General features: G+C 48.7%; 2 protein-coding genes and 2 pseudogenes across 4 annotated transcripts; 2 read left to right on the forward strand and 2 right to left on the reverse strand.

Annotated features, from left to right (window-relative positions):
- The first annotated feature begins 6,840 nt into the window (after positions 1 to 6,840).
- Positions 6,841 to 48,008, forward strand: LOC309891604 (scavenger receptor cysteine-rich type 1 protein M130-like; annotated as a pseudogene). Its single transcript has 10 exons — positions 6,841 to 7,186; positions 7,295 to 7,473; positions 7,648 to 8,017; positions 8,353 to 8,667; positions 8,786 to 8,858; positions 9,236 to 9,591; positions 10,260 to 10,400; positions 11,046 to 11,141; positions 47,283 to 47,482; positions 47,901 to 48,008. The product of its transcript is annotated as a scavenger receptor cysteine-rich type 1 protein M130-like (transcript).
- Positions 48,009 to 49,559: 1,551 nt separating this feature from the next.
- Positions 49,560 to 50,288, reverse strand: LOC309891605 (olfactory receptor 14C36-like; the record flags this gene model as incomplete). Its single annotated transcript, XM_082785954.1, has 1 exon — positions 49,560 to 50,288. The coding sequence occupies one exon, from the start codon at positions 50,286 to 50,288 to the stop codon at positions 49,560 to 49,562; it is 729 nt and encodes a 242-aa protein (XP_082642080.1).
- A 7,710-nt stretch (positions 50,289 to 57,998) lies between these two features.
- LOC309891606 (olfactory receptor 6E1-like) lies at positions 57,999 to 59,393 on the reverse strand (the record flags this gene model as incomplete). The annotated part of the gene is made up of 2 exons (XM_082785955.1): positions 57,999 to 58,178; positions 58,878 to 59,393. The coding sequence occupies 2 exons, from the start codon at positions 59,391 to 59,393 to the stop codon at positions 57,999 to 58,001; spliced, it is 696 nt and encodes a 231-aa protein (XP_082642081.1).
- A 3,869-nt stretch (positions 59,394 to 63,262) lies between these two features.
- LOC309891607 (olfactory receptor 14A16-like) lies at positions 63,263 to 64,222 on the forward strand (annotated as a pseudogene). The gene has a single exon. The product of its transcript is annotated as an olfactory receptor 14A16-like (transcript).
- Positions 64,223 to 71,119: the final 6,897 nt, after the last annotated feature.

Here is a 71,119-nt window from a genome sequence, read left to right on the forward strand (position 1 = left end):
GTAAATTAAGGCTAAAATTCATTATGGTCCCACCAGATCAATGGAAACGGATCTGTCACACAATCTCATCTGACCTTATTCTGCACTGAAATGCAGTTGTTTCCAAACAGTTGGTCTTTTCTCTTGCTATCAAATGTCCTCACCTAAATGCCTTACGTTTCTGAGAGGTGGAAAAATCTTGTCATTTTCAAAAGTTTAAGGACGGTCCTTAAAGTCCTTAACCAAAACAAAGCATTCTACCAGCTACTAGGAAGAAAATTAACTCCGTCCTAACTGAAACCAGGGCAGTCTGGAACAGGTTTCCAAGAGAAGCTGTGAATGTTTCATCATCAGAAATGTTGAAAATCAGGTTAACAGGGACATTCAGTAACCTGATGTAGTGAGAGATTTCCCTGATCATTGCAGGGGGACTGGAGTACATGATTTAGAGTCTTGTTCCAACCCAAATCAATCCAAGACTTTATCGGTCTTTGATTCAATGATTCAATGACTCTATAATGTTATGATCTATATATAATGTTATGTATTCTCACTCTGACTCTAGGCAACTCCTGATCTATGTTTTTATATAACCTTTCATGTCTACTGCCGAAATACAATGCTGATAAGTATATCCTTTGTGGGAGGTGAGTCTCATTAGAAAAAAAATAGAGCTAGCATACAACTGAGCAGTGTGTTTCATTGATTATTAAGCTTTCTCATATTTATTTTAGTTTGTTCACGGTTAAGAATCATTCTTCTCTACCTGTGTGCAGGTTTTCTAAGGAAAGCAGGAGGGGTTGGGACAAAGGAACTACAAGCTGCAACTGCAGACTTCAGTGGAGAAGTCTGATGTCACGAGAAGTGATGCAAGTCCTAGGGGATCAATGAGAGAAATGGTGCAAGGTGGGAAGGTGAGGAGCAAGGTTGTCCTACAGGATCAGACTTTCACCTATCCAGACTTCCTTCAGAGAAACTCAGGTCTTTCTGTGTTCTAGTAAGTCCCAAGGGGTAGTTGCTGCCAGGTCCGTGAACTTCATCTCCTGAGAGGATACTGATGAAATCTCAGAAAACCAAAGTCAGAAGCCAAACCCCAAAGATCTTCAAAGCACTGACTGGTCCTGCTGAGGGCCAATACTGACAAAGTCCCAAGGACTCCTTAGAGCAGGTAGTTGAAGGCCATGATTACAGATAGGCCAAGGCCCTGTGCAGGTGGCTCTGAGGCTGAGAAACTACTGTTTGTTTGTGTTTTTTTTCATCAAGCAGAAAGGCCAAGATTTTCCGCCAGCACTGAACATAGGGAGCTCCTGTCCTCACATGGGGCTCCAGGCTGTTCCTCAGGCAGTGGGATGTGGGACATGCAGTGCCAAGTGAAAGACACTGGTGTGACACCTCCTGACCTCCATCAAGAGGTGCAAAGTGGAGGTAAGGTCCCATTGCTAAAAGGACAAAATGTCTCCTCCTAGGTATTGGTGGCAGGGAGACCTGAAAGAGCCAAGGGAACAAAGGCCTTGGTTTTCATGGATAAATCTAGCTTTGCCAGTGCCTTTGGCCATCTCCACCACTGGCTGTCCTATGATGTCCCACACCTGTTCCCATTTCCCTTCAGGATGCAAGCACCTATCTTGCTTTCCTACCTTACACTAAGCTTGGCATTTCCATAGATTCATTGATATCTCTACCCTCCCTAGTTTTTCTCTCACATGTTGTTTCCAACTATCAAGAAAAGCTCCACCATCTTTTAAACGACCCTTCATAAAGGCATGCTAAATTGTCCTTCTTGTTTCCTGTCATTTGACTAAAGGGAAGGAACTTCACCTTGATCTTCCAGGCCACGTGTCTGCTGCTGGCCTTTCAACTCTTCAGACAGACACAACCAAGACACATGCTTGCTGCTCTCTTTTGCAGCCATGTACTCAGGCAGAAGAGACTTAACAATCCACAGCCAAGCCCAATTCTGCATGGGCCTTTCAGGTACTTGGGCAGAGGGCATAACGCAAACACCATGCCAGCCAGGTGCCTTCTGCTGGCCTGTGACAGACACTGGGAGGAGATGTGAGCCTAAAAGCCCATCTGCCAGCCAGGAGGCAAGGGTTGACCTGGCAGCTACTCCAGAAAGATGGGACCTCCCAGTGCCTTGCCCAGCCATCCTCCTGCTGCTGGCCTCTCAGCTCCAGAGGCAGAAGTGAGCTCACAGTCTCCACCAAAGCCAATTGCTTCTTCCTGGATTCAGAGTTTCTTAAGCACAATAAACACCTTATAAGAACATACAAACATGGTACCTTCCTTGGCTCCCAACCTGCACCAGATAAAAGTAAAGTTGTTTTCATGCTACAAGACTATGCATCTCTTAATGGCCTTTCGGCTTCTCTGTCAGAGTTTAAGAAGCATTTGGACTGTGCGCCTAGTCACATGGTCTGAATTTTTGGGTTGACCTATGTGGTGCCAGGAATTGGACTCGATGATCCTTGTGGGTCCCTTCCAACTCGGGATATTCTATGATTCTATGATTCTAAAAGAGTGTTCTGCAACTTCCATTTGGTACTAGAGCAGGAATAACCTCAAAATAAATAATCATGCTATCTTCAAGTCAGTGCATTATGAGTTCCTTCTGCCCAGCTAAAATGACAAATGCATACAGCAGCCATGTGCCTGAAGATGGCCTGTCAGGTCCTCATGCACAAGTGCCCTGACACCCACCTTCACAGCCATGGGCCTCCTGTTGCCTCCTGAGATCCTGAGGCACAGCTGACCTCAGCAGAGCATCCCCACCCATCTCCTCCTTGAGCCGTATGTCCTCATAACTTGAACCTCTCTCACTTCAGAATCTTTCCCTTTTGTTAGCCAAGCCCCTCTGTTCTCCCCCAAATCTCCAACCTTTATTCACCCAGCCTTCCCCTGACCTCCCCATATCTGTCACCCTGTTGGAGGCAGCTTCTGAAGGCCTTTAGGACCTCAGAGGCTTAGCCTCCCTGCTGTTGGCCAGCCAGCTGGTGGGACAGAAGTGACCTCACAGCCAGCATCCACAGAGCCACAAGGAGGTGTTGTGCTCAGGAGGCCTCTTCCCAGCCCACCCAGGAGCACTGGGTGCAGGGTGTGTAGGTCACGTCAACGATGGCCCCCCGTGGTCATGCGGCTCAGTACAAAGCAGACGTGCAGTCAGAGGGGCGTCAGGGGGATAGGAGCCTAGCCTTTGACTGTGAGGCTGAAGGAGCAGCCCCTGCCTGGCACAATCAGGGTGCAGGAGTCTGGGAGGCACCGCAGGGCCATGCCTGGGCATGGGGCCAGGAGGAAACCACCGTCTTCCTGCCCGGGCGCCATGTCACGTGGGCTGCGGTTTGTGCACCTGCAGTGACAGGCAGGCTCCAGCTCACCAGAGGCCGTGGGGAATAACGGCCCCTGGGTGACACGCTGAGAGCCAGGGAGACGCCTGAGGCTCTGGGCTGCAGCTCTGCTGCCAGGGCAGGCCCTGGACCAGCTCTGGCTGCTGCCGGGACCCCACAGGAGGTTCCCTGGGGAGGGACGGGACAGCCAACGCTCCCGGCATGGGGCTCTGGCCCTGCCCAAGGGCCTTTCCCAGCTGCTGCTGCCAGCACAGCGGGGGCTGTAGCAGGGGCAGGGGCTGGTCCCTTCCCAGACTGATACAATCCTGCTGCAGGACCAGACCCATGTATACCATTGTGCAAAGATGGCCAGGATATTGCACCTTGGGCACTTGGATGCACCCAGCATAGGAGATGCTCCGTGCTTGTGATCCTCACAGTGTGCTGCAAGGGGTGTCAGAGCCATCTGCCCCCACACCCAGCCCTACCCCACGATGACCTCCCACCGCAGTGACGTGAGACCCGCAGCAGAGCCGTCCCTCATATATGGTCATGAAGAGCGCTGGAGAAGTTCATTGGAGAGCTGGGTTGCGTCGGAGAGGAGATAGGTGTTGATAACGTCTAAAAAGGTGCCTGCTGCTTCGATTGGCTCCTCTTGCAGCTGGGACTGCATCTGCACAGATATAGTGCCCTCCCATCATCTCCATTGCCTCGTGGGTCCCCAGGAACTCCAGCAGCAGGGCCGTGCTGTCAGGGCAGGAGCCTCAGGATGGGGACAGAGGGATTCCTGTCCCCTCGGGTGCTGTGTCTGCTCCTCTGGGTGCAGCTGTGCAGAGGTAAGTGCCAGCTCCCTTGTCCCACAGCCTGGGACCAATGGGCAGCAGTGGAGTCATTGAGATCCCTTTGGGAGTGGTGTTGCTTTCCAGGTGCTACTGAAATGAGAAGCAGAAGGTTCTTGGTATCTCAGCCATGTGCTTTAACCTGTACCTGTCTGAGTGGGAGAGGATAATCCATTTGCACAACTCCCATGATTATTGCAGCCCATGTCTGGCTACAATTTTAGACACCTTGTCCTTGGGTACTCTTTTGGGGCCCCTTGTTCCCCAGTGTTGTGTCACTGGATCTGGAGGAGGCCCAGACAGTGACAGTGGAAGCTCAGTGATCTCCATTGCACAGACAATGCCTGGGGTGTCCTGGACGGGTTGTGTGCTGCTCCTTCCCCTGGGATCTGTGGATTCACAAGAGAGCAGGTTGTTCCCCATAGAGAGAAGGGGACTGAGGCATCTGCACACAGAGGTGACAGACAGGCTTCCTTCCTGGGGGCTCTGGACTAGCACATGGGCTAAGCTGACAGCAAGGATGAGGAAGGGCCATGGGGGAGATCTTTGTGGTAAGCTCAGTGTCCCCTGTGCACACAGGAGGTCCTGAGGCTGGTGGTGGGTTTCATAGAATTGTAGGGGTTGAAAGGGACCTCAAGACTCCCTGGTTTGGGAGGTGTCTGGGGCAGGTGATAGACAGAGGGAGGTGAGGGCCTAGGGAGATGGGACTGTTCAGGAGGTTCTGGGCTGGGGAGGAGCAGGAGCCCTGTGAAGGGCAGGGGGTGGTGTACGGGTGGGCAGGGGCAGGGGCCCACTGGGGTAGGAGTAGGTGCCGAGGGCTGTGGGGCAGAAAATGTCCCAGGAGTCCTGGAGCTGTGTATCCTCATCCCAGCATAGCCCATGGGGAGAGGAGGGACACTCCACTACCCCTGGGACAACCCATGGGGACAAGACTCCCACCCTTGTTACTCTGTCTGGGCAGGGGGTACTCACAGACCCACAGTGTGGGGCTCGAAGCTCTCCTGACCCTTCCCTGTGTGTGTTTGAAGGGGCTGCAGAGGTGAGGCTGGCAGATGGCGGCAGGCGCTGTGCTGGGAGAGTGGAGGTGAAACTGCAGGACCAGTGGGGGACTGTGTGTAGTTACTCCTGGGACATGGCTGATGCTGCAGTGGTTTGTAGACAGCTGGGCTGTGGCGTTGCTCTTGAAGCTCCTCAGTATGGATACTTTGGGCCAGGGTCTGGCCCCATTTGGATGGATGTTGTTGACTGTAATGGCAGCGAGTTTGCCCTGTCAGACTGCACACATGAAGGGCCAGAAGAAGTTTACTGCTTACCCAGTGAGAACGCTGGAGTGATGTGTTCAGGTAAGGGTTGACCCCCCTTCCCTTACCTCTGGGTCCAGGACAGTTGTAAGGGACCAGTCTGTGCCCTCACAAAGCAACAGGTGGACACCAGAGCACGAGTCAACATTGCTAGTTCTGCTGTCAAGCAGGGACTGTGATTGCTGCTGTCCCCTATTAGTGGGAAAGCCCAGTGGAAGCCCACGTTGGGTGCCTGCAGACTGAATGGCCCCCAAGGTGGGTAAGCACAGCTTGGGCCTGTGCCTGGAGCTGGGAGATGAATCCCCTCACCCTGTACTGGAGTGGCTGCTAGTTCACATCTTTCTTCTGCTCACCCAGGACCTGTCTGGCAGGGACCAAGACCAGGTCCCCACAGCAGAGCCACATGAGTGTGACTCACATGGCCATGGCCACCCACAGCTTCAAGGATGGCTGTGAGAGTGCTGGGGACCTTTGGGACATGACCTAGCAAACATGAGTCCATCAGTTGAAGCCAGGACCCCCTCGGAACAAGTTTTTTTCTGTCAGATCCAAGGGGTTCCTCAGCCTGGCCTGAGCCCAGAGCAGGCTGCAGCAGCCCCCAGGCCTGGACCTTTTTTCCTGGGCCCATGTCCTCGAGGTGCTGCAGTACTGGGGCCAGGGTCAGGCAGCCCAGGGGCTCCAGGCAGCAGAAGTTTGTCTGAGTGGTGCCTATGGCTAGGGGCTGGGAGAGAGGGCAGCCCATGGGGGCTGGAGTGATTTCTGAGGAGCAGCAGAGGGGCCCTGACCTCTTTGTGCCATCAGCACAACCTGAGAGCTGCTGTGCTGGCCATGGGGCTCTGCATGTGGCCACCTTAGGGATGAGGTGGGAGGTGGACACGGAAGTGCCAGAGGGATCTGGGAACTCACAGATCTCCTTGGTTGCTCCAGGATTTGTCCGGCTGGTCGGAGGAAACAGCCCCTGCTCAGGAAGTGTGGAGGTCTACGACAGGAACCAGTGGAAAGCTGTCTGTCACTCCCACTTTGGTGCCAAAGCTGCCGAGGTGGTCTGCAGGGATCTGCAGTGTGGCACAGCCCTTTCTGTCCATGGGGCAGCTCACGTGGGAGAAGGGGCTGGTCCTGTCTGGGACAGGGAGCTGCAGTGTGTGGGGAATGAATCCGTCCTCTCCTTCTGCCCCACGCAGGCCTCCAGACACCAGCCCTGCACCCATGGCATTGGCACTCATGTCACCTGCACATGTAAGGACTTGGGGTGAAACGGTGCCCACGAGGGCTGTGCTGGGGGCAGAAGAGGTGGGATGAGGTGGTGGTCTGCAGCCCTAAAACTAGAGTGCTGCAGGAGGAGAAAGGCACGCTGTCCCTTCAGCCTCTCCTGCAGCTCCTGTGGGAACAAGAGCACAAATGTGGCCTCTCTCATCCTCCTTTGTCCTTGAGTACACAGGGTTCAGGCTGGTGAACGGCAGCACAGCGTGTGAGGGCAGGGTGGAGGTCGACGTGCTGGGGACGTGGGGGACCCTGTGTGCCTCCCGCTGGGACCTCTCAGACGCCCACGTTCTGTGTCGGTACCTCGGCTGTGGCTTTGCTGAGTCCATTCCTGGAGGAGGGCATTTTGGGAGAGGAACCGGCCCCGTCTGGAGAGACTCGTTCCACTGTGACGGGACTGAAGCCCACCTGGGGCAGTGCCCGGTGACTGCCCTGGGGGCCTCGCCGTGCTCCCAGGAGAACGCTGCTGCTGTCATTTGCTCAGGTGAGTGCTGGGCAGTGCTGCAAAGTCCATTTGCCCCTGGTGTGTGACACGGCCACCCACAGCTGGGGACCCCACGGCAGCACCAGGCTGAATTTCTCCTCTCACCAGGCCCAGCTCACCACATGTCTGTACGGTTGGTGGGTGGAGGGAGCCGGTGCGATGGGCGCGTGGAGGTCTTCCAGCACGGGACGTGGGGCAGAGTCCTGGATGAGCAGTGGGACATGCAGGAGGCCAGCGTGGTGTGCCGGCAGCTGCAGTGCGGAGAGGCAGAGGCAGCCTACACCCCCGTGAGGGCCGAACGAGGACCAGGACCTGTGGGGCTGCGTGGGGTGCGGTGTGCAGGGCACGAGGCTGACCTGAGCCTCTGCAACACCTCCCTGCCTGAAAGCCACCCGGCAGCAGGGATTATGGAGGATGTGGGGTCCGTGTGCCGGGGGTGAGTGGTGCTGCACGTCCCCCAGGTGTGGGGCTGGGAGGGCAGCCAGCCCCTGACGGCCGGGGTTCTCCCCACTGCAGGGAGCCGACAGGTCCGGTTGGTAGATGGGGCCGGGCGCTGTGCCGGGAGAGTGGAGATCTACTACCAGGGGCGCTGGGGCACCGTCTGCGACGATGCCTGGGACCTGGCCGACGCCACCGTCGTTTGCCGCCAGCTGGGCTGCTGAGGGGCCCTGGAGGCAGCCGGCTCTGCTCGGTTTGGGGAGGGCTCCAGGCAGATCTGGCTGGATGGCATCAACTGCTCCGGGGCCGAAGCTGCTCTCTGGGACTGCCCTGCCGAGGCCTGGGGGCAGCACGACTGCAGGCACAAAGAGGACGCAGGAGTCATCTGCTCAGGTCTGTGCTGGATGCGGGGCTGGGAGCAGGGATGGGGAGGCCAGGGTGAGGGTAGAGCTGGGCATGGCCGAAGCTGTCCCTGGCTGCATTGGAGGCCCTGCCACCTGAGCTCATTCTGGGGACACCTGCACCCAGACCCTGGGGTTCCAGGGAGCACATCCACCCTGACGGTGAGCAGGGAGGGCAGGGTGCACCTCAGAGACCTCTCTGTTCCCAGGTGCAACAGGGATTTGCTGGCTGTGCCTCCACCTACCTGAGGGCCCAGGGTGCAGACAAGCCTCTGTTCCTCCAGCCCCGGACCAGCCTGTTCCTCCTGGGGCCATTTCTCCTTCCAGAGTTCATGGCCCTGAGGCTGCAGAACAGCGACGGCTGCTCCGGGCGCCTGCAGGTTTTCTACAACGGGACGTGGGGCAGCGTTTGCTCCAACTCGATGACTGCTGAGACAGCGTCACTGGTGTGCAAGCAACTCAGCTGCGGGGACAGAGGGTACCTGAAAACAACCTCAAGGTATGCCAAGCTGTCTAGAACCTCGTGGCTGGATCATGTGGAGTGTGGGAAGAGCAACAGCTCCTTCTGGCAGTGTCCCTCTGCTCCCTGGCATCCGCAGTCGTGTGATGACCGCCGAGAAGAGGCCCACATAACCTGCAATGGTAAATCTAATCCATCAAGGCAGATGAGCTCCCCACTGGGTGTGCTCAAATGCAGAGAAGGAACCAGGAGGGGCTTTGACTTCCTGCATTAGACCCTGTTGCTGCTGGTGGCACAAAGGTGACTTCAGCTCTCAGAGCCACCCATGTCCACCAGCAGCAGTCAACAGCCGGGCTGCCAGCAGCTCCCTGGGGTATGTAGAGGCAACTCCAGGCAAGGGCTCAGAGGAGACCATGCAGGGCTTTCAGGAGTCCCCCCTCCTGGGACAGCCTCCTGCTGCTCTGTGAATCAGAGACCTTGTGGGGCCAAGCACTTGGGTCCCCCCTGCAGTGCCGTGTGTGTCCCCTGAATGAACAGGGTTCTGCTGCTGCCCTGACCCAGGCAGCATGGGGACGTGTGAGCAGAGGTCAGCTCTGCTCTCTTCTGCACAACCCCTAGAGCAGCCCTTTTCAGCCCAACTTCTCTTTCCTTTGGGACATGGACAGAAAGGCCGCAGGTGGCTGCATGCCCCAACTCCACCAGCTGCACAGGTAGGGAGCTGCCCCTGCACGTGCCCCCCTCACCTGGCAGGGCTGTCCCAGCTGTCCTGGTGCCATGGGACATTGCTGCCTCCTCAGACAGGGAGAAGATCCGTGCTGTGGGAGGCAAGGACGGCTGCTCGGGCAGAGTGGAGATCTGGCACCGTGGCACCTGGGGGACGCTGTGTGACAATGCCTGGGACATGCGGGATGCCGAGGTGGCGTGCAGGCAGCTGGGCTGTGGCCCCGCAGTCTATGCCCTGGGCCAGGCTGCTGCTGGAGAGGGGACGGGCCCCATGTGGCTGATGGAGTGCAGGGGGACGGAGCTGTCTCTGCAGGACTGCTGGGCCCAGCCAGGGGACAGTGGTGCCTGCCAGCATAAGGCAGATGCGGCTGTGCATTGCTCAGGTGAGCAGTGGGGCTGGGAGACATGGCTGGGGGCTTGGCAAGGAGCTGGCTTGGGTGTCTGCCCTGCTGGATCCTGGCATGGCCCCGCTGCTGGCCTGAGCAAGGGTGTTTCTGCAGAGTGGGGGGCTGGTGGTGGGTGGGGAGCAGCCTCTGTGGGGCTGGATGTGCTAGCACATCCCCTGGGCTGCCTGCACTGTCCTGTGAGCAGCCCAGAGCAGTGGTGCTGGGCCCTGTCCCTGCCACCCTGCCCAGCCCTAAAGGATGGAACATTCACATGGCTAATTTTGGGGTCATTTGCCAGAGAGGCTGCCTGGTGCCACAGCCCCAGCCTCTCAGCCCAGCTCTCCTTCTGCTCCCCTGCAGCTGCACCCAGGACAGCAACATCCCCCCCACAAGCAGGTAAGCTGTTCTTCCCCAGGGGCTGGGTCTGTCCATATCCACGCTGTGACCCACAGACAGAGGAAGGGACTCCTTGCGGGGCTGTGAGACTCCCAGGAAATCGAGGGAGCTGGTGGAAGTCTGTGATGTACCCAGCAGTGTGGGAGCTGCTGCATCACCCAGCCCTGTCCCCCCAAGACCCTGCTGCCTTGTGTGGTCAGGAGTGCTGTGTCCCACCCCCAACCTCTCCCATGCCTGATGCTGCCCCTGCCATGTTTCTGCCCATGCAGATCCCCCACGGGGCCGTCCGTCCACCAGCAGTGAGAGACTCTCAATGCCTGTTGTCATCTGCATCATCCTGGGGGCCCTCCTCTGCCTGCTCCTGGCCCTCCTGGCTGGGCAGGTGCAAAGCGCCAGGGCTCAGCATAAAGGTGGGTCCTTCCCCAGTGGTGCTGGGGGGAGATGCCTCCTGGCAGGGCTGGGGGTGTTGGTGAGGGTCACATGCAGAGCTGTGTGCTGCCTCCTGCCCCATGTGCTGCCCCACTGCCTGACAGACCATGGGGCACCAGCATCAAGAGGCGGAGAGAGCCCAGATCCCAAGGACGTGAGTCCTGGGTGAAGGAGAGAAATGTGAGATCTGGGCTGGGGGATATGGGGAAGATGCACTGCTGGCATGGGGCAGATGCACAGCAGCATGGGGCAGCAGGATCCATCACTGTGGTGTCAGCCACCCACACAGGACACGGGCTGTGCTATTGATGTGTGGGGCAGAGATGGAGCAGCTCCATGTGAATGGGAAATGTGGGAATTGGTTCAGGGTCTGCACTGGGACGTGACCCAGAGAGCAAAAGGGGCACAAGGGCTGTTTCCAAAGGGATGGTGCAAGGCTGACACTGCCCCAGACCACCCATGGGGATTCTGCCCTCCCTGGGGATGTGGCCGCAGTGCCAACACAACACAGTGGGGCTGTGCTGTGGGGACAGCCCTGTGCTGGCCCAGGGAATGAGGCAGGGGAAGCCCCGTGGGGTCCTGTCCCTCTCTGCCCATTCCCAGACCAGCCCTGCCTCTGTCCCCAGGCTCTGGGAGAGCTGGGGAGCCCTTCCCTGAGGCCGTCTACGAGGAGATCGCTTACAGCCTGGCATGGGAGAAGCAGCTGAGGTTCAGTCCCTCAGGTGGGTGCGGGTCCCTGTGAGGGCACATCTGCAGGGCCCCTTCTCACTGCCTCAGACCACGACTGTCCCCTGCAGCTCCTGCCCATGGTCCCTGAAATGTTTGGGCCACGGGGTCTGTGGGAGAGCATCCAGGTGCTGGCCCCCACAGAGGAGCTTCCTCCCCACCAGCTCTGCCCATCCCAGAGGGGACAGCCCCTCTCTGACTAGCCCTGCACCACTGGGACAGCCAAGGTCTGAGCAAAGGGTCTGTCCCAGGGAGCTCTGGGAGCCCCTCTGAGAAGGGGCTGGTCCCAGGGAAAAATAGGTTCTCCTCCCCACGCAGCCCTAGCTCTGTGGGTGCCAATCCCCAGCAGTGCTGACCATTATCCGGGGAAGCAGGGTTCACCGCATACCACTCACTGCAGCTCTCTGCAGGCTCATTTTCAGAAGGGTCCCTGACCCAGCTGCAGCTCCACCCCGGTCAACATGAGAAAGATGAGGGTCTGGGGTCAGCCCCAGGAACTGGAGGGGGAGGAGGAGGAAGCACTCCATCTCTCCTCCCTGCAGACAGACAGACAGCAGTGTCACCAAGTGATACATTCATCAGAGTTGCAAGGATGAAGGCCCTGCTGTGACCCTGACACCAGCAGCATGTCAGCCCTGTGTCCCCACACACCCTCCCATCCTCTGCTTTGCAGGACATCTCTTCTCACTGCCACCACCTCTCCTCTCCTTTCTGATGTCCCTGTCCTGACCGAAAGCGACCCAGCAGATGGCTATGACAATGCCAGGGAGTTTTCCGAACCTGGGGAGGATCCTGTCTGTGGGCAGGGGGACTGGGAAGTTCCTGGGGCACCAGTGGAAGGAGATGGGCCCGGGGATGCAGCCGCAGGTGAGAGGGCAATGCAGAGCAAGTGCTTCCTAGGTGCCAATTCCAGGGCCAGATGAGTCCATGGCATAATGAGAGCCTGACCTCTCAACATGGAGAACCTGCCCTGGGAGGTTTCCTGGGAGCTGGGAGAATGGGCCGAATGTCTCAGGGCTGGCGAAGAGGAGGAAGGTGATGTATAGCCCTGAGGGGCACCCCACATGCTCAACCACAACAGTCTGCCTTGATGCTTACAGGGGGAAGCCTGCACTCCTGGAGAAGTGCTGGGGACCCTGGAGCTGAGGGATATATCTCATCCCCTTACCTGGGGACCATGGGCTATGACGATGCTGAAGAGGTGTCTCTGGCATGTTTTCATGAGGACATCCAGGATGTGTCACCGGAGCCCAGTGCACAAGTGTCCCAGAGCCCCAGACCAGCAAAGCCCAGCCCTGCCGAGCAGCTGGGTGCAGCTGGGAGGGAGGAGAGCTCAGTGCCACTGGGAGACCCATGAGTGCCAGGGAACGGTCTTCCTTTTCCAGCAGTCAGCAGACACACATGGGTATTCCCTCTCTTGGTATTCCCCTCTTTTTATGCTGTGAGTCAGTATTTCTTCATATTAAAACCCTCTGGGGGCTTTCCCTAGAACCCTTGCTTCCCTGCCCAGGTGTTGGGGTGTCTCCCTGAGGCTGATGGAGATGCACTGGTGGGGAAGGGGCACATCTTGGGGCCAGCAGGATCAGGGTCTGGCTATGGGGTTGCCAGAACCCCTTGTCCTTGGACACTATTCCTTCTGACAGACATTTCCATCCTGCCAGCCACAGGCAGTTTCCAACCAAAGTGGCTCTGTGTGAAACCCCATAATGGGGGGCACCTTCTGCTGCCTTGGGCCCCCATTGAGCCCCATTGAGCCCAAGGATGCCCGCTCAGCACCCATGGGCACAGAAACCTCTCCTGCAGGAGCTGAGTGGGGAGAAGGCTTGGACCTTTGGGCAGGACATGGTGTTCAAACTGCTCTTCCTGCTTCTGCTATTGGGTTCCCACCACCCTCCAGCTTTTCCCCAGCAGCCTCCTCTGCTGCAGCCTGGGAGTTGCTTTTGATAGTGGAGTGGTAGGCTGCAGGGAGTGCTGGATGGTCTGGAACATCTATTTGATCTGTTTCGGTGAGCTGTCCTGGCTATGTCAGGGACACCTTCCTCTAAATCAGGCTGCTCAAAGCCCCGTCCCACCTGGCTTTGAACACTTCCAGCGATGGGGCACTACCCCATAACTTCTCTGGACAACCTGTTCCAGTGACTCACCACCCTCAGAGTAATGAATTTCTTTTGAATACCTAACCTAAATCTATCCTTTTTCAGTTTAAAGCCATTACTCTTTGTTCTGTCACAATATTCCATGATAAATTTCTCTCCAGCTTTCCTGTAGGCCCCTTTTAGCTACTGGAAGGTTGCTGTAAGATCTGCCAGAGCCTTCTCTTCTCAATTTTCCAATTCTCTCCAGCCTCTTTTCATATGATGGGTGCCCCTCTGACCATTTTTGTGGCCCTCCTCTGGATTTGCTCCAACAGGTCCATGTTCTTCTTCTGAAGCCCCAGAGCTGAACACAGTACATTAAGTGGGGTCTCAAAGGAGCAGAAGAAAGAGTGAGAATCACTTCCTCTGACCCATTGTTTGTAGTTCTCTTGATGCAGCCTGGAATTTTGCATTCAGGGCTGCAAGTGCATATTGCCATCTCATGTTGACTTTTTTCAACTACCAACACCCCCAGAACCCTCTCCACACAGCTGCTCTCAGTGCATTCTCCATCCAGGTTGTATTTATGCGCAGCATTGTTACAGCCCATGTGTGGGACTATGCACTCGGTCTTGTTGAACTTCATGAGGTTCTCACAGGCCCAGCTCTCCAGCCTGTCAGTGCCCCTCTGGAGACATCCCTTCCCTCCAGTGTGTCAACCTCACCACACATCTTGGTGTCATTGGCAAACTTGCTGAGGCTACATTTGATCCCACTGTCAATGTCACCAACAAAGATGTTAAACAGTTTGGGTCCCAATACTAGTCCCTGAAGAACACCGCTCTCTACTGATCTCCACTTGGACACTGAGCCATTGACCACAACTCTTTGAGTGCAACCTTCCAGACAATTCCTCATATCCACAGAGTGGTCCATCTGTCAGATCCTTGTCTCTCCAATTTAGAGACAAGGATGTCACGTGGGATGTGTCAAATGCTTTGCATAATTCCAAGATATGAAGTACATTGCTCTTCCTTTATACACAAACACTGTAATCCCACTCCAGAAGGCCACCAGATATGTCAGGAACTATCTGTCCTTAATGAAGCCATGTTGGCTGTTGCTATTCACCTCTTTGTTTTTCATACACCTTAGCAGAGTTTCCAGGAGGATCTGTTCCATGATCTTGCTAGGCACTGAGGTGGGACTGGCTGGCCTGTGGTTCCCTGGGCATGCATTTTTTTCCCTTTTTAAAAGTGGGGATTATGTTTTACCTTTTCCAGTCAGTAGCAACTTCACCAGCCATTTATGACTTATCAACTATGATGAATAATGGCTTTGCAAATTAATCTGCCAGTTTCCACAGGACTCTGGGATTCATCTCACCTGATTCTATGGATTTGTGCCCCTTCAGATTCCTTAGATGCTCTTGAACCTGATCTACAGTTGGTGGTTCATCATTCTAATGAGGCATGCGGATGCATGCTTCAATGTCTCTGTATTCCTCCCAGGTTACTTGCCCTTGCTTCCACTCTCTGTAGGCTCCTTTTGGCTTCCTTTTTGTGTTTGAGTTTGAGCAGCATCTCCTTGTTCAGCCATGCAGGCTTTCTGGCCTTTTCACCTGACTTCCTCTTTGCTTGGATGCATCGCTCCTGAGCTTGGAGGAGGTGATCAGACTTGGTGGAGGGGACTTCACTAGATGATTTTTCAAGGTCCCTTCCAATCCCTAACATTGTGTGAGTCTCTGATTCTATGAACTTTGAAGAATAGCCAGCTTTCCTGGCACTGGATAGTTCAGAGTAAATGAACTCCATCCAAATGAACTCCAAACGAACTGAGATCAACCAGGCCCAGTATACTGGACAAAACCTTTGTAGTTGGAAAGGATGGTTGAAATAGACAGCCTGATCCTTCAGGGATGATGGGTCTGGAGCAAGGCAGTGGGTGTCCCTGTCTCAGTCCAAGAACACGTAAGGCAAGGAGAGAAGACTTGAGATGCACCCAGAGGAGCACAGCTGGAGATGGGGAGTAAAAAGCCTCAGCTCTTCTGAGACAGCGGGGTCTTGTTGGAGTCTGAAGGGAGCAGAGAAATTCACACGTCCTTCCAAACAGGATTCCTCTTTCCAGCATGGGAGGTGCACAGGGGGTCTCTTCTGTTAGCCAAGGGCAGCAAGTGTCCATGACTCCTCCCAGCACTGTTCGACTTCTATTGCAGGAGAAGCATTTCTCTGCCTCTGCCCTAGCTGGAAAGGCAGGACAGAGAGGCACAGTGGACTTTTTTTTTTTTTCTTGCTGCTGCTGCTAAGGACAAGAGATATGCATCCCGATCTATCTTGGGAGCCTCACACTGAAATGCAGATGAACAGGGTCCATGTCACACTGAAATGTAGGTCCATATCCAAACTTGATAGGTGAACTTCTCAATTTGGTGTTGACATTCAAGGCAGAGGCTGCTTTTTAGTCAGTAGCTAGTAAGGAAGTGAACATCAGCTGTCACAGTCCATGTCTTTTCTACCTCCTGCTGCCATTTCCTGAAGGCGGCAGTCACCCTGAAGGCCTATGCCATGCTTTTCTGATCCATGAAAAGGCTTCAGATAACCAAAGACATCATAAATGGACACAGAAAATAATGTCCAGGCTATACCATCTATTTTTATTCACAGACTCTCATCTGCATGGTATCTCTCCTCCAGAGCTGGACCCCCACCATGGGTTGCATCAGCTCAGTACTTTGCAAACTTGTTTGTACATGTTACACCTGGACCATTTACCAAGGTGGGGTTGGAGAGAAGTTCCTTTTTTCTTCATGCCTCCGACCTGAATGTATCCTCTGGAGAAAATCTCAGCTGGTGAGCTACAGGCCTAAGCAAATTTTTATCTCTCCAGAAACCTTCAGAGAAATATCCCCATTGGTGTTCATCCAGCAAAGATCTGCATGGGTTGTGTTTGTTGAAACTTGAGAAGCAGACAGTCCTAAACTTGTGATCTCTGGTGGGCTAAAGCAGCCCTGTGTTTGAATTGTCCTCTATGTTGAGAAGGAATGCTGCCAGCTGCCACTGAGCAACCCAGGTTCTTTGCAAGGAAGCATATATGTATTTATACATAAAAAGGATCTACTAGATTATGTTCTATTCGTTGATATTCCTCATCAGACAAGGGAAGAGCTACCAATGTCATCTACGTGGACTTCTGTAAGGCTTTGGTATGGTCTGCAACATTTCACTCACTAAACTAGAGGAATATGGGTTTGCTGGAATGACTGGTAGGTGGAGAAAATAATTGCCTAGATGGTCATGTCCAAAGAGTTATATCCAAACAGGAATAAACAAACAGGAAATGTGTAAGGAGTGATATTCCTCAGAAGTCTGTGCTGGGACCTATACTGTTAATATCTTCATTAACAAAATGGAGAGTGATATTGAGTACACCCTAAGGTAGTTTGCTGGTAAACTTGGTATGCTAGTGGGAGGAGATGTCATCCAAAAAGGCCTGGGCAGACTTGAGAGGTATAACAAAGTCAAACTTCTTGAGGTTCAACAAGGAGAAGTGTAAGGTGCTGCACCCAGATCAGTGAAAATCTAAATATCAATATAGATTTGGGGATGAATGGATTGAAAGCAGCCTTACAGAGAACAGCTTGGGATTATTGGTGTTTGAAGAATTGGATTTGAGCTGGCAGGGTGCACTTGCAGCTGAGAAAGCCAATAATATCCTGGGCTTCATGGAAAAAAGAGAGAACAGCAGGTCAAGGGAGGTGATTGCCCCCTCTACTCTACTCTTCTGGGATCCCACCTACAGTACTGCATCCAGTTTTGGGGCACCCAGTGCAAGAGAGATATAGACCTATTCGAGTGGCTACAGTGGAGGGCAGTGATCAGAGCTCTGCTACAAAGAAAGGCTGAAAGTGGTGGGGTTGATCAACCTGGAGAAGAGAAGGTCCAGAGAGACCTTATTGCTACCTTTCAATACTTCAAGGGGGCTTAAAAGAATGAGATTTTATTTTATTTTATTTTATTTTATTTTATTTTATTTTATTTTATTTTATTTTATTTTATTTTATTTTATTTTTAATCAGGGCCTGTAGTGACAGGAAAAGGGGTCATGCTTTTGAACTGATAAGGTGTAGATTTAGACTGGACATGAAAAAGAAAGATTTTAGGATGAGAGTACTGTGACACTGGAAGAGGTTCCCAGAGAAGTTGTGAATGCCCAATTGTTGGAAGTGTTAGAAGTCAGGTTGGAAAGACCTTTCATCAACCTGATGTAGTGAGAGATGTCCCTGCACATGGCAGAGGGATTGGACGAGATGATCCTAGAGCCCTGTTCCAGACCAAATAATTTATAGATTGTATCAATATTTGATTGCAAGATTATCTGACTATCATGCTATGATCAAGTTGCTGTTTTAAGCTTCAGGGAGTTCAAAGATTCATGTTGCTTTATGTATTCCAATACTGTCTTTATGGAGCTTTTTAACTGAGTTTTTAGATAAACTTTCATGTCTACTGACTGAAAAAAGTGATGTAAGACTCTCCCTTGTGGACTGTGAGTTTTGGATAAAGCCTGGACCTAACATACACTTAAGGAACAAGCTTTATTGATTATTGAGCTTTATCATACTTTAGTTTCGTTTGTTTGCAAGTAAGAATTATCCTTCTCTACCTGTGTGCAGCCTGTTCTCTAAGGAAAGCAGGAGGGAGTTGGGACAAAGGAACTACAGGGTGCAACTGCAGACTTCAGTGGAGAAGTCTGATGTCAGGAGAAGTGACGCAAGTCCTAAGGGGCCAATGATAGAAATGGTGTGAACCTGGGAGGTGAGGAGCAAAGATGTCCATAGAGGGTCAGGCTTCTCCTACCTGTCCAGACCTCCTTAAGAGAATCTCATGGCTTTCTGTATTCTAATAAGCCCCAAGGTGCCAAGTTCATCAACTTAATCTCCTGAGAGAAGACTGATGAAATCTCTCAGAAAGACAAAGTTAGAAGCCAAACCCTAAAGACTTCAGTGCTTCAAAGCACTGATTGGTCCCACTGACGTCCATTACTGTCCAAGCCCCAAGGACTCCTTAGAACAGGTAATTGGAGGCTATGATTGCAGGTAAGCCAAGGTAAAGGTGGCTCTGAGGTTGAGAAAATCCTGTGTTTGTTTCATCAAGCAGAAAATACAAGCCCTGCTGCCAGCTCTGGACAGATAGTTCCTGTCCCTCATGTGGGGCTCCAGGCTCTTCTACAGGCAGTGGGATGTGGGGTATTCAGTGCCAAGTGAAAGACAGTGGTGTGACATCTCCTGGTCTCCCTTGGGAGGTGTACCCCTCTCCTCTTCAGAACCTTCCCTTTCTGATAGCCAGACCCCTCTAATCTCCACCAAATCTCCCACCTCTATTCACCTAGCTTTCCACTGTCCTCCCGAAATGTGTCAGCCTGTCTGGGATAGCTTTCTGATGGCCTTTATGACCTCAGAGGCTCTGCTTCCATGCTGTTGGCCAGCCAGGGGCTGAGATAGAAGTGACCTAACAGCCAGCATCCACAGGGCTACAAGGAGCTGTTGTGCTCATGAGGCCTCTTCCCAGCCCAGTGAGGGGGCTGTGCTGTGCAGAGCCATGGGGGCACTCAGCAGGTCCGTGCTAGTCAGGCTTGGAAGGCAGAACCAGCTGGTGGGGGGCACTGCCACTGACTGCCTCCCACACAAGTGGTTCTTTGGCCATGGAGGGTACACAGAGATAGCCAGCCTCCTTCAGAGTCAGAGGCTCATGGAATAGCCTGAGATGGAAGGGGCCCACAAGGATCATTGAGTCATACCAATTTCCAATGTTGAGAGATGGGGTGGTTCACTGTATTCAGTGTATAAAATTTCACCAGAGGTATAACAACTAATTCAACAGACAGATTTTCCTATACCTGCTATGTTACTTGGAGTTGCAGAGCTCTCCTTTCCCTGTTTCCACTTTATTTCTGGGTCACTTTATAACCTTGGACACACTCAGGCTCTACGGGCTCCTAACTCTATTGACTTCCTGGCACACATTACCCGGAGACCATCCCCTGGTCTCTCCTGACAACTCCTGCTACCCTCCAGAAAGACAGTTGCCTGCTATCAGCCCTGATATATGCTGTGGATACAGGCCAGTGAAGTCACCATCTTTATGGGTGCTGGGCACCAACAGGCAACACTAGAATCAACTCTCTCCACCTAAAAGTTTATCCTGGGACTCTGATCTCATTTGCTTGAGTCCACAAAGAAACAAGCAAAGCAAGGAGCCTCATTAGAGTCTATTCCTTTGCAATATCCATGACAGCAGCTCTGGGAGAAGAGCTGAGCCTTCAGACACTGCCCTCAGCAGATCCCCTTTTAAGCTGGAGATGCTGGTGTGGAGCCAGCTCTGTTACAGAAGTGCCCCTGGCCTGTCCCTGCCTGTGGACACAGGACTGCCCCACAGCAGCACGGTGAGCAAGGGACAAGAACAATCAGATGTCACAGCAACACAAGAGCTCTGAAGGAGAGCATGGGAGGTGAAAGAGAGAAGATAAGGAAGACCAAGCCCTGGGGCTCACTGGCAGTGCTGCTGTGCCAGGATTCTTTCCCCCAACACCTCTGCACACAGCCAAGTGCCCCTGCAGCTCCACCATAGGTCTTAGAGAAAGTATCTCAGACAAGCACATCACGGCAGGATCCTTTTTTATTTAAATACACAGAAAGCCTTTCCCTTACAAAGACTGGAGTCACACGAGACAGGTACATACAAAGAAGGAAGGAGAAGTACAATGACTTATTTTTTTTTCTGTGGAAAAAGCTATGAGAAGTAAAGCAAAGAAATAATAACAATACTTTAAAAAAAAAAAAAAAAAAAAAAGTGTCTGTTCTGAAATACATTAGGAAGATAAGCAGTTTATTCTTTCTGGAAAAGCTCCAGTCATTACTTTCCACACTGCATCCTTCAGCTCCTGGTTCCTCATGCTGTAGATGAGGGGGTTCACTGCTGGAGGCAACACAGAGTACAGAACTGCCAGAAAAAGATTCAGGGATGAAGAGGACATGGAGGGGGGCTTCATATAAGAAAATGTGCCAGTACTTATGAACAGCGAAACAACAGCCAGGTGAGGGAGGCACATGGAAAAGGCTTTGTGCCGGCCCTGCTCAGAAGGCATCCTCAGCACAACTCTGAAGATCTGCACATAGGACAGCACAAGGAAAACAAAACACCCAAATGCTAAACAGATACTAAATACAAGAAGCCCAACTTCTCTGAGGTATACATCTGAGCAGGAGAGCTGGAGGATCCGGGGAATTTCACAGAAGAACTGGTCTAGGGCATTGCCTTGGCAGAGGGGGAGGGAAAAGGTATTGGCAGTGTGCAGTACTGCATAGAGAAAAGTGCTGCCCCATGTAACCACTGCCATGTTTACACAAGTTCTGTTGGCCATTATTGTCCTGTAATGCAGGGGTTTGCAGATGGCAATGTAGCGGTCATAGGCCATGATGGTGAGAAGATAAAACTCTGCTGAGATGAAAAAGAAAAAGAAAAAGACCTGAGCAGTACATTCCAAGTAAGAAATGGCCCTGGTGTCCCACAGGGAATTGGCCATGGCTTTGGGAACAGTGGTAGTAATAGTGCCCAGGTCAAGGAGGGCAAGGTTGAGGAGGAAGAAGTACATGGGGGTGTGGAGGCGGTGGTCGCAGGCTATGGCTGTGAGGATGAGGCCGTTGCCCAGGAGGGCAGCCAGGTAGATGCCCAGGAAGAGCCCGAAGTGCAGGAGCTGCAGCTCGCGTGTGTCTGCGAATGGCAGGAGGAGGAACTCAGTGGGGAAGCTCCTGTTGGACATTTGCTGCCTCAGGGCATGCTTGGCTCTCCATGGAGGAAAAGACAATGACAAGTTAGGCAGATTTCCCTGAGAAAAATGTACTCTTTCTCTCACAGAACTCACCATTCCCTGAGATGAAGGAGTAATGAGCTCATTCTCCAACCGTCCCAACCAAATGACAGTGTCTTGACTTTTTCAAATGGAGCTTGGGCACCTTGTTCCCAAGAAGACACCCTCAGGGCAGGGCACCAGCAATCTGTGTGAGAACAGAAGCTTACACACACCTGCACCCCAGACAAAGAAAGTAGGAAAACCACACACAGGTGGAGAAATAAGAAAGAATACCACAATGCTCTAACTAGCTGACAGAGGGAAAGGCATATGGGTATGCAGGGAAGCCTTTACCTTATCGAGCTTACATGCCACCTATGGAAGTGTCATTGCAGGGCAGGTACTTTTAGCCTCACCTTTCTGTCAACTTGTAGGACACAGGCTCCTCTCCAATTTTGGAGATCCAGCTGAGGAAGAGGTGGCTCATGCCCTAAAGCCCCTGAGGACAGAGTCTGTGGTGGGTGGCAGAGGAGAGCAGGGGGTTGCTGCAGAGAAGGTGCCTGCACTGCAGGCCTGACAGGGAGTGCCTGAATCCCCCTCCTTTGGCGTTTCAGGCAAAGGAGTCTCTGCCTCCCTGCCCAGGTCTCTGCTGCCTGGAGCCATCCCTGCTGGCAGCTGCTTCCCTGTCACCACAACTCCTTCCTGCCATTGCTCACAGACCACATCCCACTTGCTGTGTGCTCATCTTTGCCCTGCATATACCTCCTGTCCCAGGGCAGTTTTCAGGAATATTTGCATAAGAAAACTCAAAAAAATGAACAATTCTCTTCAAGGATCTTTTACTCTCACCTTACTCATGAAGATTTCCTGCTGACTTTTCTTTGGTGTGCTGTGAAGCTCTGAGCACCCTGTCCCAGGCAGCAGCCTCTGGGCAGCAGGACCCTGCCCTGCCCTGCTCTGCCCTGCTCTGCTGGGTGGGTTCTCTCCACCTGCAGCTTCTCCCCACAGCACCCTGGGCAGCTCCCTGCGCAGGTTGAGTGCTGAGCCTGGCAGGTAGCAGAGGCCCTGCCCTGGCACACAGCCCCTGGGGCACAGCAGGGACCTTGCTCCGCACCACAGTCCTGGGCACCCCTGCCTGCACCCCAGCTGCACAGCCTGTAGCCGACCCCATGAGGAGGAACCCTCATGTCCTGTCCCTCTGACAGCTTTGGCAGGTAATCCCTGCTCTGGAGTTTGTCATTCTCCTCTTATACAAAGAAACACTGGGAGTCCTCCTGAAAAATGCCATAGGCTGTGGGATGTGCCAGCAAATCTGGAGATGACACCAGGAACAACAGCTGCGTTGCCCTGCAGCCACAGACTTACCCTGTTCAGGGCTCTGAAGATTTCTCCCACAGTGAGCTCTCAGCATCCCCCCTCCACACTGCCTTTAACATCTCCCTCCCTCCTCTCAGCCACCCTTGTCCCCAGGGTGCCCCCAGCCCTGCTGTGCTGTGCAGAGGAGCTGCTCCTGGACAGAGCTGTCTCTCTGCAGTGCTGCCCGCTTGCCAGGAGCTCCCATTGGGCCCAGGAGCCCAGCTCAGCTCAGCAGCACAGGGAGCTCTTCCCCTGGGCGTCCAGAGGAATCAACTTTGAAACAGGCTGAATCAGTCACTCGTGCTCCCTCCCTCTACTCAGTAAGAAAACTCATTTCTAGCACTGTTGTTCCTCATATCTGAAAAAGTATGAGGTCCAAGAATCACCTTCTGTGTCCTCATTTCAGGGAGGACACCCATGCAATGCCATCAGAGATCTCCCTGCAGCCTTTCTATGGGAAGCCAAGCCCACCTCTCTATGGGCCTATCAGGTACTTGAGAAGAGGGCATCACACAAGAACCATGCCAGCCAGGTGGAGGCCTCTGGAGGCCTCTTCTCAGTATCCTCAGGAGCACTGGGTGCAGGGGATGCCCTGCACCCTCCCTCAGGTACTCTCCCTAACCAGCTCAAGCTTTAGAAGGCCTCCCACATGTCTGGACTCACATTTCCCTGTGGAATCTTGACCTCCTCCAGAGAATCCTGTAGGAAATGGCCACCTCCATGTGGTCTTTAACAAGACCTTAATGTATATTTTAGAAAAATTTTGAGAACTCTGAATAGAAGATCTCTCTGTGGTGTCATGACGTGGCATTGTTTTATGCAGTTCGTTTCCTAGGGGATATTACCCTCAAAGGGAAGGGAGATGAAGATCAATTTCAGCCTTGGCAGTCACGATCCTGAAAGGCTGGATTTGTAGGTATCAAAAGGAGTAAGAAAAGAGACAGAAGACAGCAGATGGCAGACCTCAGAGGGGCATATTTGTGCCTTTTCAGGGGGCTGTTAGAGGGGATCTCATAGCAGCCCTGGAAGGCAGAAAAGCTCATTGCCAGAGGGGCTGCTTCCAAGCATTCGGAGAGGGCAATAAGCTTCACTATCTTTGAAAGGTCATGAAGGTGGAGCGGACTCCCTGAGGACACCAGTGCTTTCAAGTCCACATCCTTTTTCTGTTGTGGAGCCCAGAACTGTGTACAGTAAACAAGGGGAGGCCAGACCAATGCTAAATATAGAAGAAGATTCACCTCTTTTGACCATTTGACTGTGCTGTGTTTAATGCATCCCAAGATGTGGTTTGCCTTCTCTGCTACCAAGGCGCCCTGCTGGCTGATAATGAGCCTGCTATCATCCAGTGCCCCCAGATCCCTTTCTGCTGAGCTGTTCTCTAATCACCTGTCTCCCAGACTGTGCTGGACCTGTGTCCATCATTACTTCATCCTAGGTGCAGAATCTGACATTGTCTCTCTGGTTGTCTTTGTCATTGTCTTTGGTTGAACTTCATGCCATTGCCAATCACCCAATGCTCCGCTCTATCTTGATCAATCTGCAAGGCCTCTCATCCCTTCAGGAAGTCGGCAGAACCTCCCAGTTCAGTGCCATCTTCAAACTTGCTGAGGATGCATTCCACTCCTGCATCCAGATGATGACTAAAACTGTTTCAGCAGGATTGTAACTGCAGAAAAATCCCAAGTGGTCTTTAGCTTACATTGGACAAAACAGAAGCCATCAGCAAAGCAGACCAATGACACCCTGGGCAGTATGAGTTGTACAAGTGATGATCTCTCTGTGCAAAAGACACTTTTTGCCCAAGACAGTTGCAGCTCACAGCTGTGGTATCTCAAGGCAACAATGACATCCACAGAAATATGAATCATCTAGGTTTGGAGTATGTAGCGTAACCTTAAAAATAATGCAGGAGGAATGTCATCCTTGGCAAAGATCACACCTTAGCAGAATGTCCTCCTCTCCAGCTGCCCAGCCTCCAACCACAGCCTCCTCACTGGAAAGAACAGCAGAAAAAGCAGAAAAGTCCTTCACTCAGTGGAAGTACCAATCAGCAACAACTAAGACATCAGTGTTTTATCAGCATTATTCTAATCCTAAATCCAAAACACAGCACCATACCAGCTTCTATGAAGAAAATTTGCACTATCCAGCCCCAACAAGGACACCAGAGTGAGCTGCCAGTTAAGAAACTGCCTTCGTGTTCTCTATGTAAAGCAAGTGTGAACTGAGGCAAACGGGGCTGAACTGTCCAGCTACAGAATTCAGTGGAGAAAACTCTGAGTTCTACCTGGTGGCTGAAAGTGTAGGTAGGTGAAGAGAGAAATGGGAGAGATGGAGGACAGTGATGAAGACTGCCCACAGAGTGTTTGACTTCAGGGGTCTGTATATCCATATGTATTCAGACTCCACTCAGAGATGCCCATGTCAACATGGATTGGAGATTGTTGATACCACTTAAATCTGTGAGCAGAAAATAAAATAAAATTGGGAACACAAGAAATCCATTCTTATTTTTCATTCTTATTGAAATCTTCTCCCTTTGACTACATACCTGAAATCTCTCTAATCAAATAATCAAAGATAAAGGGAATTATGCATGGAGACTTGGCACATTTTAGGGAGTTTTGCACGTTGAAAAAGCCCTCTGGTGTCAAGTTCCTGAAATGTAGCTACTGAAAGACCAAACAAGCCTTCGAAGAAGTAAAAGACAGGAGAAAACCTTCAAGTTTCTGAGGCTGTTGGTGGACCACACTGAGAACCATGACTGAAGAATAAGAAAAATGACCAGACAAGGTGCCTCTCCTTGGGGTCACTGCACATCTCAGCACTGAAATGCACATCCTCCTTCTGCTGCTGCCTCAGCATCACACCTCCACCTATTTCACTTCAACATGAACCCCTGCTCTCCCCAGTATCTCAGCTCTACTTGTTTTTAAAACACTCACTGCTACACAATCACTCTGCTCTCCCTGCACTCCCCTGAGGCTCACAAACCCTGCCCTCTTCCCCTGTAGTAACAGGCCAGGATTTCAGGAAGTTCATGCATCCTCCAGGCTCATGGACATTTCCTAGGGTCCATCCAAGTGTGGAGTGTTAATGGAGGGGAAGAGAGCCAGGCCAGCTCATGGGGCATGGCTGAGCACAGCTAGCCACAGCAATGGGCATTCCTCATCTCCTAAGCTGAAGCACACACACAAGATAGAAACATCTCTGTCATCATTAACTTGTGTTGCAGGGGCCTTCCTTTCTCCCACATTCACAGGAAAAACATTACCTTCCATCCACAGACACCAACTGCTTTCCATGCCAGAGCCCACACATGCTTGTAAGGACTTCCCAGACTGTCACTCATCTTCATGTTTCTCACTGCTATCCCCTGACCCTGTCTCCCAGCTCTACACACTGCAAATCATACCCTCTCAGGGCCCTCTGCACAAGAGACTTTTAGCTTCCCATCTCTTCCTGGTGCTCATTACAATCTTCCTGGTTCCCACTAGAGGTCCTGGTGAGACTGCTTTTCTACACCATGGCCTTTCCGACAAGTTTTTGTGACATTTTGGTGGGTTTATCTGATCACAGAGAAGGTGGTAACAGAAAAGCACACAAGAGATCACAACAGATGCTGAGACAAGTGCCGGTAAGACCTTTATGACCTTATCATAGGCCTGTGGCTTTAGAGCAAGGAGTCTCTCCTGAGAAGTGGATCCATCCCCTGCCATTCACTGCAGAGGGAAATCAACAGAGTCTATGCCACCTGAAGAGATGAAGGGCGACCTCTGCAAAAGCACCCTTCATCAGGTAGATACGTACTTAGAGATAGGGCTTCATGTCTCACATTGCAACCACTCATTTAATTGGCATTGCTCTGAGTGGATACCACAGAGGTAGTCTGCTTCATTGCAGGTGTTTAAATGTAGGAGATTCATGCTTTTATTCTGTAGGTATTGAGACTTTTAGGGAAATCAGAAAGACACATGAAGGATGATTGAAGGATTCTTGACAGAAGCCTCACCAGGTTTACATCTCAAGAAATGAGATGCCTGAGGGCAAGAGAAGGAAGCTTTGGGCACTGTCGTGGGATTTGGGAAGCTGAAGCATGTTCCCCTCTCCCCAGTACCCTTCCCTCCTCAGTGAGCTGTGTGAGAAACTCTGCCAACAAGTTCTGGACTCACAGGTGTGTCAGGGAGCTTGTGTCACACAGTGCTGTCCTGCCAGCTCAGGGTTGGAGCCTCCACTCAAGTCCAAACCATTTCAATTCACTCTACCCCCAGCTTCCCTCAGACACTGGCTAGTGTGTGACTCGACTGTCCTGGCTCTCCAGACAGCATGGGCAACAGTTTGATGCTTGAACTGGAACTTTTCCCCTTGCAGGGAATGTGAATTCAACATGCTCAAACCAGGAGGTCCAGAAAAACCAGCTTCCCATGTGGCCACTTAACAAATACGTCCCAGAGGCTGTGGGACTTACTTTTACTAACAGAGCAGTTGTGAATCAAGACAATACAGCCTCACCTGTTGTTCACCCTCTCTTTATACCTAGGCTCTCAGCATTTATGTAGTTCATCTGCTTTGACATTTTTAAATGGTATTTGGAAAATTATCTCAGAGTGTTTATGATTTCCTTCTTAACCTCAAAAAATATTCAGAATTGAAGTGTGATTCTACATATGGAGCAGTTTTGTACAATGTCTTCTCTAAGAGGGAAATATCTAAAACCACATTTGGAAGCAGCTGAAACCATGGGAGATGACAGTGTTGCTTCAGACAATATTTGTCATGGGTACATACCAAAAGGTTTTGAAGGTGAATAGGCAGGAAAAGAAAACAAAACCAGGAAAACTGCCCATGAAAATTGATCTCTCCAGAAGGAGGATGGAGCTGTACATAACATGAGGTGATACAAGTGGAATCAGCACATAGAGAAGACTTCTGTAGGTAAGGCTTTTCAAGTGATTAGGCTGACTTTTTATAGGTGAAGTACACAAGATTGGGCAGCATAGTGAAATGATATTAAAAGCTATCGTGGGCTAAAAGAGCACGAATGAGAGAAGTTTGGAGAGATTTGACTTGCAGAGGTTTGTGGTCGTCCTTTCAAGATTTGAGCTTGTTAAGCCTTGGAGTCAAGGCAAAATAAGGAAGTTCTCCAGAATGTTTTTGGAATTAGAGGCAGAGTCACTAATAACAGGAAATATACTAGGTTATAAAGGAATTACTCCTTCTTCTTGATGATGATGAAGTAAAGCTCTTTAATTTCCTTCCCAACAGTGATTCTTAACTGATAAACTACCTATAGGTTCTCCTTATTTAGCCACTGGCTGTATTTAGACTCTGTTCTTTTTCTCTTACTGCCAACTCTTTGTTGACCTGTAAAGGTTACACTTCTAGAAAGTGTTGCTCCTAAATTCTTCCCGATCCACATATTTTTTCCATTTTGTGGGGAAGAGATGCAGGTGTAACATGAAGGTTGTTTATTATTTAGCCAAAGGACCCGGACAGGTTCCAGATTTGCACAAAACCACAAAGGAAGGCAACACTTTTATGTGGTGTACAGGGACACAACACCAATGTCCACGTTCCCAATACTTGAACACCTAACTGCATCAGAGAGCCTTGAAGCTCAGAGCTCCTTCATCTGCCTTACATTTCAAAATGTAACATGAAACTAACCAAGCCCCAAAGGGTGTTTAGATTCTCTTCACAGCCCAAAGATCTACATGGATCAGGAGACAAGTAAGGACACCTACAGAAGAATCACACTCCTCTGAACATAAAGTTTAGGTCCTCCCTGCAATCTCAGGCGGTATGGCATCCTGACTGCTGTGTTCATGGAAGTCATCAAATGCCTTGTCTCCACTTGTGTAATGGTGGCTTTGATGTCTGTCTCATCTCCAGACCGTCCATGAGTCAGCTGTCCTTGTCCTGCTCACTCCCAAAATCTTGTGTATCCCCAACCTCCTTGCTGTCAGGGCAACCAGAGAAGCAGAAAAGTCTTTGACTCTGTGTAAGCACTGCTCATCATCAACCAAAGCACTTGTGCATTATCACCACTATTTTCATCAAAAATCCAAGACAAGGAATTACTTGACCTCCTACCAAAAAATTATTATTATTATTATTATTATTATTATTATTATTATTATTATTATTATTAATAATAATAATAATAATAATAATAATAATAATAATAATAATAATAATAAACTCTATCCCAGCCAAAGCCAGGACACCAGAGTGAAGTTCCCAGGAGACGGTTTGCAGATGTTGCCTCTGCCAGACCGTTTGCCCATGAAGAAGATTTGGGTCTCACCAGCTTTCCACTTGGGGGCAGCCTGCCTTTGTCCTGCCCAGTGGCTTCCCTGCAGCACACTAAAGAGGCCCAGTTTCCTCAGCCTCTCCACACAGCTCACTACGTTTGGGTCCCTGGCCCCATCAGTAAGGACATTCCCATCATGACCTTTCTGCTCTGTGTCTGTTGATGATCTGGTATCCACCCATCACTGAATCCCAGCCACATGAGCTGTCCAACATGCCTCAGCTGTGCTGTTCCCTTCAGTTGCATGAAGTGATGGCACATGAGGTTCCATCTGCTTTCTGCACCAGACTGAGGACATCAGTGCATGTTGGGGTTGCAGCAGCTCAGCTGTGGCACCAGGCTGAGAGCAGACTTGCAGGAGGAAAACCTGTAAGCAAGTGACCAAGAGGTCTGGTGTACAAAGACTGCTTCAGAGCAGAGACATGCTGGAGTGGATGGCAGTTGGCAATGTAAAGAGGTGCCCATGAAAAGAGCAAGTCCTGCTCTCCCTAAGGCCAGAGAAACAGGACTGGGTTGTGCAGTCTGAGCAGGAGGGGGCTTTGCCGTGTTTGGTGTCTCTGCAGCTACTCACAGCCCATGGTGGTGAAGCCAATCTGAGGAGGGAAGAGGTAGTGTTGAAAAAATCCTTGCTTGTAGGCTGCTTGTGATACTTGCAAGCTGTGAACATCATTGGCTAGATCCATGATTATATGGATGGTCATGTAACGGGGAGAAAAGAAGTAGTAGGGCTGGAGAAAGAAGGTACATGAGTGGAGACCCCTGTGTGATGCACTTGATATTTGTTCATCTACTGGCTAGAGAAAGGCTAGACCTTTGGTCACCGCACTGGTGGGATTCAGTCACTGGCACAAAGGCATCAAATCTGTCTGAGATGCCCTGGGTAGCATCATCTATGTTTTTTATGTGTCCTCTTTAATATCTTCATCGATGATCTGGACGAGGGCATTGAGTGCACCCTCAGTAAGTTTGCAGATGACACCAAACTATGCGCGTGTGTCGATCTGCTTGAGGGTAGGAAGGCTCTGCAGGAGGATCTGGATAGGCTGCACCGATGGGCTGAGGTCAACTGCATGAAGTTTAACAAGGCCAAATGCGGGGTCCTGCACCTGGGGCGCAACAACCCCAAGCAGAGCTACAGGCTGGGAGATGAGTGGTTGGAGAGCTGCCAGGCAGAGAAGGACCTGGGAGTGATGGTGGATAGTCGGCTGAATATGAGCCAGCAGTGTGCTCAGGTGGCAAAGAAGGCCAACAGCATCCTTGCTTGCATAAGAAACAGTGTGGCCAGCAGGGCTAGGGAGGTGATCATCCCCCTGTACTCAGCTCTGGTGAGGCCGCAACTCGAGTACTGTGTTCAGTTTTGGGCCCCTCGCTACAAGAAGGACATTGAGGTGCTTGAGCGGGTGCAGAGAAGGGCAACGAAGCTGGTGAGGGGTCTGGAGAACAAGTCCTACGAGGAGCGGCTGAGGGAGCTGGGCTTGTTCAGCCCGGAGAAAAGGAGGCTCAGGGGCAACCTTATTGCTCTTTACAGATACCTTAAAGAAGGCTGTAGAGAGGTAGGGGTTGGTCTATTCTCCCACGTGCCTGGTGACAGGACGAGGGGGAATGGGCTTAAGTTGCGCCAGGGGAGTTTTAGGCTGGATGTTAGGAAGAATTTCTTTACTGAAAGGGTTGTGAGGCATTGGAACAGGCTGCCCAGGGAAGTGGTGGAGTCACCATCCCTGGAAGTCTTTAAAAGACGTTTAGATGTAGAGCTTAGGGATATGGTTTAGTGGGGACTGTTAGTGTTAGGTCAGAGGTTGGACTCGATGATCTTGAGGTCTCTTCCAACCTAGAAATTCTGTGATTCTGTGATTCTGTGATCTCCACCGAGGCAAGAGGACTGCCAACTCCCATGGGTTTGTGTCAGGCATGGAAGGAGATTGGCCCCCTATCAGCCCAGCCCTGCAAGCTCAGAAACAGATGCCTCAATTGACTCAGAAGAATCACTTCCCTCAGCCCACATAGGTTTAATCCCTGCCTGCTCCTTTCTGGGTGTCCTGCTTCAAAAGGGCCATGGATATTGCCAGGCAACATAGAAATCAACCAGCATGGCCACCTGCCTCTGGGCACCAAAACCAAGAGTGTGGGGGAGCAGGTGGTGTCTTCCTAGGTCCTGTTGGGGAAGGGGAAGGAGAGAAAAGGGGAGGACAGATCCTGCAGGCCACCAACTGGTTGTGCCACTGGTGTCGGCAGAGGGTTTCATTTCCTGTGAAAACATTTCCTTCCCGTGCATATAAACAAGTGCTTGGAAAAGAGGGGTTGCACCCTGCCTGTCACTTTGTGGGTGTCCAGTCTCATAATGGGGCAAGAATAGATGATTGCCATGCCAAACTCTTCTTTTGAATGAAGGAAAAAGACACCACTGGCAGAGCGGTGTCTCCCTAGTTGAGAAAAGAAAAATCAGTGACTGCTTCAGTCTGTTTCAAAGACAAATCCCCTGGAGGTCCAGGGACTTGTCAAGAGGTCCCTGTGCTGATGAGCTGGGCTGGGCTCCTGGGCCCAAGGGGAACTCCTGGCAAGCACGCAGCACTGCAGAGAGACAGCTCTGCCCAGGAGCAGCTCCTCTGCACAGCGCAGCAGGGCTGGGGGCACTGCCTGCAGGGGACAAGGGCAGCTGAGAGAAGGGAGGGAGATGTTAAAGGCAGTGTGAAGGGGGGGATGCTGAGAGCTCACTGTGGGAGAAATCTTCACAGCCTGGAACAGGGTAAGTCTTTGGCTGCAGGGCAGTGCAGCTGTTGTGCAGCCTCTGCCCTCAGGGGCTTTAGGGCATAAGCCACCTACTCCTCAGCTGGAACCTCCAGAATAGGAGAGGAGCCTGTGTCCTGAAATAGGATACACAACAAAGAGGCTAAGAGCACCCTGCTGTGTCACTTCTGTAGGTGGCATGCAAGCTTCATAAAGTAAAGGCTTCCCTGCATGCTCATCTGCCTTTCCCTCTGGAAGCATTGGTTGGAACATTGTGGTGTTCTTTCTTATTTCTCCACCCATGTGTGGTTCTCCTCTCTTTGTCTAGGGTACAGATCAGTGTAAGTTTCTGTTTTGAACTGGACTGCTGGTGAAAAAATGCCCAAATGCCATTTTAAACTGTCGGGCACACTGTCATTCAGTTGGGAGGGTGGTTGAATTAGATGACTCATTCTTCATTCAGCACAGGGATTTAAAATTTCTGTGAGGGAGGAGTTGGTTTTGCTCAGAGAAGTCTGCCTAACTTGTCATTTTTTCTTCTCCTAGAGCAGATCTACATGCCCAGAAGCAGCAAATGTCCAACAGGAGCTTCCCCACTGAGTTCCTCCTCCTGCCATTCGCAGACACACGCGAGCTGCAGCTCCTGCACTTCGGGCTCTTCCTGGGCATCTACCTGGCTGCCCTCCTGGGTAACGGCCTCATCCTCACAGCCATAGCCTGCGACCACCGTCTCCACACCCCCATGTACTTCTTCCTCCTCAACCTTGCCCTCCTCGACCTGGGCACTATTACCACCACTGTTCCCAAAGCCATGGCCAACTCCCTTTGCGACACCAGGGCCATTTCCTATGCAGGTTGTGCTACTCAGGTCTTTATGTTTGTTGCCTTTGTAACAGCAGAGTTTTATCTTCTCACCTTCATGGCCTATGACCGCTATGTTGCCATCTGCAAACCCCTGCACTATGGGACAATAATGGCCAACAGAAGTTGCATTACCATGGCAGCAGTTGCCTGGGGTGCTGGTGTTCTCAGTGCTGTGCTGCACACTGCCAATACCTTTTCCCTCCCCCTCTGCCAATGCAATGCTCTGGACCAGTTCTTCTGTGAACTTCCCCAGATCCTCAAGCTCTCCTGCTCAGATGCCTACCTCAGGGAACTTGGGTTCATCATATTTTGCTTTTGTTCAGGTATTGGGTATTTTATTTTCATTGTTCTGTCCTATGTGCAGATCTTCAGGGCTGTGCTGAGGATCCCCTCAAAGCAGGGCCGGCACAAAACTTTTTCCACATGCCTTCCTCACTTGGCTGTTGTTTCCCTGTTTCTTAGTACTGTCATGTTTACTTACCTGAAGCCCTCCTCTGTCTCTTCTCCATCCATTGACCTTTTGCTGGCAGTTCTATACTCAGTAGTGCCTCCAGCAGTGAACCCCCTCATCTACAGTATGAAGAACAAGGAGCTCAAGGATGTTGTTAGGAAACTGGTTTTAGAGATGATTTTCACTGCTTGTAAGTTACCCTTCACTCTCCACAAATGAATGCCAGTGCATCCCATTCTGGGTTTTTGATTGTTTCTTACCATTGTTTTTATTGATTTTTTAATTGTCCTGGTTTCAGTTAGCACAGAATTAATTTTCTTCCTAGTAGCTGGTGGAATGCTGTGTTTTGGCTTAGAATGAGAAGAGTGCTGATAACACCCCGATGCTTTAATTGTTGCAGAGCAGTGCTTATACTAAGCCAAGGACATCTCAGCCTTTGCTCTGTCCTGCCAACGGGCAGGCTGGGGGGTGCAGTAAGAGCTGGGAGGGGACAGACCCAGGACAGGTGACCCAAACTAGCCAAAGGGGTATTCCATACCATCTGACGTCATGCTAAACAATATATAGGGGTGGCTAGCCGGGGGGAGGGGGCCGGACTGCTCGGGGTTAGGCTGGGCATCGGTCAGCGGGTGGTGAGCAATTGCATTGTGCATCACTTGTTTGTACATACTATTATTACTTTCGTATTATCACCATTGTATCATCATTATTATTATTGTTATTATTATTTTTTGTTATTTTTTTTTTCCTGTCTTATTAAACTGTCTTTATCTCAACTCACGGGCTTCACTTTCCATTTCTCTCCCCCGTCCCAGAGAGGGAGGGGGGAGGGTGAGCGAACGGCTGCGTGGTGTTTAGCTGCCGGTCGGGTTAAACCACGACATTAATTCTTGGTTTTATTTTGACTGCTTTTTTTTCTTGCATTCTTACATAAAAATTTGTATTCCTTCCACTGGTATGAATGAATGAAACTGCTCTGTCTCATATGGAGGCTGTACAGTGAGTCAGTGCAGATTTCTGTGATAAAATGGGATCATCATCAAAGCCTGGGATTTCCTTCCCAAACCAGTGCCAAGAATAGGCCCAAAGAATTGGTCCCCAGAAGGGTCTGTTTCTCCTTGGGTTCAGAAAGGAATGGCTCATTGTTGCATTGTGACCTGTCAGAGACCTAGGGCTAGATTTAAGACTCACCCATAGATGTCTGCTGACAGTGGAGGTAGAGAATGGTCACTGCATTACATAGGTAGGGCTGTTCCCACATCTGACCCGTACATGATGTCCTTCAGGAGGGGAGTCTGGAGCTGCCTGCAGAGACCAGGGTACCTCCAAGGACAGCAGAACCTGGCATTGGCATTGACTGGAGCCCCTCCAAAAGTGAGAGATCTCTCACTGTGGGCTCAGCCACAGGGAAAGAACTAAAGCCAGGTGTTCACAGGGAAGCTGTGACTCTGTAGTCTCGGAGAAGAGAGTGGACACCCAGCATGCAGAAAGGAAGCTGGGGAGTGATTCATTTCCCCCTTCATGAAGTACTTCTGCCTGGTCCAGCCCAGTGATCCGGACCTGGCTGAGTCTGCTTCAAATTCTTTAGCTTATAACATTCCTAGTTGATTCAAAGTTTTCATGAAATACTTACACATTTCTACTTGGTGCTTGATTCAGTTACACTTCCAGGTTTTATAATAATCTAGTCCTTTCTTACAGCACCAAAAGGCACAGTGTGCTAAAACACTAGTTAAGAATACTAGTAAAAGCAAGATCAGTATTCCTACAAACAATTTCTTAAGCCAAAAGAAGTTGAGTAACCAAGAGGTCAGTTTGCTTGATAATTCTTGGAAATCCCATGAGGTATCATCTTTAGTGACTTTATGCAATATCTTGGCTTGTTCCCAAATCTCCTGTAAAACTGTGGCAGCTCTTCCACTTTGATATGCATACATACAGCAGCTAGTATTTATTACTGTACATACACCTCCTTGGGAGACTAATAAAAGGTCTAGTGCCATTCTGTTTTGCAATACTACTTCTGAGAAACTGGACACTTCTGTTTGCATTGCCTGGATGGCATCTAAAGTTTTGTTTTCAATGCCTTGTATTACAGCCAAAATGTTTACTATTACTTTTTCTAATTTGCTCACCCCTAACCAAGGAAGAAACCACCTGACAAAGCTATGAAAAGCATGTTGTCTCTCTATTAAAGGGTTCATCCTTTGAATCTGTATGAGGGGCAATCTAAGCCATCCTCCTTGAGAGTGGAGGGAGGTATGTATTGACATATTGTGGACTACTGCGCCTAAGGTGTAGGTTCCTCTCCAGTTTTCAGGTACCATTTCATAGGTTATGTCATTACTCAACCAGTACTACCCACGCCCTTCTGGTACCAGCCAGGCAGGAGTAACATTAGGGTTTAAAGAGGTTCCGATACCTAAAGTCTGATTACAAGTAGTGTGGCTCCCTACATATGTATTCCTATCACAGTCTACCTTTCCGGTACCCTTTGGGGGATTACATCTTTGAACACATGTACAATAGAGAGTGCCAATTTCAGGACTAGTAATTTCCAGTTTTTGATTCCTATCTGTATCTCCTAGCCAGGCCCATCCAAAACTGGTGTAAATTCCTCTTTAGGTATTGGCATTCCAATCAAATAAATTGCCTTCCCCCTATGTTCAGGTATTTTTGTACATATCCAACAATTGGTCTTGTTTAAAATCAGGGAGATATTCCATGTTAACATATACTGTGTATTAAGATTCCATGTAGCTGCAATATTTATAACACTAATAGTTATTACTTGAAACATTTCAGCATCTGTGTAATTGTAGTTTCAGAAGTCAAGTCTCTTCTGAGGTCTACTGTCCATCAGGAGCCCTTTTCACCCATCTGTAATAAATCCAGGCAGGTCGCTTTCCAATCTTGATTGCAATGAAGGTGGTGAGGAGTATCTGGAATAGTCCATCCCACTTTTCTTCAAGTGGCTCACCTGAAAAATTCTTTACATAAATCGAGTCTCCAGGCTTAGAAGGGTGAATGGGGTGATTTAATCCCCTTGCTCTAGTGCCTAAAACGTTATTAATTTATTCCAGTTGCTTGCTTGAAACTATAATATGCTGTCGTAAATATTGGTTTCCTACTTGTGTTAGACCTTCTCCTTTGTATGGCATTTGGTAAGGTAAGGCCTACCATACAATATTTCAAAGGGGCTTATTTTTTCCTTGGTCCTTGGCCTAATTCTAGTTCTAAGAAGTTCCAAGGGTAGTTCCTGATACCAATACATAATTGGTTTCTTGACAGATTTTACCAATCTGTTATTTTATCAAATGGTTCATTTTTTCCACTTGGCCACTCACCTGTGGCCTATGCAGAGTGTGTAGTTGCCAATCAATCCCCAGCACTTTGTCAACTCGTTGGGTTAGTTCTGCAGTGAAGTGTGGTCCCCTGTCAGATGACATTACTGATGGTACACAAAATTTTGGTATAATTTTATTCAGCAATACTTTGGACATTTCTCTAGCTTTGTTAGTTCTAAATGGAAATGCGCCTGGCCATCTGGAAAAAGTGTTAGGACCAATAGGTATCTAAACCCATCTTTTATTGGGGGTTCAGAAAATAAATTTGCCACTGTTCCCCAAGAACATTTATCTTCCCTATTGTTCCCGCTTGGGGTTTGATTCCCATCTGTGGGTTATTTTTAAGGCATGTGACACACTGTTTTGATACCTGTCAGACAATGGTATACAAATTACCTCCTACCCATTTTCTACTTAGAAACTGATATAATGCTTCAGTTCCCCAATGTGTTTTGTTATGTTCTTCAATTACCATCTAATATAATAGGTTGGAGGATATCACGGTTCTCCCAGCCTTCATTTGTGCTAAACCTGTAAGTAATATTGTTCCATTTACATCTTCAATTAATTACTTGTTGGCCTTATAATGTTCTATTTCATTCTCTAATGCTTTTGTTAATGCCAGGTTTTGTTCCCGGTACTAGTGCCAAAATTTGACTCTCAGATCTGCTGCTGCTTTGGCCTCTGCATCAGCCAATCTACTTCCTCTTTGTAGATACTACATTGGTTAGTATCCTGTGTTTGATGTCCTTTACAGCACATCTTGTAGGGGTGTATCCTTTAAGTCTGGTCAGCCGGAGTATACCATTTCCATGGTCTTGATGCAATCATGAATGGGTGATTTGGAGACTCTGTTACTGAGGAAAGAGGCTGGATTCACAATATTAGTGAATACAGTCTTTACATCATCAGGATGTTAGGATGGACTGGTATTTCATAAGTCTCAAAGGGGAAAGCCAATGGTTTCCCTTTTGTTCTAGTACTGTTGACACAGTGTGTGATACTTAAACAGTCATCTTCTGGCCCAAAGTGAACTTTTTGGCTTCTTGGATATTTAGGATAGCTGCGGCCACTGCCTGCAAACATCCTGGCAACCCTTTGCTTACCTCGTTCAGCTGTTTGGAGAAATACATTACTGTTATTTTGTAGGGACATAAACATTGGGTAAGCACCCCCAGTGCCATTCCCTGGTTTTCATGTGAGAGCAACCAAAAAGGTTTAGACACATCCAGCATCCCCAGTGCTGGTGCACAAATCAGTTCCTTTTTTTGGTCCTCAAAGGCCTTACAGGTTTCAGGGACTCAAACTAGCTGGACAGAACTTTCTTTTATCTACTTGTATAATGGCTTACTTATGGTTTAGCTATCATAGTTATAAATCCAAAATTGACAGCAACCTGTCATTCCCCCAAGTTCTTTTACCATTGTGGGTAATGGAGTTCAGCAAATTGCCTCCTTCTGCTCAGGTCCAAGCTCTCACTGTCCACCAGATAATTCGTAGCCTAGATAGGTGACTCATTGCTGTATCAGCTGGGCTTTCTGTTGAGAAACTTGATATCCAATTAATCCAAGAAAATTTGATAAACTAGTTGTCCATTCTACACATTTTTTTCTTCTTCAATAGCTATCAAGTTGTCTATGCATTGCAACAGTGTACCTTTTCCTGAAGGTGTTTTCCAAGCTTCAAAATCATGGGCTAGCTGATTCCTGAATATGGTTGGATTGTTCTTGAACCCCTGTGGTAACACAGTCCAAGTAAGCTGAGTTTTTTGTCCTGTGTTGGGATTTTCCCATTCAAAGGCAAAGAGTTTCTGGCTTTCAGTTGCCACGGGCAAGCAGAAAAAGGCATCCATTAAATCTAGTACTGTGAACCAAATTTGTCTGTTTTCTAATTTTGTCAAAAGGTTATAGGGGTTGGCTACTACAGGGTATAAATCTTTTTTGATCCTATTGATGGCCATTAAGTCCTGAACTATACGATAGGTTTCATCTACCTTTCTAAGTGGGAGGATAGGAGTATTATATTCTGACTCACATTCTACTAACAGTCCATATTTAAGAAAGTTATTGGTTATTCATTCCATTCCCCTTCTGTCTTCCACCTTCAGCAGGTATTGCTTTTGGCATACCCTGGGAGCATTTTCCTTTAAATCAACTTTTACAGTTACTGAATTCCTTTGCTCTCACAGGTATTCCTGTAGCCCAAACTCCCAGATACACTTGGTTCATAATTACATTCATTTAGGGAGTCCTGTCTGGAGTTTTCTCTGGACTCACCAGGACTTGAGTTTAATATGTTCATCATTCTTGATCTTAATTTCCATTTTCCCTTGTTCTAAAGAAATTTTTGCGTCCAATTTTTCCAGCAAGTCTCTTCCTAGCAAGGGCCTTGGTGAATAGATGAGTATAAAAATCAATGTATTCCAATCATTTTTCCCAATTTAAATTTTAAGAGTTGCAAAACAAATGCCTTTTCCTGACAGCCAGTTGCTTCTATTACATTTACAGACTCAGTGCTTTCCAGAATCAATTTTGGTTTAACACGGAGAAAGCAGCCCCCGTAACCAATAAAAAAATCATGCCTCTCTCTTCATTCCCTAACTTTATTTCAACCAGTGGATCTACTAGGGTAGATGCCCCATGTCCCTGTCATCCCTGTTCTTGAGGGTGACTGTTGCAAGCTTATCCTGTAACCTAGGGCTGTCTTTTTCCAATGTCCTTCCTTTTTGCAGTATGCACACTGGTTTTGTCCTAATTTTCCTCTAAACCCTCCCAAAGTCCTTTCTTTACCTTTTTCAACTCCCCCTTGTTCCCCCCCCCAGCTTCTCTCTTTCTGTTCTAGTGCAGCCACTCTTGCCATGGCTATCACCTTAGATAATTTCTTCTCCTTCATGTCTTCCCTATTCCTAAATACTTTCCACACTACATTCAATAATCTTTGTGAGTCTCTCAAGTCTGACCCCTCCTTTTTTTGTAATTTCTTTCTGATATCAGGGGCTGATTGCCCTAGAACAAGGCCAGCGAATTGCCTCTGTCCGTCTGTCCATCTAGCCAGGCCTAGATTGGTATATTTTCTCATTGCATTTCGAAGTTGGTCCAAAAACCCTATAGGGGTTTATTTTGTACCCTGTTGGATACTATACAGGGTTGAATAACTTATAACCATATCCAGCTCAGGATATTTTATGATTCTATCCACTACCCAGCTCCAGTTGCAGCATCTGTTGCACCATCTACAAGAAGGGCCAGAGGATAGACCTGGGGAACTATAGGCCTGTTAGTTTGACCACACTGCCAGGGAAGCTCATGGAACACATTATCCTGAATGTCATCACACGGCACTTGCAAGGCAACCAGGCAATCAGACCCAGTCAGCATGGGTTTATGAAAGAAAAGTCCTGCTTGACGAACCTGATCTCCTTCTATGATAAAGTGACACGCCAGGTGGATGAGGAAAAGGCTGTGGATGTGGTCTACCTTGACTTCAGTAAGGTTTTTGACACCCTTTCCCACATCATTCTCCTCAAGAAACTGGCTGCTTGTGGCTTGGACTGGTATACGCTTCATTGGGTTAGAAACTGACTGGATAGTTGGGCCCAAAGAGTCATGGTGAATGGAGTCAAATCCAGTTGGAGGCCAGTCACTAGTGGTTTCCCCCAGGGCTCAGTAGTGGAGCCAGTCCTCTTTAATATCTTTATTGACAATCTGGATGAGGGGATCGAGTGCACCCTCAGTAAGTTTGCAGATGACACCAAGTTAGGTGTGTGTCTATCTGCTCGAGGGTAGGAAGGCTCTGCAGGAGGATCTTGAAAGGCTGGACCGATGGGCTGAGGCCAACTGTATGAAGTTAGGGTGGTGATCGGCGGACCAGAGCCTGGTTGGAGACCTGTGACTAGCGGTGTTCCCCAGGGGTCGGTGCTGGGTCCAGTCTTGTTCAACATCTTTATCGACAACCTTGATGAGGGAATAGTGTCTGCCCTCAGCAAGTGCGCCGATGATACAAAGCTGGGAGGAGTGGCTGACATGCCAGAAGGCTGTGCTGCCATTCAGCGAGACCTGGACAGGCTGGAGAGATGGACAGGAAGAAACCAAATGAGATTTAAAAAGAGCAAGTGTAGAGTCCTGCACCTGGAAAGGAACAACCCGAAGTATTAGTACAGGCTGGGGGACGACCTACTGGAGAGCAGCTCCGAGGAGAAGGACCTAGGCTCCTGGTGGACGACAGGTTGACCATGAGCCAGCAGTGTGCCCTTGTGGCTAAGACAGCTAATGGGATCCTGGCGTGCATCAAAAAGAGTGTGGCCAGCAGGTCAAGGGAGGTGATCCTCCCCCTCTATTCTGCCCTAGTCAGGCCTAACCTGGAGTACTGTGTCCAGTTCTGGGCTCCCCGGTACGAGAAAGACAGGGATCTCCTGGAAAGAGTCCAGCGGAGGGCCACAAAGTTGATAAGGGGCCTGGAGCATCTTCCCTATGAAGAAAGACTGAGAGACCTGTGTCTGTTCAGCCTGGAAAAGAGAAGACTTAGAGAGGATCTCCTCAGTGTATATAAATACACTGTTATATAAATACACTGGGGACTGTTAGTGTTAGGTCAGAGGTTGGACTCGATGATCTTGAGGTCTCTTCCAACCTAGAAATTCTGTGATTCTGTGATTCTGTGATTCTGTGATTCTGTGAAATATCTGAGGAGTGGGGGACAGAAGGATGTAGCCAACCTCTTCTCAGTGGTTTGTGGGGATAGAACAAGGGGCAATGGCTGCAAGTTAGAGCACAGGAAGTTCTGCACTGACATGTGAAAGAACTTCTTCATGGTAAGAATGACGGAGCATTGGAACAGGCTGCCTAGGGAGGTTGTGGAGTTTCCTTCTCTGGAGATTTTCAAGGCCCGTCTGGATGCCTACCTGGGCAGCCTGCTCTGAGGAACTTGCTTTGGCAGGGGGGTTGGACCTGATGATCTTTCGAGGTCCCTCTTCCAACCCCTACAGTTCTGTGAAGTTCAACAAGGCCAAGTGCCAGGTCCTGCACCTGGGGCACAACAACCCCAAGCAAAGCTACAGGCTGGGAGATGAGTGGCTGGAAAGCTGCCTGGCAGAGGAGCACCTGGGAGTATTGGTTGATAGTCGGCTGAATATGAGCCAGCAGTGTGCTCAGGTGGCCAAGAAGGCCAACAGCATCCTGGCTTGCATAAGAAGCAGTGTGGCCAGAAGGTCTAGGGAAGTGATTGTCCCCCTGTACTCAGCTCTGGTGAGGCTGCATCTCAAGTACTGTGTTCAGTTTTGGGCCCCTCACTACAAGAAGGACATGGAGGTGCTTGAGAGAGTCCAGAGAAGGGAAATGAAGCTAGGTGAGGGGTCTGGAGAAAAAGTCTTATGAGGAGCGGCTGAGGGAGCTGGGAGAAAAGGAGGCTCAGGGCGACCTTATTGCTCTCTACAGGTACCTTAAAGGAGGTTGAAGCAATGTGGAGGTTGGTCTATTCTCCTGTGTGCCTGATGACAGGACATGGGGGAATGGGCTAAAGTTGTGCCAGGGGAGGTTTAGGTTGGACATTAGGAAAATCTTATTTACCAAAAGGGTTATTGGGTATTGGAATGGGCTGCCCAGGGAAGTGGTTGAGTCACCATCCCTGGAGGTCTTTGAAAGACATTTAGATGTAGAGCTTAGTGATATGGTTTAGAGTTAGGTCAGAGATTGGACTAGGTGATCTTAGAGGTCTCTTCCAACCTAGACAATTCCATGTGATTCTGTGTGATCTATATAGCATCTACAGCTCTCATGGACCTGCTCCTGACCTGCTGGCTGTTCTGACAGCAATGACCTCACAAACACACAAGCTTTTGGCCTGATCCTGACCTACCAGCTCCTCAGGCACCAGTGAACTCACAACCAACACAACATATTTGCCTGTTCTTGGACTGTCATCTACTCAGGTACCAGTGGCCTCACAAACACCTACCCATGCCATGTGCCTTCCCCTGACCTATCAGCTATTCACCAGTGATCTCACAGGTACTTGAACAATCCATGATCCGTCCCCTGGCCTACTGGCTTATCAGGCATCAGGGTCCTCACAGCATCTAGCACAAGCCATGTTTGCTTTTGGCATGTCTGTTACTCAGGCACCACTGACATCACAAGACATTCACATGGGCCATGGGCCTGCTCCTGACCTATCTACTCACACTACAGTGTCCTCACAAGTGCCTACACAATCCATGGCCCTTCAGGAATGAGTGACCTGAAAAAGCAAAGACATAAGTCCTGGGCCTGCTCCAGAACTTATGTCTGTGCTTTTCAGGTCACTCATCTATTACTCATCTATCAACTTCTCAGCTGACAGTGACCTCATAAACATATAGAATCTAGTGGAAGGCTTCCCTTTCCATAGCAGGGGGGTGTGGACTGCATAGTCATTAGGGTTCAGACAACCCAAACCATTCCATGATTCTGTGATTCTCTGATATCCATGCAGCTGACACATGTTTGCCATGGAAGGACTCAGGCTCCAATGGCCACCCAAAAATTCATAGAGCCACACACCTGCTCCTGGCTTATCAGCTACTCAGACAAGAGTGGCATCACAAGTACTTTCCCAATGCATGGGTCTCCTTCCTCCCAGTCATCTTCTTAGGCACCAGTGACCTCACAAGCTCTTACAAGAGCTGTGGGCCTGCTGCTGGTCTGTCAGTTCCACAGGCACCACTGACCTGATCATCACATAGACACCTATTTGCTACCTGCTCACCTATGAATGAGTGTGACGCACTGGTAGAGGGATGCCAGAGGTTTCTGTAGGATTTCAGGAGTAATCAAGCATGGGGTGCCATCACTGATGTGATATAAGCTCCAAAAGACAAGCCATGTGGTTATTCCTGGCCCACTAGCTTCTCAGACACCAGGGTCCTCACAATGTCTAGCATAGGCCATCCTTGCTCTTGGCCTGTCAGCTACACAGGCATCACTGGCATCACTGGAACATGCACCTGCCATGGGCCTGCTCCCAGCCTATCAGATGTTCAGCTGTCAGAGACCTCATAAGCATATATGATCCATTGGAAGATGTCCCTGCTCACAATTGGGGTGGGGTAGGGGGCTGGGCTGGAACTACGTGATGTTTAAGGTCCCTTCCAACACAAAACAGTCTATGATTCTGTGCTGTGTACAAGAGAACAGTCACTTTGCCAGTTCTGCTGGCCACCCTAGTTCTGATGCAGGCCAAGATGCCATTGGCATTCTTGGCCACCTGGGTACACCATCACTAGCTCATGTTCAGCTGGCTGTCAGCTAGCACCTCCGGGTGCTTTTCTGCTGGGCAGCTTTCCAGCCACTCTTTCCCAAGCCTATATCACTGCATGGGTTTCTTATGACCTTGGAAGTCAGTTTATGAATAATATCAGGAATGGTACCTCCTTCTCCTTCTTTCCCAAAGGGCTACTTGCAACAGTTTTTGAGCATTTTGAATATCCATGTGTAACCAACATACTCCTATTGCTAAGTCTGCATAATGTGTTTCTTCTTTTCACTAAGATTAATCAATTTGTTAAGAACAGGAATTTCGCCTGAGACAGTGTGGTGGCAGGTAGCAAGGTGTGTGGAAGGATATGGGCAGGTACCTGTCACAGGTGTCTCCAGCAATAGTTTTGAACTTCACCTCTGAGCAAGAGTGAAATCCTAAAAAACTGATAAAATGTTTGAAAGTTGCATGCCCTGACCCTGGCAATGCTGGAGAACTACAGCTTGCAGCACTGTGCTGGGTTCTGGCCTATCACAGAATCACACAGAATGACAGAATTGAAGGGGTTGGAAGGGACCTCAAAAGATCATCGGGTCCAACCCCCCTGCCAAAGCAGGTTCCTTAGAGCAGGCTGCCCAGGTAGGCATCCAGACGGGCCTTGAGTATCTCCAAAGAAGGAGACTTCACAACCTCCCTAGGCAGCCTGTTCCAGTGCCCTGTCACCCTCACCATGAAGAAATTCTTTCGCATGTTGGTGCAGAACTGCCTGTGCTCTATCTTGTGACCATTACTCCTTGTCCTATCCCCACAAACCACTGAAAGGAGGTTGGCCAAATCCCTGTCTCCCACACCTCAGGTATTTATACACATTGATGAGATCTCCTCTCAGTCTTCTCTTCTCTTCTTAGAGGGGGAGGATCACCTCCCTTGACCTGCTACCTATCAAAAAGTAATTAATGCTGCTCAGCACCCTCAAGGAAAGGAGGAAGTCTGTGAATCTGATGACCAGATAACACACACTATGGGTAACCCAAAGGACCAACCAACTATGTTATCAGTCATCCCCGTAGTCAAGAAAAAATAATGGAAATGGAAGTCAGCTCATTTAGAAAGGGAAGAAGCTACTCCTAAGAAAGAGGAAGAAGGGAAAAAGGAAGCCAACTCTAAAGCAGAGTCATCACAACAACAATAGGAAGAAGAGACAGAAATCATAAATAAATCTGAAACCACCCGATCCCTATCCCTGAGTGAGCTTCAAGATATATGAAAGAATTTCAGTCGACATTCAGGTGAGCACATCTTCACCTGGCTGTTTCAATGCTGGGACATTGGGGCCAATAGCCAAGAACTAGAAGGCAAGGAAGCTAAGCAGCTGGGATCCCTCTCTAGAGAAAGGGGCATTGACAAAGAAACTGGGAGAGAGGCACAAGTTCTCAGCCTCTGGAGGTGACTCCTGTCAGGTATGAAAGTATCCCTACAAGGAAGGTATTGTATATCAAATAGGCAAGTAGAGCACCATGGAGAAAGGTCTCTAGCATCTGGGGGAATTAGCTGTGCTGGAGATGGTTTATAGTGATTTGGACAATGACCAGACACCTAAAGATCCTGATGAAGTCCAGTGCATGACACCCATGTGGTGTAAGTTTGTGTGGGGTGCACTATTATCACATGCCAACACTCTAGCAGTGATGAATAGGACAGATGAGATGGGTGTGAATGTGGACACAATGAATGCTGTGTCCAGCCAGCTTCAGCAATATGAAGAAAATCTCTCTGCCTCACTACAGACCCTTATCTAGTCTATGGAGAAACTATCCCAAAGGGTCCACCACCTTGAAGAACATACATCTCCCTCCTCACACAGATGGAGTAGTATTTCAGCCATTAAGAATCAGCATTTTCCTGCTTGAGAGAGGGAGTACCCAGAATGCACACCACATGGCACTTTGAGGTTTTGTCTGTGTGACCACAGAGAAGATATGAGGAAGTGGGATGATGAACCCACCTTGACCCTAGCAGTTCAAGTACGTGAAGTGCAAGGAAATACAACAGCAAAAAGGGGTTGTTCTAGGAAAACTGCTGCTCTGGTTTCTGTTGGGCAATTCCCCAAAGTGAGTAGAAAGGCTGATGTTACTTTTGACCCTGATGGAGGGACCTCTGCTTCACATTTTCAAGAATTAATTGATAGATACTCCAACCAGGACTAGAGGGGCCCTGATTCTGTCCAGGTAGAGGAGACAATCAGACAATTAATTGGACTGTGTGGCTTGGAACATGGCTTGGAACATCAGAGCCACAAGAATACAGAGCTCTAGTGGACACCGGCACACAGCATACCCTAATGTCATCAGGCTAACAAGGGGCAGAACTCATCTGTGTCTCTGGAGTGACAGGGGGATCTCAACATCTAACTGTTGATTACAGGCTGAAGTGAGCCTAACTTGGAATGAGTGGCAAAAGCACCCTATTGTGACTGGCCCAGACACTCTGTGCATCCTTGGCATGGGATGAGGGAGGGTATTTCAAAGAGAGTCTCAGGAGAGGATATTTCAAGGACCCAAAAGGGTACAGGTGAGCTTTTGGCATAGCTGTTTTGAGCACAGAGAAGACTAAGCAGATGTCTGTGTGGTCTCTCAGAGGACCCTTATGTTGTAGGATTGCTGAGGGTCGAAGAAGAGCAGGTACCAATTGCTACCACAGTGGTGCACTGGCAGCAATATACCAAACGAGACTCTATGATTCCCATCCATGAGTTGGTTCATCATCTGGAGAGCCAAGGAGTGATCAGCAAGACTTGTTCACCTCCCCTGGTGCAGCTTGAGGCCATTCCCTCTAGTCCTATCACTAGTTATCTGAGAGAAGACGCCAACACCCAGCTCCCCACAACTTCTTTTCAGTTAGTTGTAGAGAGCAATAAGGTTTCCCCTCAGCCTCCTCTGCTCCAGACTAAACAACCCCAGTTCCCTCAGCCGCTTCCCATAGGACTTGTGTTCCAGACCCTTCAGCTTCATATCCCTTTTTTGGACATGCTCCAGGGTCTCAATGTCCTTATTGTAGTAAGGGACCCAAAACTGAACACAGTACTCAAGGTGCAACCATACCAGAACTGAGTACAGGGAGACAATCACCTCCCTGGTTCTGATGGTTACACTAGTCCTGATACAAGCCAGGATGCCATTGGCCTTCTTGACCACCTGGGCACACTGCCAGCTCATGTTCAGGTGAGCATCAATCAGCACCCCCAAATCCTTTTCCTCTGCACAGCTTTCCAACCACTCCACCCCAAGCCTGTAGCATTTCATAGGGTTGTTGTAGCCAAAGTGCAGGACCCACCACTTAGCCATGTTGAACCTCATCCCATTGGCCTCTGCCTATTGACCCATCCCGTCCAGGTCCCTCTGCAGGACCTTCTTACCCTCCAGCAGATTGACACTTCCCCCCAACTTGGTGTTGTCTGCAAACTTACTGAAGGTGCACTCAATTCCCTCATCCAAATCATCAATGAAGATATTAAAGGGGATGTCCAGGTGGAGCAGCAGGTCTCTAACTGTTTTCACCTGAACTGGAGGTTGGGTCTTCTGCTTTCCATCCCAGATGTCCAGGTCAGGAGGCTGAGTACCCCATGGATCTGGCTAATAAAGACAGATGTAAAGAAAGCATTAAGAACCTCAGCCTTTTCCTTATCCTCAGTAGTCATGTTCCCCGCTGCTTCCAGTAAAGAATGGAGATTCTCCTTGGCCTCCTGTTGCAGTTAATAGATTTATAAAAATATTTTTTGTTATCCTTAACCATAGAGGCTGGATTGAGCCTTTGCTGGGCTTTGTCTTTCCTGATTTTTTTCTCTGCATATGCTTGTAACTTCTTTGTACTCTCCCCGAGTTGCCTGCCTCTTCTTCCACATAAACTCTCTTTTTCTCCCTGACACTCAGCAAAAGTTCCCAGCTCATCTATTCTGGTCTTCTTCCTTTGTGTCTCATCTTACAGCAGACGAGGACAGTCTGTTCCTGTGTCTTCCTTCTTGAAGAGCATCTGGCTTTTCTGGACCCTTCTGCGCATCAAGACTGACTCCCAAGAGACCCTCCCTACCAGGGTTCTGAACAGTTCAAAGTCTGCCCTCTGGAAGTCCAAGGTAGAAGTTTTACTGACCCCCTTCCTGACTTCATCAAGAACAGTGAACGCTACCATTCCATGGTCACTCTGCCCAAGACAGCTCCCTACCACCATATCTCCCACCAGTCCTTCTCTGTTCATGAACAGCAGGTCTAGCAGGACACCCCCCTGGCAGGCTCACTAACCAGCTGAGTCAGGAAGCTATCTTCCACACACTCCAGGAACCTTCTAGACTGCTTCCTCAGGGCTGTATTGTATTTGCAGGATATGTCTGGAAAGTTAAAGTCCCCCATGAGAATAAACACTGGTGACTGAGTGACTTCTTCCAGCTGCTTACAGAACACCTCATCTGTCTCTTCATCCTGGTTTGGCGATCTGTAACGTATCCCCACCAGGATGTGTGCCTTGTTAGCCAACCCCCTGATCCTTATCCACAGGGATTCTACCTTGTCATTCCCAACCCTGAGTTCCACAGCACTGAAACACTCTCTAAGAGCTATGCTACCTCCCTCCTTAGTTGCCTGTTCCTTCTGAAGAGCTTGTAGCCATGCATTGCAGCACTCCAGTCATGGGAGTGGTCACACCACATTTCAATGATAGTCATGGTTTGCCTGCCACACAATGGCTTCTGTCTCCTCCTGTTTGTTGCCCATGTTGTGTGCATTGGTGGTGTTGGCATCTGGCATCTAAACACCACACAGCCATTTGCTCACCCTACCCTCTCCTTCTTTGGGATGGGGGAGAGAATCAGAAGAAATGAATCCTGTGGGTTAAGATAAAGACAGTTTATTAGGACGGAAAATGGGGGTTGTAGTCAGTCTATAGCAGGGCCCTTACCTAACATGGGGCAGCTTCTCGATTCTTCTCACAGAAGCCACCCCTATGGCCCCCTGCTACTAAAACCTTGCCATGTAAACTCACGACAGGATGTCAAGTTTGCTTAGTTAATCTCTGACCCAATCCTCTTTGACCAAGGGAAAGTACTCCTTTCTCTGGACTTACTCTGTTGTCTCCAGGGTCTGAGATTCTTGAGGACTTATTTAACAGTAAATACTGAAGCAAAAAAGGCACTCAGCAACTCTGCCTTCTCCATATCCTTTGTCACCAGGGCAACTGCCCTATTCAGCAGTGAGCCAACATTTTCTCCAGTCTTCCCTTTTCTACAAATGTATTTGAAGAAGCCCTTCTTGTTGACCTTGACTTTCCTTGTCAGATATAATTCCAAATGGGCCTTGGCCTTCCTTGTTACATCCCTGCGTACTCTGAAAGTGTCCCTATATTCCTCCCAAATGGTCCATCCCTTTTTCCACATGCTGTAAACTTTCTTCTTCTGTCTGAGTTTGCCAGGAGCTCCCTGCTCATCCATGCAGGTCTCCTGCCTCCTTCTTGCTCATAGGGAGCAAGAGCCCCCTCTGCAGAGCGAAGGGGCTGTGGTGCACGGGGCCATGGGAGCACTGCAGGGCCGTGCTGGTCAGGCTGGGAAGGCAGAGCCAGCTCGGGAGGGGCACTGCCACTGACTGCCTCCCACACAAGTGATTCTTTGGCCATGGAGGGTGCACGCAGATAGCTGGCCTTCTTCAGAGTCAGAGACTCATGGAATAGCCCTAAGTGGAAATGATGCACAAGGATCTTTGGGACATTTCCAATGTTGTTGGACATTCTGTAGTGATTCACTCTATCCAGCCTATCCACTCCTCACAGCAACACAAGGGCTCTGAAGGAGAGTGTGGGAGGTTAAAGGGAGAGCAGCTTTGGCAAGATCAAGCCCTGGGGCTCACTGGCAGTGCTGCTGTGCCAGGACTCTTCTCCTCTCCACCTCTGCACACAGCCAAGTGCTCCTGCAGCTCCACCACATGTCTCCAAGGAAGGATCTCAGGCAAGCATGTCCCTTCAGGGTCCTTTTTTATTTAAATACAGAGAGAGCCTGGGTCCTTGTTTACACCAAGTCACATGCAAGATGTTGATACTGAAATTGAGGAGGATAAAATATGGCATTTCTTTTTGGACAATAATTTCACAAGTAGTGCAAAGAAACACTAAAAATATTTACAAACTAGCAACCACACAAATCAATATCTGGGTCTATTATGGTTACATTATGAGTGATATGCAGGAGAAGAGAGGCAGTTTATTGCTTTTGAAATACATTCAGTCATGAGGTTCCACACTGCACCTTTCAGTTCCTGGTTTCTCATGCTGTAGATGAGAGGGTTCACTGCTGGGGGCACCACTGAGTACAGAACTGCCAGTAAATGATTCAGGGATGAAACAGACATTAAAGGGGGCTTCAGATAGGCAAAAAAGGAAGTGCTGCTGAACAGGGATACCACAGCCAGGTGAGGGAGGCACGTGGAAAAGGCTTTGTGCCAGTCTTGATGGGAGGGAATCCTCAGCACGGCCCTGAAGATCTGCACATAGGACAGCACAAGGAAAACAAAACATGCAAGAAGTAAATATGCTGTAGCCACAATAAACCCAACTTCTCTCAGGTAGGCATCTGAGCAGGAGAGCTTGAGGATCTGGGGAATTTCACAGAAGAACTGGTCCAGTGCATTGCCTTGGCAGAGGGGGAGGGAAAAGGTATTGGCAGTGTGCAACACAGCATAGAGAAAGCCACTGCCCCAGGCAGCTGCTACCATGTTGACACAAGTTCTGTTGGCCATTATTGTCCCGTAGTGCAGAGATTTGCAGATGGCAATGTACCTGTCATAAGTCATGATGGTGAGAATAGAAAACTCTGCTGTGACAAAGACAGCAAAGAAAAAAACCTGGGTAACACAACCTTTGTAGGAAATCGCCGTGGTGTTCCAGAGGGAATTGGCCATGGCTTTGGGAACTGTGGTGGTAATAGTGCCCAGGTCAATAAGAGGGAGGTTGAGGAGGAAGAAGTACGTGGGGGTGTGGAGACGGTGGTCACAGGCTACAGCAGTGAGGATGAGGCCGTTGCCCAGGAGGGCAGCCAGGTAAATGCCCAGGAAGAGCCCAAAGTGCAGAAGCTGCAGCTCACGTGTGTCTGCAAATGGCAGCAGGAGGAGGAACTCTGTGGGAAAGCTGCTGTTAGACATTTGCCACCTCAGGGCATGTTTACCTGTCCATGGAGGAAAAGACAAAAACAAGATATAGATAATTCTCTGAACAAAACCTCTACCATGTTTCACTGAATCCTCCTCAACAAGAATCACAGCTCTTCCTATAAGACATGCTCCTACCTCAAGCTATCAGTTTTGCTTCAGAACAGCATGCAGAAACTAGGCAGAACCTCTGTAGCTCAGCAGGAGTCAGTACTGCCTTACAGTATCTGGTGAAGAGCACTGGGAATGCATCTCAGTAGACCAGTGGCCAGAGGCATCTCCCTGTTTGCAGGTTCTGAGCAGGATGCCCAACAGTTCCACAAGAAACAATGAAGGTGGTGTTGGTGCTGTCTCTAGGCTGAGGGCTGTGAAGGGAAATTAAGAGGTTCCTCACAGACTTACAGATACCTTTCAGTGTAATGCCTGTGAGTCCCTTCTACAAGTCTGACAACTCCATTGTCATCCCCCTAACTGCCCTTCATGATAGGAAAGTGAATGTGAAGACTATAGAGAGTGCCTTCCCTTCATGTAACCCCTGCCTTGGTCTTCCCTGTCAAGGACCTACCCCAGAGATGCCCTGGGGGAGCTGTGGAGCTGTGAGCAGCCTGGCCCAGGCAGCAGCCTCTTGGTAGCAGCAGTACCGTGCCTTTCTGGAAGGGTTGTCACAGTGCCCTGTGATGAATTTACTCAAGTGGGCATCTGAGCCCTGCCACAACCACTGTCTCACTCCCCTACCTCAAAGGGAAAGGGTGAAAAAAATTGTTTTGGAGAATTAGAAAGCAGGTATTCTTTATTAACAGTACTAGGTATGTGGTGGATAATTCCACCAAACATGTACATCTAAGCAAGACAATGAGTACATATTTGTGGTATGGTGATATATATATTGATGCAATTTTCAAGAAAGGTCAGGATTTATGTTAATGGCTTCTCAGAAATAATTATCATACTGTCCCTCCTACTGTCCCACATGCACAGTACCCTCTGGTGGTCACACTTTTGGGTCTTTCTGATGAAGGCTTGTAGTATTCTTCACCTTGGATTTTTCTCCTTTTCATTTTTGTGCATTCTCTGTCATTGTTTACCATTTCTGCAGTTTTGCTTTTTTACAAACTCGGCTAATTTAATTGTTTAAGCTCATCTTTGGGAACTGTGTTCCTTCTTCAGCCTCAACGTTGTGGCTACAGCCAAGACTTACCATGCAAGGTCTGATACAACAATTCAGCAATTCCAGCAAACCCTTCAGTTTATTATGTTACATATTTCGTGGATTATACTTTTTGTTTCAGTCCCCCCTTTTCTATACCCTGTGCAAATTCTTTTGCACCTAGTTCAGAACTTTTCTATAAGTTCTCTATCCTCATTTAAATTATGCCATTTCTATCAAGAGATTTAGTAAAATATCTTCCAGTTTCTACTCAATGTCTAATCCTATTTCTTTTCCATTCCTCCTAGTTCAGGGTTATCCACTAAACTACACCACAAACTACATTGTAACAATGAACAAGTAAGCAATATCAACAATCTCAGTATTATAAATGCTGTAAACAGTTGTCTTAGCCAAGCAAAGTTTGGGAGCTGGGAAGTTAACTTTTTTCATACTTCTTTGAAACCCCAAGAGATATCATACTGGGTTACTAAATGCAATGCTATAATTTGGTTAATCATTATGTGTCAATTTTCTTTAATTCATTAATCCTGATGTATATAAGAGTATTAACTACTATTAATAACTGTACACATACCTTCTTCCTTGCTGAATTTCTTTGCAACATTTCATAACCTTGATATTTGTTAGTCAGGCAGACTCACCCATATTTGCATTATTAGACTGACAATTGTACTTTTACGGCATCCTAAAAAGCAACAAACTACAATAATTACAAACAGGATTATAACTGTGCCTTGCGAAAGCGAGGTGAACCATGTGTAGAGAGATTCCAAGTCTTCATAATATTATTGGTCCACTAGTTGCCATTGGATTCTCCCTCTTGCCCAGTCAGTTCTATATACCATTTTACTTCACCTATATATTCCCATTTTCCATACTGGGGCTCTTCCTATGGACATGGAATTTCATAGCTCTATGGGGTGAGAGGTTTGGTAACATTACCTTTACTAGGGTTTATTGTTCCATTCTCAACCACACAGTTAAGGAAATAATTCCCTTCTAGGCCAGTCCACTTCAAAGAAATGATGTTGTGCCTGAGTACATGACTGTAGAACAGCAGGAATGTGACTTTGTTTTATCTAGCTGAAGAGCTGAAAGGCCAGCAGGAAGGCCACATGGCTTGTAAGATCATGGTGAGATTCTTTCTGCCTGGTCAACTGACAGACCACAGGAAGGCTAATGTGTGTGGATGCTTTTGTCAGAGGTGGTTTCAGAGATGATGGAACTTTTCTTTAACATGGAAAAGAAAATGCAAGCAAAAACCTGCTTCAAATTGGGGCTTGGGTGCTGGAAACAGGGCATAAGTGGTAGGATGTCACTGAAAGTGTATCACAGAATCATAGAATCATCTACGTTGGAAGAGACCTCTGACCTAACACTAACCAGTCCTCCACTAAACCATAGTGTAGTGCTGTAGTGTCAGATGTCATCTGGAAAGAATCTATTATCAGTCCATAAGCTTGTGTTTCAGGCCACAGCTGGAAAGGGTACAGGTATCAGTGAAGGTATGGAAATGCCAAGGTGAGAGTAGGGTGGGTAAACAAGATGGCTGTTTGCAGGCTGCAGGGAAACAGTCTGTGAACAGCATAGGACAGCTGGTGTTGGAGATGGACAAGGGCACTGGCAAGGCTAGATTTCGCCAAGATAACCAAGGGCTTGTCCCTTTGGCTACAGCAGGTCTCTTTGCCACCAAGCCCTATCAGGAGACATGTTGTCCTCTTAGCACTGGGGTTTTATACCCTCTTTACACTTTCTGAGGAAGGCCAGGAGATGTAACACCACTGTCTTTCACTTGGCGCTGCATCCCCCACATCCCACTGCCTGAGGAAGAGCCCAGGACTGCCTGTTAGGGACATGAGCTCTTTGCCAAGAGCTGGCAGCAGGGCTTGCATTTTCTGCTTGATGAAGCAAAGCCAGGATTTTCTCAGAGCCACCTGCAGAGTGCCTTGGCCTACCTGTAATCATGGCCTCCAGTCATGGCTCTAAGGAGTCCATGGGGCTTTGTCAGTAATGGCCTTCAGTGGGACCAATCAGTGTCTTAAAGAACTTTGTAGTTTTGCTTTTGACTTTGTCTTTCTGAGAGATTTCATCAGTCTTCTCTCAGGAGATTAAGTTCACAGACATAGCACAAACTACTCCTTGGGGCTTATTAGAATACAGAAAGCCATGAGTGTCTCTTAAGGAGGTCTGGACAGGTAGGAGAAGCCTGACCCTCTATGGACATCTTTGCTCCTCACCTCCCAGGTTCACACCATTTCTATCATTGGCCCCTTAGGACTTGCGTCACTTCTCCTGACATCAGACTTCTCCACTGAAGTCTGCAGTTGCACCCTGTAGTTCCTTTGTCCCAACTCCCTCCTGCTTTCCTTAGAGAACAGGCTGCACACAAGTAGAGAAGGATAATTCTTAATTGCAAGCAAACTAAAATAAAGTATGATAAAGCTCAATAATCAATAAAGCACATTCCTTAAGTGCATACTAGGCCCAGGTTGTACCCAATGAATCTCACCTCCCACAGAGTATAATCATATTTTTGTTTAGTCAATATACATGAAAGGTTATATAAAATTAAATTTTTGGCTAAAGATATTGTTAACCTACATAAACCAAGGGAAATCTTTGAACTCCTTGAAGCTCAAAGCAGCAACCAGATCATAGAATCATAGAATCAAAGAGTGAAAGAAACTTGGAATAATTTGGGCTGAAACAAAACTCTAAGGTCATCTAGTCTCATCCCTCTGCCATGGGCAAGGGCATCTCTCACTACATCAGGTTGTTCAAAGCCCCTTGCAACCCAGCTTGGAACATTTACAACGTTGGGGCATCCACAACTGCTCTGGGAAACCTTTTCTAATGGCTCGCTATTCTCATTGTAAAAAATTTCTTCCTTACATACAATCAGCCCTTTCTGTTCAAAAGCATGACTCCTTGTCTGGTCACTACAGGCCTTTATAAGAAATCTTTTTCTTTCCCATTTAAATACTAAAAGGCAGCAATAAGGCAGCAGTAAGGCCTCCCTCGTGCCTTCTCTTTCAAGGTTAAAAAAAAAAAAAAAAAAAAAAAAAAAAACTCTCAGCTTTTATTTGCATGGGAACTATTTCATCCCTCTGATCATGTTCATGGTCTTCCTCTGGAGCAACTCTAACAAGTGGGGCCAGGGGATCCCAGAACTGGATGCAGCTCTGTCGGTGGGATCTCACTAGGACAGAGACAAGGAAAGGAATTGCCTCCCTCAACCCGCTGGGCTCTCTTTTTTTCATGCAGCCCAGGACACAGTTGGCTTTCTGGGCTGCAAGTGCACACTACCAGCTGATAGCCAAATCTTCATCTTTTGAAGTACAGGTTCTTCTCAGCATCAGAACCAGTGCCATAAAGAAGGCACGAAAGGTGTTAGTCATTGCAGACTCCTCTCTGAGAGGCACTGAAGTTCCCATTGGCCATCCAGACAATCTCTCCAGAGAGGTTTTCCGCCTGTCTGGGGCTCATACTCATGACATTATGAAGAGGCTACCAAGTCTGGTGAGTACAAAAGACTATCACACCTTTGTACTTTTTCACATAGGGTCAAAGAATGCTGCAACAAGGAGACTCCAAAATATCAAAAAGAACTTTATGTCCTTTGGAAAGATGCTGAAAGGATCAAGAGCACAAGTAGTGTCCTTCTCTATACTCCCAGTTGGTGACTGGGACCCAAGAAGGTGAGGAATGGACAAAATGAATGACTGGCTGCAGGGCCGATGCCATGCCCAAGGTTTTGGCTTCTATGATCTTGGATGCGCTTTTGAGCATCCAGGCATGCTGACACCACATGGGGTGCAGCTGACCAGTTGGGGCAAGAGTATTCTGGGCAGTAAGCTGGCTGGGCTTATCAAAAGGGCTTTAAATTAGATGTGGTGAGGGAAGGGGATGCACCTGTGAGTGAAGAAACACTTTGCTGCATACCTCACCTTCCCAGGTGACCCTATGCAACAGGTATGAAGCTATGGAACTGGATGGGCAAGGAAAAGACAATGTAGATCATGGTCCATCCATGCTGGAGGAGTTGTCCTAGGCAAGTTGAGCTATACCCCGCATCACAACAAGCCCCACCAAGAAAAAAAAAAAAAAAAAAAAAAAAAAAAAAAAAAAGTCATAGGGAACTCCCTTCTAAAGGGAACGGAGGGCCCAATTTGTCATCCAGACATAACCAATAATGAAGTCTGCTGTCTCCCTGAGGCATGGGTAAGAGATGTCGCTCAGAAAGTCACTTACCTGGTACAAACCTCTGTTTATTACCCTTTATTGTTTTTCAAGTTAGCAGTGATGAGATGGCAAAGAGAAGCCCAAGAGCAATCAAAAGGGACTTTAGGGCTTTGGGGTGATCAGGTGCACAGGTACTGTTTTAATCCATCCTGACAGTAGCAGGGATCAATATTGAAAGAAAGAGGTGAAACCAACTGATCAATATGTGGCTCCAAGCCTGGCACCACTGACACAGTTTCAGGATTCTTGATCATGGGAAAGTCTACATGACACCGAGCCTACTGACTCCTGATGGGGAGCACCTTTCTATGAGCGGGGAAAAGATTTTTGCCAAGGAGTTAGCAGGGCTGATTGACAGGTCTTTAAACTAGATTTGAAGGGGGAAAGGGACAGAAACAGGCATACCAGAGATAAGCTATAGGACTGCGTGCCAATTTTGAGAAACTGCATGCTGTGGAGGCCCTTCAGTCTGCCCCACAAGGGGCTGAGATGAATGAAAGATATCTCAAGTGTTTCCATACATACACACACAACATGAAAGAGAAACATTTCAGCTCCCTGAAATGCTTTTATACTAATGAGCATACTATGGGAAACAAACAGGAAGAACTGGAGATCTGCATGCGGTCGCAAGGCTATGATTTCATTGCAGTCACAGAGACATGGTGGGGTAGCTCACATGACTGCAATGCTGTCATGGAAGGCTACGTGCTTGTTAGAAAAGACCAGCCAGGAAGTGGTAGAGTAGCTCTTTATGTGAGAGAGCAACAGGAATGCATGGAGCTCTGCCCAGGGGTGGATGAAGAGCGAGTTGAGAGCTTATGGGTAAAGATTAAAGGGTAGGCTACCATGGCTGACAGTGGTGTGAGTGTTTGCTATAGGCCACCTGTTCAGAAAGAGGAGGTAAATGAAGCCTTCTTCAGACAGCTGAAAGTGGCCTCTGAGTCACAAGCCCTGGTTCTCATGGGGGATTTCAACCACCCTGGTATCTGCTGGGAAGACCACACAGCTAGGCACGAACAGTCCAGGAGGTTCCTGCAGTGCATTGATGACAACTTTATGACACAGGTGGTGGAGAAGCCAACAAGGAGATGTGTGCTACTGGACCTTGTAGTAACAAATGAGAAAGAACTAGTTGAAGATGTGAGGGTCGGGGGCAGCCCTGGCTGCAGTGACCATAATGTGGTGGAGCTCAGGATCTTGTGAGGAGGAAGCAGGGCGAAAAGTGGGTTTGTGACCCTGGACTTCAGGAGAGCAAACTTTGGCCTCTTCAGGGATCTACTTGGAAGAATTCCATAGGTTAGTGCCCTGGGCAGAAGGGCATTCCAAGACAGCTGGTCAGTATTCAAGCTGCCCAGGTGTGGAAACAAAGTCGTAACATTTGTCACAGACTGATCTTGACTGCACTGAAAAGGGGGAAGCTCCTGAACACCTGCAATACGTTGGTGATATTATTCTGTGGGGTGTCAAAGCAGAAGTATTTTAAAAAAATGATCCAAACCCTTCTGAAAACAGTTTTGCTATTAAAAAGAAATAAAATAATAAAATAAAATAAAATAAAATAAAATAAAATAAAATAAAATAAAATAAAATAAAATAAAATAAAACAAAACAAAAAGGTCAAAGGACCTGTACAGGAGATCCAGCTTATTATACTTTTGGAGTGGTTTTGTGTGTGTGTGCCAGGTGGATCCCTCCAGCAGCTGGGCTCATACACTCAGCCTGCCCTGGACAAGTCCCTGGCTCCCATTCTCCCCACTTGAGGGCACATGAATATGAGCCACCATGGCTGCAGCACCACTCCAGCTGCTGGCACAGACCACTGCACTCTTACACACACACACACACAGACACACACACACAAGTCTACTAAGTCCACACACTCCTGTCTCTCTCCTGTTGCTGACACCAATGACACATGGGCCCTCTGACCCTCCTGGTTCTAGTCTAGTTGCTGCACTCACCACCATGTACAACTACCATGTGTCCTACAGCCCATGGCAGCAATCCCCTCAGTCCAAATAATGATGCAGAGAGCTGCTCACATTGACTCATCTTGATGGGTTTCCTGCCTGGACGCTGGGGTGATGGTCCAGGGCAAAGCAGTCCTGGAAGGAGCTGGAACAAGATCTTGCTTCTGCAGGATCCTGTGACTTGGGTTCCCACCTGCCATTGTGCTTTGTGCTCTTCTGGGCTACTGGAGATGGGCCATTGATGAGCTGGGGGCTCTCCTGTGATGGGCCTGGGAGTAACCAAAGCAGGGCATGCACTGAGTCACTTGTCCTGCCATCGCTTGCATGGGCCTTCATTTTGTGTCCAGATGTACTTCTTATTACACAGCCTAACCCAATCCATCAAGAACATAAATCTCTGGAGGCATCTGTATGTGGAGGTCATATAATATGGAGGTGGTATTACATAAAATACAACAGCAGAGAACTCAAATTGCTCTTGAGAAATGCATCATGATTAACTACGCTGTTGCACAGGCCATGGCTTCCCTCAGGGCCAGCATCACAGCCTTTTTTCTAAGACTGTAGATGAATGGGTTTAAGAATGAGTACAGGACAGTGTTCAGTGAAGCTATAATTCTGTTGGTCTCCAAAGAAACATTCTGAGGAGGGTATGTAGAGAGCAATGCAGCTTCCATGGGCAGTGGACAAGGTGGTGAGATGGGAAGAACATGTAGAAAAAGCTTTTTCCTCTCAGAAGCTGCTGGTATTTGTAGAATACAGAAGACACACATGTAAGATGCCAGAGTTAAACACAAGGAAGACAGCATGATAAACAATAAGAAAACCAGGTCTATTTTCCAAAGGCTGGCATCAGGGCAGGTCAGTCGGAATAAGGGAGAGTTGTCACCAAAAAAAAAATAATAATAATAAAATAATAAAAATAAATAAAAATAAAAAAGCTGTATCTTTTTGAACCACAGAAAGTGAGAAAGTGAGCTTTGAGAGCAGCATCAGGTGGTAACTTGGGAGTGTGAAGCCCATGACCCAAACAGCAGCAACCAGGTGGAAGCAGATCCAATGCTTCATGATGGAAGCATAGCACAGAGGCTGGCAGATGGCAACGTAATGGTCAAAGGACATGGTAACAAGGAGAACAAACTCTGCAGCACCCAGGGCAAAATAGAAAAAAGGCTGGGCAAAGCAGCCGCCTACTGAGATTGTTCTCCTGCCAGAGCTCAGAATCACCAATAGTTTGGTGCTTGTGGAGGACGTAAACCAGGTTTCCAGGAATGCCAGATTGCCAATGAAAAAGTACATGGGGGTTTGCAGGCGGTTATCCACACACACCAGGAAAATGATGGCTGCATTCCCCATCACTGTTGTCAGGTACATGAGAAGGACCAAGAAGAGAAATAGCTGTAGCCTTTGGTCAAGCCCCGAAAAGCCCACAAGGATGAATTCAGAAATGACAGTGCCATTGCCTGCTTCCATGCACAGTTTCCATTCATCCTGCTGAAGCATGAACACAACAAAAAAAAGTAGAATAATTACATGGTCTGGACAGACGGCTATGTCCTTCCTTCTCTCTTTCCTTGCTTGCAAGCTTCCTATAAAACAGAGAGAGAGAGAGAGATTCCTTTGGACCTTCCTCACACCCTGACTTTTCTATGTCACATATGAGGAAAGGTCCTCAGAGAATCTGTTGTCTTCTTTCCAACTTTGTCCATCGGCCACAAATGATTCTTTCTCAAGAGCACAGGGCTAACAAGGGGTTGTTAGCGATTGCACCCCATTCCTGGGAAAGTCCACATTCACTCAGAAGAATTGAAAGCATCCACCATACCAGTGTTTCAAAAGGAAATCTCATTTCCTGCACAAATACTTTCTATTACATAGATAAACCATTGATTCAAATATGTACATTGAAAGTTATTCTGTCTCCTCTTCAGTACTTCCCTTTTTGGACTAGCAACAGCAGGGGAATCCAAAGCTGATTTCAAAACAGGCAAATGTCAAGTATTGCTTTTGTAATGCCCTGGTTTCTTCCATATCACCTTCCCTTGTATCTTTAGAAAAGAGGGAAAATGGGGCCCAAGTGTAGCTTGCCTTCTTTAGTACTCTAAATTAAGGGCAAAATTCATTATTGTCCCACGAGGTCATTGGAAACAGATCTGTCACACAGTCACATCTGACCTCATTCTACACTGAAATGCAGTTGTTTCCAAACAGTTGCTCTTTCCTCTTGCTATCAAATGTCCTCATCTAAATGCCTTACTTTTCTGAGACATGGAAAAATCTTGTCATCTTCAAAAGCTTAAGGACAGTCCTTGTTATACAAAGAGGAAGTGCTTAGAAAAATCAAAGTGCTAAGTACTACCATGAAGGTTTATATTTCAGCTGTCTGAAAGTCATATCCTTCAGGTTGAGCAATTTAACTTACTCCCGTACCATTAGTGCAGAGAGAGAGAAGAGCACCTGGAAGTGATTCCTCACCTTTCTTTCACATGGCATCCCATATCTAAATGGATCTGGGAGAAATAAAGTCTTGAGAGGTTAGACATATCCAGCTTTTTTTTTTTTTTTCTTTGTTATTAAGCAATGACTACAGTTGCTTAGCAGTTTCCTGAGATCATACCTGTTTATGACCCAGAAAAATTTGGCACCTTGATTATCAATCAAATGTCAGTCTGGCATCTCCAATGTCACCATGAGTCTGTTTCTGAATAGCTCCCTCCTGGCTTTTGTCTCCATTCAATGTGCTGGGAGATGACATAAGCAGCTGAGATCCTGCTTCCTGGTTTGTGCCCACCTGAACCAAGGCAAGAGGAACACATCAATGATCATGATGAGGGAATAGTGCCACCCTCAGCAAGTATGCTGATGATACAAAGCTGAGAGGAGTGGCCAACATGCCAGAAGGCTGTGCTGCCATTCAGGAAGACCTGGACAGGCTGGAGAGATGGGCAGGAAGAAACCGAATGAGGTTTAACAAGAGCAAGTGTCGAGTCTTGCACGTGGGAAGGGACAAACACATGTTTCAGTACAGGCTGGGGGGGGACCTGCTGGAGAGCAGCTCCGAGGAGAAGGACCTTAGGGTCCTGGTGGACAACAGGTTGACCATGAGCCAGCACTGTGCCCTCGTGGCCAAGAGGGCTAATGGCATCCTGGCATACATTAAAAGGAGCGTGGCCAGCAGGTCAAGGGAGGTGATCCTCCCCCTTTATTCTGCCCTGGTCAGGCCTCACCTGGAGTACTGTGTCCAGTTCTGGGCTCCCCAGTACAAGACGGGAATCTTCTGGAAAGAGTCCAGTGGAGGGCAGCAAAGACGATACGGGGCCTGGAGCATCTTCTTTATGAGTAAAGATTGAGACCTGGGTCTGTTCAGCCTTGAGAGGAGAAGACTGGGAGGGGATCTTATCAATATTTACAAATATCTTAATTGTGGGGGACAGTGGGATTTGGCCAACCTCTTCTCAATGGTTTGTGGGGTTAGGACAAGGTGCAATGGTCAAAAAACTGATCATAGGAAGTTCCGCACAAACAAGTGAAAGAGCTTTTCATGGTGAGGGTGACAGAGCACTGGAACAGAATGCCCAGGGAGGTTGTTCAGTCTCCTTCTTTGGAGATACTCAAGGCCCGTCTGCACACCTACCTGAACAACCTGCTCTAGGGAACCTGCTTTGGCAGTGGGGCTGGACCTGATGATTTCTTGAGGTCCCTTCCAACCTCTAAAATTCTGTGACTCTGTGATTCTGTAATCCCAACTCCTGAGGGTTTGTGTGGGGCGTGGGAGGGAGCTGAGCCCCCTTATAGCCTCTGGATTGTAAACAGTGAAGGAGATGCCTTGGTTGACTCAGCGGAAACCAGTCCCTCAGCAGGGGGAAGGGAGATCCCCCCCTGCCCTTGCCTGGGTGCCCTGCCTAAAAACAGGATATGGAAAAGTGATTCTTGGACATCATACCTCTTCTGAAATGAAGAAAGACAGTGTCCCCTGTCCAGTGGAGGGAACCAACATAAATGTTTACTTCAGTGTGTTTCAAAGTTGATTCCTCCAGAGGCCCAGGGACTTGTCAAGAGTTCTCTGTGCTGATGAGCTCGTCTGGGCTCCTGGGCCCAAGGGGAGCTCCTGGCAAGCGGGCAGCACTGCAGAGAAAAAGCTCTGCCCAGGAGCAGCTCCTCTGCACTGCCTGTAGGGGACAAGAGCAGCTGAGAGAAGGGAGGGAGGTGTTAAAGACAGTGTAGAGGGGGGATGCTGAGAGCTCACTGTGGGAGAACTCTTCACAACACTTCACAGAGTAAGTATCTGGCAGAAGGGTACAGTAGATGAGTGTCCCCCAGGAGTCTTCTAAATATGCCATATCCCACGAATGATTGGACATGTCACAGTGTCTGTCCTGGCTTCTCTAGTGTGGAGTATGTTGGTATTCCCTAGACAAATGATTACCTGCCAAAGCTGTCAAAAGGACAGGACATGAGGGTTCCTTCCCATGGGGCCAGATGCAGATTGTGCAGCCAGGATGCAGGCAGGGGTGGCCAGGGCTGTGGTGCAGAGCAGGGTCCCTGCTGTGCCCCAGGGGCTGTGTGCCGGGGCAGGGCCTCTGCTGCCTGCCAGGCTCAGCACTCAGCCTGAGCGGGGAACTGCCCAGAGAGATGTGGGTAGAAGCTGTGGGTGGAAGGAAACCCCCCAGCAAGACCGGGCAGGGTCCTGCTGTTTCCCAAAGGCTGCTGCCTGGGTCAGGCTGCTCACAGCTCCACAGCACTCCCAGGACATCTTTGGGGTAGGTCCTTGACAGGGAGGACCAAGGCAGAGGCTACCTGAAGGGAAGAAGCTGCTAGCAGGGACAGCTCCAGGCAGCAGAGACCTGGGCAGGGAGGTAGAGGGAGCTGATGCCTGAAACACCAAGGGAGGGGGTATTCAGGCACTCCCTGCCAGGCCTGCAGTGCAGGCAAGCTTTGTAAACTGAAGGCTTCCCTGCATGCCCATACGCCTTTCTCTGTGTCAGCTGTTTGGAGCATTGTGGTATTCTTTCTTATTTCTCCACCTGTGTGTGGCTTTCCTACTCTCTTTGTCTGGGGTGCAGGTTGGTGTTCTTCAGGTGGGTGCAGCTTCTGTTCTGACATAGACGGCTGGTACCCTGCCCTGAGGGTGTCTTCATGGAAACAAGGTGCCCAAGCTCCATTTTAAACTGTCAGGCACACTCTTATCCAGTCGGGAGGGTTAGAGAATGAGCTGACTCATCCCTCATTCAGCTCAGGGAACAGTGAGTTCTGTGAGAGGAGTGTGTTTTCCTCAGGGAAATCTGCCTAACTTGTCACTGTCTTTTCTTCCATGGATAGCCAACCATGTCCAGATGCAGCAAATGTCCAACAGGAGCTTCCCCACTGAGTTCCTCCTCCCGCCATTCGCAGACACACGTGAGCTGCAGCTCCTGCACTTCGCGCTCTTCCTGGGCATCTACCTGGCTGCCCTCTTGGGCAATGGCCTCATCATTACAACGATAGCCTGCAGCCACCACCTCCACACTCCCATGTACTTCTTCCTCCTCAACCTCGCCTTCCTCGACCTGGGCTCCATTTCCATCACTGTCCCCAAAGCCATGGCCAATTCCCTGTGGGACACCAGGACCATTTCCTATGCAGGTTGTGCTACTCAGGTCTTTATGTTTGTTGCCTTTATCACAGCAGAGTTTTATCTTCTCACTGTCATGGCCTATGACCGCTATGTTGCCATCTGCAGACCCCTGCACTATGGGACAGTAATGGCTAGCAGAACTTGTGTAACCATGGCAGCAGTTGCCTGGGGCACTGGTGTTCTCAGTACTGTTCTGCACACTGCCAATACCTTTTCCCTCCCCCTCTGCCAAGGCAATGCCCTGGACCAGTTCTTCTGTGAAATTCCCCAAATCCTCAAGCTCTCCTGATCAGATGCCTACCTCAGAGAAGTCCAGTTCATCATCTTTTGCTTTTGTTCAGGTACAGCATGTATTGCTTTCATTGTTCTGTCCTATGTGCAGATCTTCAGGGCTGTGCTGAGGATTCCCTCGGAGCAGGGACGGCACAAAGCCTTTTCCACGTGCCTCCCTCACCTTGCCGTTGTCTCCCTGTTCAGCGGCACCATCATGTTTGCCTACGTGATGCCCTCCTCAATCTCTTCCTCATTTCTGAACCTTTTGCTGGAAGTTCTGTACTCAGTGGTACCTCCCATAGTGAACCCCCTCATCTACAGTATGAGGAACAAGGAGCTCAAGGACGCACTTAGAAAACTGATGGTATCAATGTTTTTCAGTACTCATAAAGTTCCCTGCCCTGTCTACAAATGAACCCCAGTCCATCCCATTCCAGCCTTGGGTTTTCTTTGTTTTTGCTATTATTAATATTAATATTTTCTTAGTGTCATTTTGACTGCTTGTGTTTCTTGCATCTACATAAATATGAGGACTCATATTTATGACTCATAAATATGAGATGAACGAACCTGCTCTGTCTCATGTTTAGGCTGTATGAATGTGTTCCTAACAGCAAGAGAATGCACATCTGTGTAACGAAATGGAATCGCCCCATTGCAATGCCTGAAGCCTGCAATTTCCTTCTGATACCAGTGCCAAGAATAGGCCCAAAGAATTGGTCCCCAGAAGGGTCTGTTCCTGCTTTGGTTCAGGAAGGAATGGCTCACTGTTGCATTGTGACCTGTCAGAGACCTAGGGCTAGATTTAAGACCCACCCATTGGTGTCTGCTGACAGTGGAGGCAGAGAATGGTCACCGCATTACATAGCCAGGGCTGTTCCCACATGTGATCCATAGATGATGTCCTTCAGGAGGGGAGTCTGGAGCTGCCTGCAGAGACCAGTGTACCTCCAGGGACACTGGAGCCTGGCATGAGCAGTTACTGCAGCCCCTGTGAAAGTGAGAGATTTCCCTCTGTGAGCTCAGCCACAGTGAAAGAACTAAAGCCTGGTATTCACAGGGAACCTGTGACTCTGTAGTCTCAGAGAAGAGAGTGGGTACCTAGGAGGCAGAGGGAAGGGAAGCTAGGGAGTGATTCATCTCCCCATTCATGAAGTACTTCTGCCTGGTCCAACCCAGTGATCCGGACCTGTCTAAGTCTGCTTCCCACCCTGACCACCAAGCCATGCAGATTCACCCCACAGCACTACAGCCCATCTGCTCTGCACAGCAGCACCACCAGCTTGGGGACCACTTGTGAAAAGCATGGGAACGGCTGTTCCCCACTGTCCAAGGGGAGCTGATCTTTGAAATTTGACCAGCTCCATCCTCCTGCTGGCATCAGTGTCTATACGGGAGGAACAGACACCAAGACAGTAGATCAGCCTGGGTCATGGGCCCAGAGATTTTCAAAACCCAGCTGGAGACTGACTAACCTATCTACCTGTAAAGCTATCATTGCTCAGAGAAGATGATGCTAGTGGATATCTCCAGAGGTCCCTTCTGACTCAGGGAAGAAGGGGATGGACTGCACAGTTAGAGTGCTTGACAATCCTGTGTTTTGAGGCCTTGCTGCTGTTTTTAATCCCTGCTCCTTAAGGTTACCCTGTGAGTGGGGTATTTCTCAAAATGAGGCTCTGCCCTTGGGAACCTGGAGTACAACTGGTGCAAGGATACTATAAAAAAGTTCTCAAAAACATTTCCAGGCATTCTACAGTGAGCAAAATTACAAATTAGTTGGAGTTGGAAAGAGTCTCTCCCCATCTTTCTTTTAAGCTGCCTTTAAGTATTGGAAGGCTTGATGAAAGTTTCCCCCAGAGTCTTCTCTTCTCTAAGCTAAACAAGCCCAACTGTCTCAGCCTGTCTTCATGGGAGAGGTGTTCCAACCCTCTGATCATTTCTGTGGCTCTCCTCCTGACCCACTCTATAAGTATTATGTCCTAAGTCTCATGTGTCTACTGCATTGCAACCCCAGAGCTGCATGCTCTGCTCCAGGTGGATGAGGTTTCTTGAGAACATAACAGAGGAGGGAGAATCTCTCCCTCAGCCTGCTGGTTATGCTGCTTTCGATGCAGCCCAGGATATGGTTGGCTTTCTAGGATATAAGTGCGCACTGATGGCTCATGTCAAGCTTTTCATCCAGCAGTACCCTCAACTCCTCTCCTCCACAGGTTTGCTCTCAATCCTCTCATTGCCCACTCAGTACTAATATTTGGGATTGCCCTGAGCCAGATGCCGGACCTTGCACTTTGCCTTGTTGAACTTCATGAGGTTTGCATGGGCCTACCACTCAAGCCTGTCAAGGTCACTCTAGATGACATTACTTCCCTCTAGTGAGTCAACAGCACCACACAGCTTGATGTCAACAGACTTGCTGAGGATACACGCAATCCCATTGTCCATTTAACCAACAAAGATGTTAAATGATACCAGTCCCAATACCCTGAGGAACACCATTTATCAGTACTCTCCACTTGGAAATTGAGCCACTGACCACAACACTTTGAGTGTGACCATCCATTCAATTTCTTATCCACCAAGCAGCCTATCCATCAAACCCCTGTCTCTCCAATTTGAAGACAAAGATGTCATGAGGGACAATGTCAAATGTTTTGCACAAGGCCTATGTAGTAGCTGAAATCATGTCTAGCATTGTTTCATATGAGCCAGCAGTGTGCTCAGGTGGCCAAGAAGGCCAACAGCATCCTGGCTTGCATAAGAAGCAGTGTGGCCAGAAGGTCTAGGGAAGTGATTGTCCCCCTGTATTCGGCTCTGGTGAGGCTGCACCTCGAGTACTGTGTTCAGTTTTGGGCCCCTTGCTACACGAAGGACATCGAGGTGCTTGAAAGAGTCCAGAGAAGGGTGACAAAGCCTGTGAGGGGTTTGGAGAACAAGTTCTATGAGGAGCGGCTGAAGGAGCTAGGTTTGTTCAGCCTGGAGAAAAGGAGGCTCAGGGGCAATTTTATCGCTCTTTGTAAGTATATTAAAGGAGTCTGTAGTGAGGTGGGGGTTGGTCTATTCTCCCGTGTGCCTGATGACAGGACGAGGGGGAATGGGCTTAAGTTGCACCAGGGGAGTTTTAGGTTGGATGTTAGGAAGAACTTCTTTACCAAAAGGGTTGTTAGACATTAGAACGGGCTGCCCAGGGAAGTGGTGGAGTCATCATCCCTGGAGATCTTTAAAAGACGTTTAGATGTTGAACATAGCGATATGGTTTAGTGGGGACTGTTAGTGTTAGGTCAAAGGTTGGACTCAATGATCTAGAGGTCTCTTCCAACCTAGACAATTCTGTGTTTTTGCGATTCATTCAGGTTGTTTCTCAGTGGATATTACCCTCAAAGTGAAGTGACCTTGAGACACTCTGTCCCACAGGACTTGATGATACCCCTAGGGAACAGCACTTGGGCTCATTTCACCACACCAATACTTTGTGAAATCTCATGTGAACATGGCAAACAGGGTCTTTGGATGCAGTCATTTGGTGTTCCTCTGCAGAAGAAGAAACCGCTTGTTTCAGCTGGGGCAAGAACCCAATGCTGGGAACAGTGGTTGCAAGGGGCGGCTCTGTGACCATTGCTCCATGCAGCATCTCCAAGGGTGTCCAGAGAACAAGGGCAGAGAACAAACCCTGTTAGGAATGGTTTAACAATTCGTGTCCATAAAGAACAGTCCTGTCTGCCTCTGGGCCCTGCACTGGCAATTTAATTTTGAACCACAGATGCAGTGTGTCCCAGTCTCCCCCTCATTCTAGTCAATTGATCAAGTCTTCAGAAAATACTCCTCAAATTTATGAATCTGTTTGCTTTTGTTATTCCGGACTTCTATTTCTAACAGTTACAGCCTTTTTTCTGTCTTCTTTGAGATTAACTTAACACTGCTATAGGTGTGACTGTCCCTGTGAATGGCTGGTGAAGAATGTTTTAATTACTGGTGAAGTGTCAATAAGAAAGCTATTTGTGTTTGTATGAAGTCTTTGATGTCTGGGGTTTCAGAACAACTGATAACAACTAGTGACTGTTATGGGATACCATGCAAACCTCTGGTATCTGGCCAGGTGGCCAAGAGATTAAGAAGAAGAAAAAAGAAGCTGAAGGATGTCTGGGAGACAAGACCTGCAGAAAATGTTCTATATACTTGGTACGGTGCCAAAGGAGTACAAAGGGGAAGGACTTGGAGAGGAAGACTACGAGCCTTCAGCATGAAAGACCCCTAGAGACCCCCAGAGGAGACTGATGCGCATGCTCCAGTAGGAGGGACTGGACCCTGGAAGCTAATTATAATAACCTGTTTTTTTTAGAAGTAGTAATGAATATGTATTAGTCTAGGAGCATAAAAATCAGCTGCTTGATGTAACTGGTGTGCGTCCTGGTGGAGCGGAGAGTTCTGGTGCACCCAGCGCTGTTTGCTTACCTGTATTCCTTTATATTCTTTTAATAAATCCTATTTTTTTATTTAATCCTAATTTGAATCCTGAGCCATTTATAACACCCTCTCAATGTCATTAATATATTTATATATATATAAATATATATATTTTGTATAAGTATATATATGTTTAAATTTTTATATATAAAGTGCCTGCCACCATACTGATAGAATCATAGAATTGTAGAATCATAGAATCGTAGAATGGCCTGGGTTGAAAAGGACCATGTAGTTTCAACACTCCTCCTCTGGGCAGGGTTGCCAGCCACTAGAGCAGGCTGCCCAGAGCCACATCCAGCCTGGCCTTGAATGCCTTCAGGGATGGGGCATCCACAACCTCTCTGGGTTGAGGCACCTGTTACAGTGCCTCACCACCCTCTGAGTGAAAAACTTTCTCCTAATATCTAACCTAAATCTCCCCTGTCTTAGTTTAAAACCATTCCCCCTTGTCCTATCACTACCAACACATATAAACAGGCATTCCCCCTCCTGTTTATACGCTCCATTCAAGTACTGAAAGGCCACAGTGAGGTCTCCCCAAAGCCTTCTCTTCTTCAAGGTAAACAAGCACAGTTCCCTCAATCTTTCTTCATAGGAGAGGTGCTCCAGCCCTCTGATCATCTTCGTGGCCCTCCTCTGAACCTGTTCCTTTTTTTGGAACGACTCTGATGATAGTGTTCAGAACAGGAGCTGGCCTGTTATTACCTCAGCACTTCTGTTTCAACCAAATCAAAAAAAAAAAAAAATGCCACAAGACAAGGTTGATGTCCTTCTTCTCTAGTGGTGCCCCAAACTGCACACATGACTCAAGGTAAGGGTCACACTAGCAGACAGGACAGTGGGACAAGCCCCCTCCTTGACCAGCTAGCTCTGCTGTGCTTAACATAGCCAGGGTACATGTGGCCCCTTCAGCTCTCAGGGCACATGGTTGACTCAGATTCAACTTGTGCCAGACCAAAATATCAACATGCCTTTTCATGGAGCTGCTCTCCATGGCCAGCAACCACCAGGGCCTTCCTCCTCCTCAGGACCACGCTGAGCCCACAAGAGGTAGATGGGGCTGCAGCAGGGCCATGGCACCCCTGTGTCATAGTGCTGCCAACCAGCAAGGCCCAGTCCCAATGGCCCGGGGCAGGGTGAAGGGGGCCGGCTGAAGTGTCCCCTGCCAGCCTGCCAGATGTGGCCCTGGGGACAAGGCTGGCTTGGGGCCAGCCACAAGGATATCTGACATCAAGTTTTTGAGGATCCCAGGGAAGGGACAGGAGGGGGCCAAGGAAAGAGGACTGGAGCCTGGAGCAGCCTGCAGGAGGTTCTCTGCTACAGCTGCAGCTCCCAGCAGGGATCCCACCAGGACTGAAAGCCTGCTTCAGCCTCTTGGGAATGGACACATTCTTCTTCATTCTTCTTCTCTTGGTGAGCTGAGAAGAGCCACAGCCACCACCAGGAAAGAGTATGCATTCCCCACAGGTTCTGGAGTGATCCCAGAGGGTGTTGGTGCAATGGGGACAGTGGGAAGCTGCCAAGAAGATGAGCCTGATGCCATCTTGGACACTGGGTGCCAGGGTGCAGACTGCAAAGGGGCTGGCCTGCTTTTTCTCATGCTGTCTTTTCCAAGCACCTATGGCTCAGCTGGGTCCACAGCATGAGGCTTCAGGAAAGTCTGATGCTCTGAGGTCTCTGGAGTGGAAAGTTGCACTGAAATGGAGCAGCCTTCCATGTGCAACAGTCACAAGCTGCCCCTCCTGTGAGAGCACAGGCCATCACCATTGCTGGGGAAGCTAGCTTTGTAAAGGACCGAGGCAGGAAAGGCTCTTTCCTGATGTCTTGGGGCCAGCTGCTAACCCATTGGAAGGGTTAACTGAGCAGGAGAGGACCACAAGGCCTTCCGAAGGCAACTGTTTAGGTGACATCCTCTGCTCAGACAAACTCCAGAGGATGGAGAAAGACTGGAAAAGGAGCACCACAGGCTTGTGCCCAACAGGGTGTCTAGCTCCTAGGCAGGTGTCACGGAATTCAGTTTTACACAACTTGAATGCGGCAGACATTTAAGACTTATTTTATGAATTTAGAGTAAATAACAAGGTTAGACTGTAGGATTTTTAACTGCACTGAATCAACATTTAATCATCAGCCAATGTAACATAATGATTTCAATATAATTTTATAATAGAAATAGTGACTTAGTTAAAGGTTTGAGAAATGCAAGATTCACCAAAGATTTACAACACACTTTGATTCTGAATAATCATTTGTTTAAAAAATAAATAAAAAAGAAAGAAAAAAGAAACACGGTGGCACAGTTTTTGAAAGACAATTTCAAAGTGTCAAAGCAGATGAAGTGCATAAATGCTGAGAATCTAGGTAAAAAGAGAGGGAGAAAAATAAGGAAAGCTCTGATATCTGGATTCACAACTTCTCTGTTAGTAAAGAGAAAGTCCCACAACCTATGGGACGTATTTGTTAAGTGGCCACATGGGAAGCTGTTTTTTTTTTTGAACCTCCTGACTTGAGCTTGCTGCATTCGCATTCCCAACAAGGAGAACAGATCCAGTGCAAGCATCAAAGTTTTGCCCATGCTGCCTGGAGAGCCAGGACAGTCGAGTCACACACTAGCCAGTGTCTGAGGGAAGCTGGGGGTAGAGTGAATTGAAATGGTTTGGACTTGAGTGGAGGCTCCAACCCTGAGCTGGCAGGACAGCACTGTGTGACACAAGCTCCCTGACACACCTGTGAGTCCAGAACTTGTTGGCAGGGTTTCTCACACAGCTCACTGAGGAGGGAAGGGTACTGGGGAGAGGGGAACATGCTTCAGCTTCCCAAATCCCACGACAGTGCCCAAAGCTTCCTT

The sequence above is a fragment of the Aythya marila genome (assembly GCF_965140915.1).
Source record: "Aythya marila genome assembly, contig: HAP1_HAP1_SCAFFOLD_158, whole genome shotgun sequence".
NCBI lineage: Eukaryota > Metazoa > Chordata > Aves > Anseriformes > Anatidae > Aythya > Aythya marila.